Source organism: Humulus lupulus, chromosome 2, assembly GCF_963169125.1.
Source record: "Humulus lupulus chromosome 2, drHumLupu1.1, whole genome shotgun sequence".
Lineage (NCBI taxonomy): Eukaryota > Viridiplantae > Streptophyta > Magnoliopsida > Rosales > Cannabaceae > Humulus > Humulus lupulus.
The window spans coordinates 211,683,748-211,755,836 of record NC_084794.1 but is presented as its reverse complement, the minus strand read 5'-3'; the positions used below and the strand labels follow the sequence as shown (position 1 = coordinate 211,755,836).

The 72,089-nt window shown below is 39.5% G+C and overlaps 1 protein-coding gene and 1 non-coding gene across 2 annotated transcripts; both read left to right on the top strand.

The window, feature by feature from the left end:
• The first annotated feature begins 26,367 nt into the window (after nt 1-26,367).
• Nucleotides 26,368-26,474, top strand: LOC133820567 (small nucleolar RNA R71). Its single transcript, XR_009886972.1, has one exon. It is a non-coding gene; the product is annotated as a small nucleolar RNA R71 (small nucleolar RNA).
• Nucleotides 26,475-40,794: 14,320 nt separating this feature from the next.
• Nucleotides 40,795-41,628, top strand: LOC133815139 (uncharacterized mitochondrial protein AtMg00860-like). Its single transcript, XM_062248015.1, has 2 exons — nt 40,795-41,467; nt 41,591-41,628. The coding sequence occupies exons 1-2, from the start codon at nt 40,795-40,797 to the stop codon at nt 41,626-41,628; spliced, it is 711 nt and encodes a 236-aa protein (XP_062103999.1).
• Nucleotides 41,629-72,089: the final 30,461 nt, after the last annotated feature.

The window sequence follows — 72,089 nt, the reverse complement described above, 5'->3', positions numbered from 1 at the left end:
TTAGAATCATCACGCTACCTTCCCCAAGCGATGTGGGATTGTAGAGCCTTACCCAGTCTTTCCCCCCATGGATCATGGGATACTGACTGTCACAGCCAGTTAGCCAACATTACCATGTAGTCTACTCTTTTGGAGCGGATTAAGGAGAAGTAGTTAAGTGACCCACAATTGGGAAATATCAGAGGGGACGTCCTAGCTGGAGTAGCTAAGGACTACCCAGTATCAGACACCAGCTTATTGATATACAAGGATCAAATTTGCATTCTGATGGACATTGGGATCAAATGGGAGATTCTAGATGAATACCAGGATCTGAAAGTTTTGTATTGGTGGTCTGGGATGAAAAGGGACGTGACTGAGTACGCAGCAAGTTGCCTGACCTATCAGTAGGTTAAGACAGAGCATCAGAGACCAGCCTCTGGATATCCCAGAGTGGAAGTGGGAGGACATCACGATGGATTTTATGGTAGGATTGCCGAGGACAATGGGTCGAAACGATTCAGTTTGGGTCATCGTGGATCGGTATACGAAATGAGCTCACTTTCTGCCAGTGAGGAAGAATTACACAATTGACGAGTATGCAGATCTCTATGTGAGAGAGATAGTTCACCTTCATGGGACTCCGAGGTCTATCGTGTCTGATAGGGACCTTATCTTTACTTCCATGTTTTGGGGAAGTTTATAGAGAGCGATGGGTACACAACTGAAGTGTAGTACAACTAATCATCCTAAGACTGATGGTCAGTCTGAGAGGACCATCCATATACTAGAAGACATGCTGAGAGTATGTGTATTGAACTTTGAGAGGTCATGGAGTAAATATTTGACTCTGATAGAATTTTCCTATAATAACAACTACTTGTCGACTATTAGGGTGGCACCTTATGAGAGGCTGTATGATAGGAAGTGTAGATTGCCCAATCACTAGGATTAGATGGGTGAGAGGAAATATTTGGGTCCTGATGCAGTTCAGAGGACCATTGAGGCTATTGAAATGATTAGAGCTCAGATGTTCACGTCTTAGAGTAGACAAAAGAGTTATTTAGACCCAAAGCAGAGGAACGTGTAGTTCCAGGTGGGAGACTATGTCTTCCTTAGGGTTTCACCACTGAGAAGGGTGAGGAGATTTGGGAAGAAGGGTAAGCTTAGCCCTAGGTTTGTTGGACCATTTGAGATCCTGGGAAGGATCGGTCAGATGGCCTACAGGTTGGCCTTACCTCTGCATTGTCTAGTGTGCACAACACATTTCATATTTCCATGCTGAGGAAGTATGTATCAGATGGGACTCATGTGTTGAGTTACGACAATCTGCAACTGGAGACAGATTTGTCCTACAAGGAACAACCTGTTCAAATTTTAGACAGGAAGGACAAGGTCTTAAGGAACAAGACTATAGCTTTAGTTAAGGTATTATGGAGGAACATCAAGGTCGAGGAAACGACTTGGGAGCTGGAGGCAGATATGCAGAATTAGTATCCCGAGCTATTCAGATAAAATTTCGAGGACAAAATTTCTATAAGGAGAGGATAGTTGTAACGTCCCAAATTTCCTAATAAGGCTTAGGGCCTTGATTAGGGGGCCAGGATGGTCAATTATGGAACAATTATGTGTTTATGTGATATATATGTGTGTCATTATATGATTATGTGAGTTATATTATAATATGACTAGATATGCATGTTTAGGTGTATTAAATATGCATGTGGGCCCGTTTCTTATTAGAAAAAGCAATTTTCATAATTTGGCCCATTATGGGTATATTTGGAATATATGTGCATATATGTTGTTGACCCACGATTAGGCCAACTGACACGGAGTCAAAATATGATTGAAATAGACGAATGTAAAGAGAATAACGTAATGACAAAAGTAAAGAAAACACTGTGATTTATAGTGGTTCGGCCCCAGGATCTGGTAATGACCTACGTCCACTTAGAATGATATTGATATATAATCAAAAGTATGATCAGAGAACTTGGGTTCAATGAGTTTCAACACTTCTGACAAACAATACAAGTTTGCTAAGAGAAATTCTATAATTCCTATGATTCAGAAGCCAAAAGTCCCTCCCCTTGAGCTATATCTTGCTATTTATAGGCTCATGGAGGGTTACCAAATATTGTTACAGATATTACTCCCTGAATAATCGGATATCCAGAAGATTGCATGAGATAAATTCAGGATTCACAAAGATCTTCCATAATTGTTTCCTTGGCTGCGGAACCACCGACCAGACTGGTCGTGGGTAAGATAGGCTGGTTCTTCTTTTGCTGTGCATACTAGTCGATACTCTAGCAGACGCCTTCCAGGTATCAGCCACGTGTCAAGAGAATTATCTGCCACGTCACAAATGCTAATTTATTGGATAACATTTGCCCCCCAAAGTTTATTTACTACGAACAGTAAATAAACTTTGAACGAGCGACTCTTCGGTAACCCCTCCTGACGTGTCAGAACCCTTCGTGTGTTTTTGAAAAAAGCAACCCACTTCTGTCCAATCATGACTTTTCGGTTCCCCAGAAACGACTTCGACGGCCATCACGTTTCCCCATACTTCGAAAAGGGAAAAATAATGATTACATCTTTCTAGTATCAGAGACAAACTTATATAAGATCAGCAGAGCCATCTCTTTTCTTTTCACACACGCCATTATTCTGCCAAGAACCTAAAAAACCAAAGCTTTAAACTTCTCCGGCGAACGTTCTCTTGCGTCTTTCACGACTCAGACGGTGGGCTCCTTAATCTCTAAAGACCTCTCTTCCACCTTCACGACCACTATTCTTGGTGAGTTCCTGAAACCCCATTCTTCTAATTTCTCGTGGTGCATGTTTTTCATGGCGTACTGTTTAAGTCTCTCGGCTTCTGGTTTTAGGTGTTTGTAGACAGAATGTTTTGTAGGCAGAGTAGGTTTACGAGTTAGTTTGAAACCCAAGATCATGCTTTTTAGGACGTAAAACTGAAGTAACATTTCGATTTTTAAGCTAGTTGAAAAAATAATTTTTCCCGCCCTAAGGGGAGTTGAAAAAGCTTTTCAGAAAAACTTTTCACTTTCACCCTTTAATCCGTTTTTCGAACTGTTTGCATAGAAAGATTTAGTTTCTTGTTAGAATGCTGTTGTATAAAGGCTTAACTTTTATACTCGACCAGCGTTATTCTAAAGAACCTTCTGAAGTTCTATAACCTCACCTCCCCATTCTTCTGTTTGCAGATTTTAATGCCAGATTTGTGGGGAGGTGAGAGACCCATCGACGACGACCTTCTCGCCCAGCTGCTCGAGGGAGAAGAACAACCAGTTGATCGTATCCATCAGATACCTTTCTCGTGATCCTCTTTCAGAACACATCCTTCCCCTCCAATGGCCCGCTCCAAATCTTCTGGCAAGAAAAGGCCCGAGTCTGAAAGTAACACTACTCCCCCTGCCTAGCCTGATTCGCAGGCTAGGGCTCCCTCGACCAGTGGTCGAGAAGATCTTGTTCCTGACCCTAATATCCAAACTAGGGCTCGCCCTCGTCATCGCAATCCGCCTGATGTTGAGTGGTATACTCCTCCAGCCAGTTCAGTGACCATCCGAATGGTTGCTAACTGCTTCAGGAAATTCCCCCTCACAGGGGTAACCATTACACGTCCCACCGCGGACCAGAGGGCTAACCATCCAGGAGGGGCGAACAGCGCCTGTTCCCGGTATCACATTGAGGTGGGAGCTTATCTCCCTCTTCATCCTTTCTTTGTGGGGGTGGCCAATTATTTCGGCGTCGCTCCCCCCCAACGGATATAGGATGCTGGCCACACTCTATGTTATGTACAAACTTAACAAATGGCCAGAACCTTCACCCCACGAGGTCAACTATCTTTTTGACCTCAAGTCCAACCCTCAGCACAACGGGACGGGCTTTTTCCACTTCTGCCACCAGGAAACCGGCTGGACGTTCTTGAGTGGTACAACCCATATATCAAACGTGGGGCATTACAACAAGGAGTACTTCTTTACTCCGGACATAACCAGTGACAACTTGGCCTTTGCGAGAGGAGGTACAAACTTGTCTTTGCCTTGGTTGACACTTTAACATGGAGTATTTCCTTTTATTTTCTCTCAAACTTGATCTGTTTTTCAGGCCCTTGGTTACGTCCGACCCCAACACCAAGCATGGTGTCGAGGTCTAATACTCTGGCCAGGATGTCTGAAGCAGTAAAATGTGTCAAGACCCTGACACTTGAAAAGAACTTAAGGTCGTCTGGCCTCCTAGCTCCTCGACATGAAAATAGAGGGCCCTTGGTGGGCGATGCCACTGCCGAGGGGGTTCCTGAGCAGCAACCTCCTGTGCCTCCTCCTAGGAGGAGGCCAACAAGAGTTACGATCAGGGAACCCACGGGTAGCCCTTCTGCTGAAAGGCCTTCTGCTCCCCAAGGAAAGGGGAAAGAAAAGGCCACGGAGCCTGTTGTTGACTTGGGAGAGTCTTCTGATGACAATGGTAACGTTATTTCGCTTTTAAATGGTTTGCCAATTCCCTGTCATATGTTTGATGGGGATGGTAACTTTACATACGCTCCAAATCTAGGGCTAGACTTCTTCATGCCAGAAAATGAGTATATGATTAATAGACTCAATAGTGTAGCGACCAGTAGTTGTAGCTCGGGTATTTTACTTTGTTATCTTCTTTCTGTTGTGTTACTTACTTTCACCTTTCTCTTTCCTGTTTAACCTCTTGTGTTTACTATTATGCAGATATGTCGACTCCCAACATCTTCGACATGTATCAGGCCGAGGAAGAAGAAGAAACCCCCCAACTCACACGTAAGCCAAAAAAGAGATCTGGTGAATCCAGTCGGGGCCCTCCAGCCAAGAAAAGTCGACCAGAAGACCCTCCTCAGGGCACACCAACTGGGCAAAGTCCCGCGCCAACTGGGCGAACTCCTACTCCTCCTCCAGCTTCTTCTGAACAGCAAACTACTCCTGCTCGGTCGAATCCTCCAACTGCGCCTGCCAGGGAGCATCTTTCTCGTGAAGAAGCTCATGGGGCTAGACTTATGAGCCATGCCATCCGATCCGCCCGGGGCCGCCTCGATCGCATTGGTAAAGGCGAGCGTGTTAGGGCCGCAATGGTTCAAGCTGAAGAGATGTCAGTCGATCAGCTCATGAACAGGGCTTTGAACGAAATCTCCAGCGTAAGTGCTTCTTTATTCTTTGAGTCTTTAGTTTTTTAGTCCTCGTAATAAGTTCTGACTCCTTTTTCTTTGTGCATAGGCCTTACTTTCTGCCATTACTGCCCGTACCCGAGCCCAGGCTTATATCGAGCAGGTCGAGGCAAAAGCCATCGAGAGGTTCCAGGTGAAAGCGGCCGAGGAGCTTTCGGCTGCTGAGGCTAAGCATGCTAAGGAGTTGGAGGCGGTGATCCGAGAGAGGGATGCAGCAGTGACTAAGCTGTCCGGGGCTGAAGCTGCGAAGGAAGCAGCGGTCAAGTTGAGGCAAGAGTACCGGGAGATCAGCAAAACCCAGCTCCGCGAAATCAAGCATCTGGGGGAGGTAGTCAAGACCAAGGATAAGGCTATTCTCTCCCTCGAGGGCAAAGTGAAGCAGTTGGAGCTCGATAACTCCAAGAATCTGGAAAAGTATAAGAGGACAACACTCCGATGTTTCTACAATTTCTGGAAACACAATTAGGGTGCTGAATTTTGTTACCTTTCAAAGGAAGTCAGAACTGCAGAGCTGGCTCGATGTGCTGTCCAACTGGCCGAGGAGGAAGCAAGAGCCGCGACCCCTGCCACTCCAAGTGTGGCTGGTTTGGAAGAAGAAGATGCTGTTGAGGACGTGACTAACCAGGATGCTGCTCAGGATCCTCCAGCCCCGAATGCCTCTTGAATTCTTATTTGTTTTTTCTTCTTTTTTGGATATGCGACCCAAGGGTCGTGGTGTAAAGACAGTAGTTTCTTTTTAAACTTTACTGCACGGGCAGTAAATCTTTCTTTTTTTATTTGAACAGTTACATCCAAGCAGCGATGCTTGCGGTGTAAAAGCTTAACTCTTGGTGCTATAATATTTTATTATAACATTTATCCGTATGACCGGACTTAGCATAGTACTTTGGCATGCTTTAACAAAACATAAATTTTGAAAAATACTCTAAGTACTGTAGCATGCTTTCACTTATTTTGTTCATGTGTTTACATACCTTAAGAGTATGCTTTGCTATCGATGTGCCTCATATGCCCCCCAAGTGATCGAGGAGCTTTAGGTCCTTGGTCACTTGCCTTGACCATAACCTGTTCGAACGTTCCTGTTCGTAGTAAAACTGATACTTGTAATACAGCAAAATAACACACGTAATGAACAAATACTTGTAAATATAAATTCACAAAGGTTGGCAAGAATGACTGGCTGAGCACAGTCCCTTATAATCTCGTATTAAAAATGGACTAAACATGTCTTTACGAGTGATTCTGAAATAGAATCTTACATATACGAGCAGTCAGCCATACATCGTGGCTAACCCTCTTTGCAAAACTTGTAAAAATTAAAAGAGAAATTTAAACAAGCCAGTCCTTTAAGAAGGGCTGTTCATTGATAATACTTGCATAGGTGTTCTCCATTCCAATAGCGCGGAACGAGATCTCCGTTTAAGCGTACAAGTTTGTAGGTGCCTGGGTGAAGGACTTCTTCAATCTGGTAAGGCCCTTCCCAGTTAGGTCCGAGCACTCCAGCAGTGGGGTCGCGGGTATTTAAGAAAACTCGTCGTAGCACCAAATCTCCGACGTTGAATTTTCTTTCTTTAACTTTGGAGTTAAAGTACCGAGCGACTTTTTGCTGGTAAGCAGCAACTCGGAGTTGAGATTTTTCTCTTATCTCATCGATCGAGTCTAGGGACTCCATCATCAACTGGCTGTTCACGTCCTGGTCGTAAGTCAAACGCCGATGTGAGGGGGGATCTAACTCGACATGTAACATTGCCTCATATCCGTAGGCTAGAGAAAATGGGGTATGCCCTGTCGCTGTTCGATGAGATGTTCTATACGACCAGAGGACTTCAGGCAGCTAATCTGGCCATGCTCCTTTAGCTTCTTCAAGTCGTTTTTTCAGGGTGTCCTTGAGAGTTTTGTTTACAGCTTCGACTTGCCCATTTTCTTGGGGGTGTGCAACTGAAGAAAAACTCTTAATAACCCCGTGCCTTTTGCAGAAATCGGTGAACAGGTCGCTGTCAAATTGGGTCCCGTTGTCTGAAACTATCTTCCTGGGCAATCCATACCGGCATACAATGTTCTTGATGACGAAGTCAAGAACTTTTTTGGTTGTGATGGTTGCGAGTGGTTCAGCTTCGGCCCATTTTGTGAAATAATCGACTGCCACGACTGCGTACTTTACTCCTCCTTTTCCTGTTGGCAATGATCCAATCAAGTCTATTCCCCATATTGCGAAAGGCCACGGGCTTTGCATCTGCTTTAGCTCGTTTGGAGCTGTTCGTGGGATCTTGGAGAACCTTTGACATTTATCGCATCTTCGTACGTACTCCATTGAATCCTCGTTCATTGTTGGCCAGAAGTAGCCTTGTCTTAGAACTTTTTTCGCCAAACTCTGCCCTCCAGCGTGATCTCCGCAGAAGCCTTCATGCACCTCTTTCATGAGTTCCTTAGCTTTTTCTGATGTAATGCATCTGAGTAGTGGCATTGAATATCCTCTTCGGTACATAACACCGTCGAGCAGTATGTACTTAGCAGCCCGCCTTTGCAGAGTTCTGGCCTTGTTTCTATCTGCTAGCAATGTTCCATTTATCAGATACTCCAGGTAAGGCGTCATCCACGTATCTTCTGCACGAATCTCCATGTTGGCTTCGGCCACTTCAATGCTTGGCTTACTCAATCTTTCTACCGGGACTATGTTCAAGGTGTCAACATCCTTTGCACTTGCGAGTTTGGCTAAGGCGTCTGCATTCGACTTTTGGTCTCGCGGAATTTGCTGGAGGGTGTACTTTGTGAACTGGGCTAGCAAATCTTTCGCTTTATTAAGGTAGGCCATCATCTTTAATCCTTGCGCTTGATATTCTCCCAGGACTTGATTCACGACCAGCTGAGAGTCACTGTAAATATCAAGCGTTTTTATGCTCATATCTTTGGCCATTCTCAGTCCAGCGAGTAGCGCTTCGTATTCTGCTTCATTGTTTGATGCTGCGAAGTCAAACCTGATTGCGCAGTGAAATCGATGCCCTTCGGGCGTTATCAATATCACTCCCGCTCCAGCGTGGGATTCATTGGATGAACCATCCGTGAATAGTTTCCACGAAGGAGTTTTGTCTTGAGGCATGGGCGCTTCAGGCTGTTTGCCCAGCTCACTGTTGGGGAGTTCGGTGAACTCCGCAATAAAATCGGCCAAGACTTGTCCTTTTATTGCTGCTCGCGATGAATAAGCTACATCGAACTGTCCCAATTTGATTGCCCATTTTAATAGTCGTCCAGCCACCTCAGGTTTTTGGAGGACTTGCCGAAGGGGCTGATCGGTCAGAACTGTGATAGGATGGGCTTGGAAGTATGGACGCAACTTTCTGGAGGCTAGAATTAAGCAATATGCTAATCTATCGATTGGTGGATATTTCAATTCTGCACCGATAAGCCTTTTGCTGACATAGTAAACAACTTTCTGTACGCCTTCTTCCTCCCGTATTAGTACTGCACTAGCAGCAACTTCGGTAATCGCCAGATAAATATACAAAGTTTCTCCTTCGATTGGTTTTGATAGGATGGGAGGTTGCGACATATGAGTTTTTAAGGTCTGGAATGCTTGTTCGCAGTCTTCCGTCCATTCAAACTTCTTATTCCCCCTGAGTAGATTAAAGAATGGAACGCACTTGTCAGTTGATTTTGAGATGAATCTACTTAGGGCAGCGATCCTTCCAGTCAGGCTTTGTACGTCCTTGATTCTTTCTGGCGACTTCATGTCGATCAAGGCTTTTATCTTGTCAGGGTTGGCCTCGATTCCTCTTGAATTTACTATAAACCCCAAAAAATTCTCTGATCCAACTCCAAAGGAACATTTGAGGGGGTTCAATTTCATCTGATACTTGTTTAACACATCAAAGCATCCTTGCAAATCCCTCACATGTCATTCTGCCTTCTTGGACTTTACTAGCATGTCATCCACATATACCTCCATGCTTACCCCGATCAGATCCTTGAACATGCGGTTGACCAGTCGTTGGTAAGTTGCACCTGCGTTTTTCAGCCCGAAGGGCATTACTTTGTAACAATATAAGCCCGTATCGGTCCGAAAGTTGGTATGATCCTCGTCAGGGGGATGCATGCTGATCTGGTTGTAACCTGAATACGCGTCCATGAATGAGAGGATCTCATGTCCTGCAGTAGCATCGACCAACTGGTCGATCCTTGGGAGTGGGAAACAGTCTTTTGGGCAGGCTTTATTGAGGTCTGTAAAATCCACACAGGTCCGCCATTTGCCGTTAGGCTTGGGGACCAGTACCGGATTGGAGACCCACGATGGATAAAATGCCACCCTGATGAACCCGTTCTCTTTAAGTCGTTCGACTTCTTCTTTCAAGGCTTTTGATCTGTCTTTATCGAGCAACCTTCTTTTTTGCTGCACAGGTGGAAAGGCTTTGTTTATGTTCAGGATATGGCTGATCACTGCTGGATCTATTCCAACCATATCCTTATGCGACCAGGCGAAAACTTCCTGGTTTTCTTGCAAGAATTTCACCAGTGCCTGCTTTGCGGTAGGCTCTAAATTCTTCTCGACCCTCACGACTCTGGTCGGGTCTTTTTCATCGAGTTGAACCTCCTCCAGGTCCTCGACGGGTCCAACATTTTCTTCAAAATCCCCAAAGCGAGGATCCAAATCTATATCCTCACTTTGGGCAACACCCTATTTGGTGACGTTACCACCTGATTGGGCTTGTCTGTCTTCTGTCATCTGCAATCGGTCTGGGGTAGCGCTCCTCGATGCTCCACTTTTTGCCTTTGTGATCGAGGCGTTATAGCACTCCCTGGCTTCCCTTTGGTTTCCTAAGACGCATCCTACCCCTGCGTCCGTTGGGAACTTCATGGCTAGGTGCCACATGGAGATGATGGCCCTTAGATCAACCAGTATGGGCCTTCCGACAACGGCGTTGTACGCCGAAGGACAATCGACCACTACAAAAGTGGCGAGTAATGTCCTTGTTGCAGGCGCTGTACCCGTCGTTACCGGAAGTTTGATCATTCCGGCTGGGGCGTGTCCTTCTCCAGAGAAGCCATATATCGTCTAATTGCAGGGCTCCAAGTCCTTTATGGACAATTTCATGCGTTCCAGTGTTGACTTATACAGGATGTTCACTGAACTTCCTGTATCGACTAGTACCCTCTTTACCATCATATTGGCCATCTGGATGTCCACGACCAGCGGATCGGAATGTGGGAACCGGACGTGTTGGGCATCGCCATCAGAGAAGGTTATCCCATATTCCTCTAAGCGAGCCTTTTTTGGAGCAAGGTCCTCCACAGTCATCATCTCGATGTCCTGGTCGTGACGTAGAGTCCGAGCATATCGTTCTCTAGCCTTTCCGCTATTTCCCGCGAGGTGCGGGCCTCCACAGATGGTTAAGAGTGTTCCGGCTACGGGGGCAGGCTGTAATGGTGGCGAGCGTTGGCGTGTGGACGTCTGCTCGTTGCCACCTGGAGCTTCTCGTTGGGAAGTTCCTGAGGCCCGTACGTACCTTCTCAAGTGTCCTTGTCTAATAAGGAACTCGATTTCGTCTTTTATCTGGTTGCATTTATTAGTGTCATGTCCGTAGTCGTTATGGTAACGACAGAACTTGGTAGTGTCTCTTTTCGAAATGTCTTTTCGAATGGGTCCAGGTTTCTTGTAAGGCACACTAGAGCTTGTGGCCTGGTAAAACTTTCCCCGAGACTCGATGAGGGCGGTATAATTAGTGAACCTAGGTTCATAACGATTACCCTTGGATCGCTTATTATCGGAGGTTGAAGGCTCATTGTGCGGCCGTTTTCCACCGTTCTTGCCATTACCGTTGCTGCGCTTGTCGCCTTTGCCGTTGCCATCAGGTTTGGAACCGTTGGCGGCTTTGGCGGGTTCGGCGGCCTTCTTACCCTTGTTCGAGGGTTTTCCATCATCAGCAATGGCCTCTTTGAGCTTGATATACCGATCAGCTCGGTCCAAGAACTCTTGGGTGGTTCTAACCCCGTCCTTACAGAGACTCTTCCATAGAGGAGAACGGCGTCTCACTCCTGCGGTTATAGCCATCATTTTTCCTTCGTCTCCGACTGTCTTTGCTCCAGCTGCTGCTCGCATAAAGCGTTGGATGTAATCCTTCAGGGATTCTCCATCTTGCTGGCGGATTTCAACCAGCTGGTTTGCTTCAGTTGGGTGCACACGACCCGCATAGAGTTGTCCGTAGAACTCCCTTACGAACATTTCCCAGGAAACTATGCTTGCAGGGAGGAACTTAAAGAACCACTTCTGTGCTGCTTCAGAAAGTGTTGCAGGAAAGATCCTGCACCGAGCGTCTTCGCACACTTTCTGAATGTCCATCTGAATCTCAAATTTATTCACATGCGAGACTGGGTCCCCATATCCATCAAAGTTCGGGAGCGTAGGCATTTTGAACTTGCTGGGAGTTTCGGCGTTAGCTATCCTTTGGACGAAGGAGTACCTTTCCTCCTGTCGTGGTCGATGTAAGAAGTCCTTCCTCCGACCAACTGCTGCACAGCCTGATTAAGTGCGTCTATCTGGGCTTGCACTGCGGCAAGAATTGCGGTGCCCTCTGTGGCTGGGGGGCTGTTCTCGTCGTGCTTCTCGTGACGATCATTGAGTACATCTCTCAGGTCTTCTTCTCTTCTTCGTTGCTCGCTACCTCCGAGTCGGTTAAAGACATTATTTTGTCTGGGCTGCCCCCCAGCATCTTGTCCATTTGGTTGGTCACCTTGAGGTACTTGGCTCCTGCTCTTTCCTCTATTTCTGTTCCTCCCATCAACATTGCCCTTGCCTGAGTCGGCCTCATTGTACCCATGACCATCTCTGAACCTTGAATGGCTGTGGTGAGACTGACTGTTCCCTCTGTTGCCGTCTTTGGCAAAAATGCCCCGAGCGTTAGAGGGTGGCCTGCGCTGGTCGCGGTGTCCCCGTGCATCATTATATCGCGGGGGTCCCGGACCGCAGAGCCTAGCTCCGAGTCCCTCCTGTTACCAGGAGGGTAGTGACCTCTGTTTGCTTGGTTTGGCCCATCATTCTTGTGGCGCCTAGGACTACGAGGCTGACGCTCGGCCCTATTCTGCCTTTGCTGCGGGGGATTACCCCGAGCAGCTTGGGATGGTGGATTTGCCTCGGGGTCCAGTGGGACATCTTCATGGGGCGTCTGGGGCTGTTCAGGCCTTTGCGGACTTGAAGGCTGAACTGGTGGGCTAGGATTGGGACCCTTCTGAGGTGGCCCATTTTCAGGTTGGTTAGGCTGCGAGGCAGGTGCGGCCTGATTTCTTGCCAACAGCAAGGCTGCTTCGAGGGCTTCCATGGCCTCAGTCTGGTGGCGATCCACCTCTGCTTGTCTCTCGCTCAACTCTGCCCGCGGACGATCAAGCTCCTGTTGCTGTCGTGCCATAACTTCTGCGGCAGCCTCTTGACTGGCCTTCAGACTAGCCAATTCTTCTTGCAACGCGCCCAGGGTGCTCTTCAGCGTCGCATCATCCATTTCCTCCTCTTCAAAATCCAGTTGCGGCTCATCTTCTGCCATGCTTGCAGGGGGAGGAGGAGGTGGTGGGTTCAACGGTGCAGCGGCAGTTGTTTGGCCAGCTTTCCTTCCTGCTTTTGCCATCAGTTTTTTTTTTAATAGCAATGAATCGTCACTCTCAATGAAAGCACCAGAATGTTGACCCACGATTTGGCCAACTGACACGGAGTCAAAATATGATTGAAATAGACGAATGTAAAGAGAATAACGTAATGACAAAAGTAAAGAAAACACTGTGATTTATAGTGGTTCGGCCCCAGGATCTAGTAATGACCTACGTCCACTTAGAATGATATTGATATATAATCAAAAGTATGATCAGAGAACTTGGGTTCATTGAGTTTCAACACTTCTGACAAACAATACAAGTTTGCTAAGAGAAATTCTATAATTCCTATGATTCAGAAGACAAAAGTCCTTCCCCTTGAGCTATATCTTGCTATTTATAGGCTCATGGAGGGTTACCAAATATTGTTACAGATATTACTCCCTGAATAATCGGATATCCAGAAGATTGCATGAGATAAATTCGGGATTCACAAAGATCTTCCATAATTGTTGCCTTGGCTGCGGAACCACCGACCAGACTGGTCGTGGGTAAGATAGGCTGGTTCTGCTTCTGCTGTGCATACTAGTCGATACTCTAGCAGACGCCTTCCAGAGAATTATCTGCCACGTCACAAATGCTAATTTATTGGATAACATATGTGATATATGTGTGATACCACATTATTATGTGGGTATATTTGGGTTCCTCGGCACGAGGCAATCCTTGGGAGCAAGTTAGCAAGAAAGTCACAACGAGACCAAATACCCGACTCAGGGTGAATCAAGGGGTATTTTGGGTATCTAGTACATTATCTGGTTATTGAGTAACGAGAATAAATATTCGAGGATATATTTGAAGTTAGTGATATTAGGAGGGAATTCTGGGAGTTTTGACCATTTTTCCCTCGTGGGCGTTTTTGGTACCCTGAGCCTCAGGATTTGCTTAAGTTTACTTAGAGTCTAAGTAAACCTCATAAACACCCAAACAGAAGAAAAACTCTTTCAACACACACACACTCTCTCTCTCTCTCTCTCTCTCTCGGTCACACACTCACTTAAATTCCTTGAGAATTCTTGCGATCTAGGAGGAATCGAGGCTAGCCTAGGCTTGGGATTACTTGGGGAAAAGCTTAGCATCACTTGGGGCAACTGAGGTAACGGTTTCCATCCTTGAATCCTTATGTTTTTTCTGGGTTTTAGCTAAGTTTTGGAGTTTAGAAACTCAGTTCTGAATTTTGGGATTTGATGAGGTTTCGGCCAAGTTTAGGCTTGGGTTTTGTGTGCTTTGAGGTGCTGAGTTGATTGGGAAATTTACCTTGGGGATTTAGCTATGTTTGGATAGGATTTTGGTGAGTTTTTGCTTGAAGAAAATGGGGAAATTTCTGAGTTTTCATGGCAAGCCGCGACCCTATTCTTAGGGTGTCGCGACTCTCATGAACGAGAAGGAGAAGGAGGTGCCAAACCTCCAGTTAAGCCGCAACACCAGTAGTGGCGCACCGCGGCACGTGTTGAAATAGAGGAGAGCCTTAGGCTCTTTGACTTGGGGCTGGCTGCAACTCTTTTGTTTTGAGTCGTTACGCTTGAAGGGTTTTTTTAGCCCCAGGAGGGTTTTGAATGTGGGAACTCAAACCTAAGGCTCGGGATCGATCCTACTACCCAGTTTAGTAGAATTCGAAGTCCCAGAGGCTAGGACACAATCCGGAAGCCTTTATTCGCTTATTTTGACGAGATTCTCTATTGGTTGTGACTAGGTTATCGCTAAGGGCTCAGAACCGGGATCGTGCTCGAGGGTCGTTCTTAATATACATTGCACTCGTACCTAAGGTAAGAAAACTGCACCCAATACGTGATATATGTGACTAGGGCTTGGCCCGGTTGTTGATTATAACTATGAATAGGGCTCGACCCCTGAGGATGAACATGATTTAGGTTATGCTTGAATACTCTATGTGGATAATTGTTTAATAAATGATTGCCTTATTTGCATAGGTAGGGCTCGACCCTGCTAAGGAACATGGTTATCACTGTGTTTGTGTTTGATTGGTTAAGATACCATGATTTATATGTATGCATACTTATATTGTCTGAAGTATGCTTACCTGTATCTGTATCTGTTGTCTAGTTATCGAATGGTTTGATTAAGAGCCTTGACTTATTAGTCAAGGGCGGCAATAGCATGCTACGTGCTGGTCGAGAGGCTTAGGCCCAATTAGGGACGTACTATTACGTTGGGCGACCCTATGGTCATTGGATAACAAATCTCTTGGCTAGTTACTCCGAGCTAAGGGCAAAGGCCCCAGGTGACATAGGACCCCAGGTTGACTCTATGGTCATCTATTTAGGGCAGCGGGCCCCAAAATGATCCAATGATCATTTATTTGTAATGGTATGCATGCATGAGTAGGTTATTACTGTAGGACATGCTAGATATGTATGTCGAATATGTATTTACTATTCATGCACATGTTTAAGTTTTCTTGTTGAGCCTTGGCTCATGGGTGCTATGTGGTGCAGGAAAGGGGAAAGGAAAGCTAGACCAGCCATGAGTTGGAGAGCTTCGATGGTGGCGTGTACGTATGCGGCTGCTCGACCACCATGGCTAAGGATATTTCAAAGGAACTAGGGTTGCATCCCTTATTTTTCCGCTTAGGTCGGCTAGTTTTAACTTTTTGATTTGTAAATACCCTTTTAAATATTTGTTTGTAACATTTTGGGATCCCATGTATGTATTACACTTTTAAATGAAAAGTCAACGGTCCTTGACCAACAATTTTAACCCTAACCCTTGACAATAACCTTAGTTACATGTGTATAACCAAATGACTTGATTAGCAAGTTTGACACTATTTAAAGTACATAGTGTAACGGTCCTAGACTAGGAGGACGTTACATTAGCTTCATGCCATATTTCCTTAGCACGCCAAAACATTTTTCCAGGTTGGATACATGGTTATTGGCAGTCTTTGATTTAACGAGCATATCATCAACATACACTTCCATGTTATTCCCGATCTAGTTAACAGACATTTTGTTGACTAGCCGTTGGTACGTTGGACCAGCATTCTTCAACACGAATTGCATAACCTTGTAGCAGTATAAGTTATGCTTGGTTATGAAGTGAGTGTTCTCTTGGTCAGCTGGTTTCATTACGGTCTGGTTATATCCAGAATATGCATCCATGAAAGACATGAGCTCGTGACCGGCTGTTGCGCCTACAAACTGATCAAATTGAGGTAGTGGAAAACAATCCTTAGGAGAGACCTTATCGAGGTCACAGAAGTCAATGAAAGTTCTCCACTTTCCATTGGGTTTTGGGACCAAAACATGGTTACCAACCCAGGTTGGATATTTTTCTTCCCTAATGAATCCACACTAAAGTAGGCGAGTTACTTCTTCTTCTAAAGCTTATGATTGCTCCTTCCCCAAAAGCCTTAGTTTCTGTACCTTTGCAGGCACATTTCTATCTAGATTCAGAGTATGCATTATTACATTCGGACTGATTCCCACCATATCTTCATGCGACCAAGTGAAGACGTCCAGGTTATTTCTCAAAAACTCGACTAGCTCCTTCTTCCTTTCAGTTCCAAGAATTTTCCCAAATTTTACCACCCTTGAAGATACTTCTAGGTCGATACTGATTCCCTCGAGCTCTTCCAACGCTTGGAACTCAGACTTGTCTTTATCTAATCTTGGATCAATGTCATCTTCCTGGGAAACTTTGTTACTTCCTTCCTGAGGTGATTTTGCCCCATGAGCAATATTCATTACATGAGGCTCCTATTCTCCCTCAATAACGACCATTGCTTGTTGCCTGGGTTGTGATTTTCCCTTCATGGAAATGCTATAGCATTCTCTGCCAGTGAGCTTATAACACCTTGGTTAGCCAAGACTGTTACATTGTGTATTTTAAATAGTGCTCAACTCGCTAAATGAGTCATTAGGCCATAAACGTGCATCTAAGTGTGATTACTAGTCCAGGGTTAAAAATTTCAGTTAAAAGGAATGGATATTTCATTAAAACATTAAACTGTACATGAGATCTCATAGTAATGTTTGCAAAGTTGTTTACAGTTCCAAAATGGTCATTATAACTTAAAAGTTACAACCCGCCAACCTAAGCGGCAAAATAGGGTTTAACCCTAGTTCTTCTGAGAAACCTTGGCCATGGTGGTCAAGCGGCCGCATATGTACATGTCCCCACCTAAGCTCTCCAACTCATGGCTGGTCCAACTTTTCTTTCCCTTTACCTGCACCACATATCACCCATGAGCCAAGGTCCAGCAAGAAAACTTAAATGTGCTCATAAGCAGCGAAAATAACACAATTCCATATCATAATAGACATGCCCAACAGTCATAACCCTACTCATGCATGCATACCATTCATATAATTAACTACAATGTCAAATGGGGCTAGATGCCCTAATTAAATAATTAATAGAATCATTTTGAGGCCCGTTGCCCAAGTACATGACTAATAAATTATACTAGGCTTAGCGCCCTAGGATCTGGGACTAATAAGTTACCCTGGGGCCCATTGCCCTATCCTCTGAATAACCAACCTTGGAGTTGGTCCAACGTTCCGACGCTTTAGTTTTCTATGACCATTGGGTCGAATAAGCGTATAATGCGCTCCTAATTAGATCTAATCATATCGACCAGCGCTCAGCACGCTATTGCCACCCTTGACTCATAAGTCAATGCTTTACAACCAACGCTTATTGTTATTGCCGTCCTTGACTGATAAGTCAATACTTTCTCACAAGTATATAATGTTATCAGGGATTCATAATATAACAAATATCCTTATACAAAGCATTCAACATACTTTATTCAATCATTCACAGACATAATAATAATCATGCGCATTTACAGGGGCCTATGCCCAATCAAGACTATATTCAGCATTCGGGCCAACCCCTAATCATGTATGTCACATAATGGGTGCAATTTTCTTACCTCATGTCCAAGTGTAATGTAAAATAAGAATGACCCTCGAGCACGATCCTGATCCCGAGCCCGTAGTGATAAATTAGTCACAACCAAGTATAGAATCTCATCAATAATGACTAAATAAAGGCTTCCAGACTGAGTCCTAGTCTCTGGGACATCGAATCCTACTAACCGGGTAGTAGGATCGATCCCGAGCTCTTAGGTTTGAGTTCACATCACTAAAAATCTATTTTGGCCATTTTTCTTATTTTGAGTCGCGACCCCAAACACTCGAGCCGCGGCCTGCTCAAGTCAGGGGCCCTGCCCCTTTCTACCTACGCCTTGCACCACATCGCACCTACCAGGCACCGCAACCCTAATTGCCCAACAACATAGTTCATATTTTTCGTCAAGCTTGGGTCGCGGCGCCCAAGAACAGGGTCGTGACTCGACCTGAAACCCAGCCATTAAAATCCATTTTTCTCATTTCAAAACCCTCCATAGACCTATCCAAACATATCAAAATCCCAAAAAAAAAGTTCCCAATCATCTCAATGGCCCAAAACAATCAAAACCCAAGCTTCAAACAACTCAAAATCTCATCAAAAAATAGAATCCAAATTCAAAACTTAAGAAACTTTAGGTAATGGAAACTCAAAAATTCAAAGCTTAAATTACCTCTGATTGTGTCATTTCTCACTAAATCCTCTAGTTAACAAGCTTCTAATCTTTCCTAGAATCAATATGACTCTAACCTTGTTTTAATCTGAGTCCTAAAACTCGAGTTTCCTTCGAAAATGCAATGAACGGTAAAAAGGGATAATGGGAGAAAGAGAGAAAAAATATTTGAATGTATATCTGTTTTTGTCAGGTTACTTCGAGCTTAAGTAACTTAAGTAAGACCCAAGGCTTAAGGTCCCAAAAATGCCCCTGAGGGTAAAATAGTCAAAATTCATAGAATTTCCTCTTGATCTCACTAACTCCCAATATATCCTCAAATATTCATTCCCATTACCCAATATCCCGGTAATGTACTAAATACCCATAATACCCATTGACTTACCCCGAGTCAAGTATTAATCTCGTTGTGACTTTCCCACTAACTTGCTCCCTAAGATCACCTCATGCCGAGTAATCCAAATATATCAACATAATAATGTGGTCCCACACATATATCACATATATGCCAAATATACCCATAATGGGCCAAATTACAAAAATTTCCCTTCTAATAAGAAACGGGCCCACATGCTTATTTAATACACCTAAACATGCATATCAAGTCATATTATAATATAACTCACATAATCACATAATTACACAAATATATAACACATAAACATGTAATTCCCATAATTTGCCATCCTGGCTCCCTAATCAAGGCCCTAAGCCTTATTAGGTAATTTGGGACGTTACAGAGCTGATTTCCTCTCACAGTACATATACCTGAGGTTGAGGGGAACTTCATCGCTAGGTGTCAGATCAAGGTGATAGCCTCAAAAGTCATCTGTGTGGGTCGTCCCAAAATTGTGTTGTATGAGACTAGACAATCGATTACAATGAACTCAAATATTTTAGAAACAGTTCGCATATCGCTCCCTAGCGTAAATAAAAGTACGATTATCCATATGGCTATCGTTCCTTCTCTTGAGAATCTGTATAGGGTCATTGAGGTTGCCTTAAGATCGGTGACGGAAAATCCCATATTTTCTAGGTGGATCTGAATCACACGTTTACCAAGCTCCTATTATCAACCAATATCCTCCGTACTCTTCGATTGGCGAGCTGAACGGTTATCACGAGTGGATCATTATGTGTGAATTGAACGTGGCTAGTGTCCTCTTCCGTGAAAATGACTGGTTGTTTCTCCAACCACTGTTGTTTTGATAACCTTTGCTGCAGAATAAATTCAGTACCATTGTGGGTTTTTAGCTCCTGTATGTACCTGTTTTGCGCCCCATTACTTGTGTCAGCCAAATGGGGTCCTTCGACGATAGTGGTTATATCCCCTCCTACAATTGGAGGGGGGATGAATTGGTTCCCCTAGTCTATGTGAGCCCGGGGTTGACTGACCAGATTTTTCAGAACTGGATGAGTATTTTTCCCTATTGGATGACTGGGAACTACTTGGTTTCAGGCATACTTGGCTTACGGTCCAGCTCGGATGAGAGTTTTGATCTCGTCCTTTAGTTATCGGCAATCATCAGTATTATGGTCGATGTCATTGTGGTATCAGTAGAACTTAGCGGGGACTCTCTTCACCCTCTGGTGCCTCAAAGGCTTAGACTTCTTCCATGGAAGGCGACTAGAGTTCTCTAGGAAAATATGTTCTCGCGTATCAGTCATGTTAGTGTAGGTGGTGTAGATGGGCTTGAACTTTTCTCTAGGCTTGTTCTTTTTGGTTCCATTTTAGTTTCCCTCACCAGTCCCCTTCCACTTATTGTCCCCTGCCTAGTTATTCTAGGTAGCAGGTTGAGCCATAGCTACAACATCCACCACTGCTCCAGCGGGCTAAACATGGGTCCGGTTGGTTCCTGCGACAACATATCGCACCTCCTCCAAATTTATCCATTCCTGAGCCCGGGCCAGGAACTTATCTACACTCTTTACTCCTTTTCACTGAAGTTCTTGCCATAAATCACCTCCTATCGTGATCCTTGTCCTCATTTCCATGAGCTTGGAGCTATCATCAACATCCCTAGCTCGTGCTGTTGCATTAGTGAACCAGTTCAGATATGCCTTCAGGAACTCACCAGGTTGCTTTTTTATGTTGGCTAGTGAATCATCCTCAATGCGAGTTTTCTTCGAAGCTCGGAACTATCTCTTAAATTAGGAAGAAAATTTCTTCCACGAGGTGATTGAGTGTTTTTTGTACTTGTTGAACCACAATCTGGCGGGTCCGGTCAGAGTTACGGGGAACAAGATACACCTTAAATCGAACCCAATGTTCTGGGCCATCATTAACGTATTGAACGTCCCGAGGTGGTTGGACGGGTTAGTGTTTTCATCATATGCGGGCATGGTCGACATCCTAAATCCAATAGGATATGGAGCTGTAACAATGTTTGGAGCAAAAGGCTTGAGCTCCTCATCGGTATCACAATCATTGACTCTTTTTTCAGATAGGAGTCTCTTCATCTGTTCTTCCATAAAGGCTAGTTACTCGAGGGTTGGATCCTTGGCCTCTAGGTTATTTAGGAGTTGATCATCAACCCTCATCCTATTGTATGTGTTAGATGGGTTGTTTTATATCCAAGCTTGAGCTCGGTTAGGTGGAACATTCCCATTGTCACTTACGATAGATGGATCTCCCATGTGTTGAGTATAACTCAAATCATCATGGAGAACTAGATAACTTCTTTGTGAATTTAGATGAACATGTTGGTCGTGATGTGGGTTGGAATGAAGACTTTGTGTGGAGCTCAAATGATTCCTCAGGTTGCTCTCAGGCTTGCCTCCAAGCTTGCTCTCTGTCCAGTAACTTCCGTTAGCGAATCTTACAGCCCGTGGCTGGGATCAAGGACCTGGATTATTAGCGTGAGACCGTGGGACATAGATGTCCTCTGAGGGAGGAGGATTTCTCTTGCTATCCCCTCAAGCTGGAGCGTTCCTCTGCGAGTGAGGTGGCATTGGATGTCGAACCGGTGACGACAAATGTCTTATTGGTGAAGCTATCCTTGTTCCATCGGGGCACACTAGGTTAGCCCGTCTTTGTTCTACTCCAATCTCTCGAGTTGGAGGTAGGATTGGTCCATTTCTCTGTGCTAGAGGCTTTGACTGTGGCACAAATGGATTTGTTGGGGTGTTTTGCCTCGTCGAATCAGTCTTAGCTCGCCCTGTTTGGGCGTTCTAAACATTCTGTGGAATTTTATTTGAAGGCACGAAGCTCACGATTGTAGTTCGAAAAGATCGATTGACATGGGGTCGATGGTTCTTATGAGTATTGGCAGGTTGAGTATTTCACTGATTCTGCTTTGAAGGTATGGAGCTCGGAGTTGCAGTTCTAACAGAGCGACTAAGGTTGGGTCGATTATTCTTGTGGGACCTATGGGACCCACTTTGCCTCCTTCTGATATTAACATTGGTTGCAGGAGGGGGTATAATCGAGCCAAGATCTCTTGGGTCTGCTTGTTAGACATAGCAAGATGGCTCCTTAACTGGGCATTTTCAATCTCGTTGGCTATCAAATACCTTAGATTGGGATTTGGTGGCGTGATGTTGAGCTCCCAGTATTGTCTTGGCCTACATGTTACTTTCCAGGATGGTGTTGAGCATCTGGGCCATCTTCAGTGGGAACGGCCCCACGATGCTCCTCCTGATCACCAAGTTGTTCCATCTCGTTGTCATACATTGACCGAGTGACCCCCATGGTGAGTGTTGGGTGAAACTTGTGTGGGGGATTAAGCACTAATAAGTTCTCAACGAAAGCACCAATCTATTGATGTGGTTTTTCGCCAACAATGGATTAAGAAATCCAACAGTAGAGATATTAGGCTTTTCTACTAAACCATGATTAGACAAATGAACGATTTCACAATCTTATTAATCTCTTTACGGCTCTAGGTGAAATTGTTTCTTACAATTTCAGCAGAGTTTCTTTATATCAAGAAGCAGTCCCTTTTTTGATCCATTTCCCTGATGTTTCTAGGGGGCTTTCCAGGACAGCTTTGGGTAACCGCGTACATAAATATGGTAGATAATAAATCAAAATAACCTCCCATTTACATAGGGATATGATTACCTATGAAATTTACATCTGTTATCTCGGGTAATAAATGAGTAATAAAATCTGGGCATTAATGAGTGTATAAGGAATCTCTAAGTCTTTTGGGATCCTTCACTATGCGTCATGATCAGGCTTCCATGAGCTGAACACTTCCTTCAAGCTGGAAGTTGAAGAGCTAACCAAATCTGACACGAGCCAAGTTCAGAGTATGTAGAAGGCGATCTAGCCATCACACATCTTGAGATAGGTTGTTGGCGCAAGAGTCGATTTGGAGACTATCTGGTTGTCGTAAGCTGTCAAGTTTGACTTGAGCTGCTCACTCCAGAGTTAGCTAGATGTTCCACCTGCATGCTTTCTCCATGTGCTTATCTACCAGTTGTACCCCATGCTTAGTGATTCAATTCGTATTTATTTTGGGGTACACAAGTATAATATTCAAAGGCATTTTATTCCTCTTGGAAAAGTTCCCCACTCGCTAACACTGATCAAATCTTGAAACAAAATAATGAGCATCCTTGAAAATAGTGGGCCAATAAAAACTAGATTGAATGACCTTTCAGTAGTTCTCTCACTTCCAAAATGACCACAATAATCCGAAGAATGACAATGTCAAAGTATATTTTCTATTTCTTCTTGAAATACACACCTCCTAAGAATCTGATCTGCACCTTGCTTAAACAAGAATGGCTCATCCCAGAAATAGAATTTAACATCATGAAAGAATTTCTTATCTGTTGAAAATTAATCTCTGGGGGTAGAATTTACTCACCAAATAGTTCACTTAATCACCATACCATAGTGTATTTTTCTTTGACAATACAAATAGTTGCTCATCAAGGAATGTTTCATTGATCACAGTGTTTTCAGTTTTTGGTTTCTCTTATTTGAGCCTTGAGAGGTGGTGTGCAACCTGGTTTTCTATCTCTTTCTGTCTTGAATCTCTAAATCAAATTCTTGTAAGAGGAGAATCCATCGAATGAGACGAGGCTTTGTATCAGCTTTAGAAATTAAGTATTTGATGGCTGAATGGTTGGTGTGCACTATGGCTTTTGTTCCAGTGAGATAAGAGCGAAATTTATCAAAAGCAAACACCACAACTAACAACTCTTTCTCATTAGTGGTGTAGTTAACTTGAGAATCATTCAACGTCTTGCTATCATGATAAATAGTATGGAAAACCTTATCTCTTCGCTAGCCAAGCACTGCTCCCACTACAAAATCACTGGCATCACATATGAGTTCAAAGAGGTCATCCCAATTGGATGATACAATAATTGGTGCTTAAATAAGCTTCTTCTTCATGATATGAAATGCTTCCAAACAAGAATTATAAACAAATAATGGTGTATCTTTTTCAAGAAAGTTGCATAAAGGCTTAGAGATCTTTGAAAAGTCTTTGATAAATCTGCGGTAGAAACCTGCATGACCAAGAAAGCTCCTTATTCCTTTAATAGACATTGGTCGTGGAAGCTTCTCAATTGTTTCAATCTTTGCCTTGTATACCTCAATTCCTTTAGATGACACTCTATGGCCAAGAACAATTCCCTCTTGAACCATGAAGTGACTCTTATCCCAATTGAGCACCAAATTATTCTCCTCAGACTTTTTCACCCAAAAGCCAAATTATCTAGACATGAATTAAAAGAGCTACTGAATACTAAAAATTCATCCATGAATAGCTCTAAAAACTTATCCAAAATGTTAGAAAAGATAGCCATCATACAACTCTAAAAGGTCGTAGGATCATTGCAAAGCCCAATAGGCATTCTTTGAAAAGCAAATGTTCCATAGGGACAACTAAATGTAGTTTTCTCTTGATCTTCTAGAGCTATGGCAATCTGATTATAGTCTAAATACCCATCCAAGAAACAGTAATAGGAATGACTTGCTAACCCATCAAGCATCTGATAAATAAAAGGTAATGTAAAGTGATATTTTCTTGTAGCTTTTGTTGAGCTTGTGGTAGTCCATACACACTTTCCACCTTGTAACTGTTTGAGTATAAATAAGGTCATTCTTGTCATTAGTCACTATGGTCACATTGAACAGGACTCACCCATGGACTGTTAGAAATTGGGTAAATAATCCCATTGTCTAACCATTTAATTATCTACATTGGTGCTCAATAGAAGGCTTGCAATTTTATTCCAATAGAATCTTGTGCATACAAAAAAGATGGAGTAATGCCTTTGATATCTGCAATGGTCCACCCTATAGCTTTATTATGATCTCTCAACAACCTCAACAACTTCTCCTCTTAAATTTGATCCAAAGCAGCATAAATCATAATAGGAAATGTAGAAGAAGAACCTAAAGAAGGCATACCACAAGTGTGTAGGCAAAGTTTTAAGTTCCAATTCAAGTGGTTCTTCAATAGATGGCTGGATGCAACCCTTCTATTCATACCTTGATCAACAACAACCCAAAAAGCTTTTAATTTAATTATGTAAGGCATCTCATTCATTTTGTTCACACATTCTAAAGCACCCTCTTGTTCCACCAAAGAAACAATGACAATGCAGTCTTCAAGAGAATCTTCATCTTGTTGCTAAGAATGGCTGCCCAAGAATAATTGGGATTTCTCTATCCTCCTCCATATCTAGCACAATAAAATCTGCAGGAAATATGAACTTCTCCACCTTAACCAAAATGTCTTCCACTATACCCTTTGGATAAGTCAATGAATGATATGCTAACTATAATGTGACAGAAGTAGTTCTTGCTTCCACAAACCAAGCTTTTGATAGATAGAAACTAGAATAAGATTTATACTAGGCCCTAAGTCACAAAGAGCACTCCCAAAGAACTAAGTAGCAATGGTGCAAGGAATAGTGAAGCTATCAGGGTCCTTGACCTTTGGTGGAAGTTTCTTCTGCAAGACTTCACTACACTCTTTTGTTAAAGCAACTGTCTCAAAATCTCCCAAATTTCTTTTCTTAGACAATATATCTTTCATAAATTTGACATAGCTAGGCATTTTCTCTAATGCCTCAGCGAAAGGAATATTGATGTGGACTTTTTGAACACCTTTAGAAATTTGGAGAATTGTTTGTCAAGTTTTTGCTCTTGTAAACGTTGAGGGAATGGTGGGGGTGGATTGTAAGGACTTTTCTCTTCTTGATCCATCACTATTTTTGGCAGTGGATTTTCTTTTTCAGCTTCTATCTCAGGCTCCACTACTTTCTTCATTGCTTTAGGATTTTCCACTTCACTAGACAAATCTGTGCCATTCCTCAAAGTTATTGCTTTGCATTGTTGCTTGTCCCTTTTTGGATTATTTCCAGTGTTACTTGGTAAATAACCTTAAGGCCTTGAATTCAACGAACTAGCAAGTTGGCCAAATTGGTTCACTAGTGTTCTCAATGACGTAACTTGACTCTGAATAAGTGTTTCTTGATTTTGCAACATTGCATCTGTCTTCTTCATATACTGCATAAAAATATCCTCCAAACTTGGCCTTTTCTCTTGTTGGGCAGGAAAACTATGTGGGTTGTGAGGTCTTGAAGATTGGCCTTGATTGTTGCTCCATACAAAATTTGGGTGATTTCTTTGATTGCAAAAGTTGTAGTTGAGATTTTGTTGCTGTCTATTATAATTCCCCACATATTGTGCAGTTTCAAGACATTGGCCATCAACATGATGATCACCACAAAAATCACAAGTTATCACTTGGCTTTGACAAGCATTCACTCCTAAAGTATCCATATTCTTAGACAATAAACTCATCTGTGCAGCTAAAGATGAAATAGGATCTAATTCAAGGGCCCCTGCTACATTATTTCTTTCAGATGGCCATTTGTAACTATTTGCTGCATTTCCTTAAATAACTCATAAGCCTCAGTAGCAGAGTTTCTCATGATTGCACCACCTACAACAACATCAACAATGGTTCTTAAGTGACTGAGCAAACCATTGTAGAAATTTTAAATAATCAACCATTTTGGAACTCCATGATGAGGGCATTTTCTGACCAAATCTTTGAACCTCTCCCAAGCTTCATAAAGTGACTCTGATCCATGCTGCATGAAAGAAGTGATATCATTCCTCAACTTAGCTGACTTTGATGGGGGAAAGTTTTTCCTAACAACTTTTGAGCCAAGACATCCCAAGTAGTAAAGGATCCAGATGGCATGGATGTCAACCAACAATTTGCTTTATCTCGTAGTGAAAAAGGGGAATAGTCTAAGTCTGACAGCATCATATGAAATTCTATTGTACTTGAAAGTATCACAAATCTCCAAAAAGTTCATGATGTGCTTATTAGGATCCTCATTCGGCAGCCCACAAAACATGGCTGTATCTTTCAACATCTGAATGGTACCCACCTTGATCTCAAAATTATTGGCTTGAATAGGGGTTTGCCAATTATAGACTGAATGCTATCAACTAAAGGAACAACATATTCCCTCAGTGATCTTGTGTTGTCCACTTGCTCATGCTCAACCATTATGATTTGTGGTTGTTAATGTTGGTTCCTCTCTTATTTGATTCTTCTTAATGTCCGCTTAATGTCAAGATCTAAAGGAACCAAATAAAAGCTTCGTGATCTTCGCATAACTGGCTAAACAATAACTGAAAAATAAAACAAAAGGTTTGAATTAAGAACATGATAGATTGGTATTAATATCAACAAAAAATTAGTAATTTAAATTTTCCCTGCAACGATGCCAAAAACTTGATGAGTACTTTCTAAACAACGAAAGTGCATGCTATCGCAACAAGTAATAAAGTTAAAGTAGAGTGTTGATCCCACATAGAATTTATCACTAAAATCTGTTAAGTACTAAAATTGTGTCTTCTTGCTTTTACCCAACCAATAATAGAATTAAAAATTAAAGAAAATTAAAATAAGCAATTTAGAAATAATAATTAACCAAATTTTAGAGGAACCCATGATAACAATTTTCCCTCAATATTTCACTTTAATATAATTATCCTCACTTAATTTGATCAATCAATACAAGATGTTAACGAAGAATCCACAAATATTCACAAGTCTTTCCCAATGGTCCTGCAAAAATATCTTATCTAATCAATGATCTATATTCCTATGATAATCAAATTAGCATAAAATGCATTAAGCACATGTTCATTTAACAGTTATATATGCCCCATAGGTATATTCCTATCCTATATGAAACTCACAGATTTTACTCAGTGATCATACATCATTCTACTCATGGTCAAACATAAAATTCCATTTTCCAAGTTCCTTAAGGTTCCCTAATAAATCTAATTAATGCTCAATTAATCTAAAGCATTAAGCATAGAATAGAATGAACACATTAATATTGAATTCAGAATTAAGATCAAAGAACAAATTCAAGCTACATATCTAGTTCTAGTTGCAATCCTAAAATAAGAAATTAGCTCGTGATAACACTAGTGTAAACCACTTAAAATATCATACATAAATTCAACATCATGGAGTTTACAAGAAAAAGCAAAAGGAAAAGAATATAAGAGATGAAAACTCTTAGTAGAAAACTCCTCTAATCTTCAAATCTTGATTCTCCTTTTTCTCCTTCTCACTCTAGGCCTTTTGAATTTGTTTCTCTCTCCAAAATTCTGCTAAAATTCATGCTCGTCCAAGCCCTTTATAGCTTATGCCGAAATTCACAAGAAGAATAAGAAAATAAGCCAAGTTTCCCTTTTCTGAATTTTTGCTCTGCATTGCGACATTGACTCTGGCTGTTGCGACACTGACTACTGCTTTTGCAATAGAGCTCTCATTTTTTTCTTCAATTCTTCATGCATCCTTTTGCTTGCTCCAATGACTCTCGAAACTACAAAACATACTTAAATTAAGTAAAATAAACTCCAAAACACTATCAAACAATAAATTCTATGGTAATTCTTTCACTATAACTTCCCTTATAAAACCACATTTCTTATGTAATTCATTCATTATCAATAAATTAGTAGAAATAATTTTGTTCAATCAAATCGCAATTTTTACATGTTTTATTACATAATTAAATATTATTAATACAAACATTTACAAAATCCCGAACATACGTGTAGTTACAATTAAAGTGACTTGGTCACAGTAGATTATAATTGTAATTATATGTTCAAAAGTATTTTATCCTAAGATTAAATAAGTACGCTGGATTTATACTGATTCGGTAATCTACGATAAGAACTACTTACACATCTAGTGTGATTTTCTATCCAGGACATCGATCAAGTAGATAAGATTGGATGTATTTTGTCACATTGGACTGAACCGATATTTATTATTGATAAGATAAGTAAGTACCATTATTATCTAATCTAATCATATCACAACATTGACCATAGGTCAATTTAATCTTAATTTTGAGTGATTAATATTCATATAATATTATTATTCAAGTCATTTGATTTGTTCGTTACCAGCTTACCTTATGGTCTAGCTCATACTTACATATTGGAGATTTGGTAGTATAATTGAGGGGGAGTATTTATTATAGATGCGAAATCAATAGCTTCTGTTTAAGAAGTGAAACAGTGACTTCCTTATAGCTTGGTTCAAGTGTTAAATGAAAGAGTACTAATTTTTGTAATTAAGTTTACGGAAAAATCATTTACAGGGAACTTTGTGGGAGTTAAGGATACAATACCAATGAGGGGTAAAATGGTAATTTGCACCCATCTCATTAGTAGATCATCTATAGAGGATTGAATGATAGTTATGATTATAATAATGGATAACATATTTACATTTGGTGTAAATAATGTTAATGGAAATATCATATTGACTAGGTCAAGGGAAATAAATAATGTTCAATTATCTATTTTTATTTTGTGAGAAAAGAAATAGAAGAAACATTGAGGATTTTATTCCAAAGTCTAAAAAAGAGAGCATTATAGCCAATTCTGATAATTTTGTTAATATTGATAAATTGATATTAATATTAATAAAATAAATTAAATAAATGTCAAAATTATAATTGGTTAATTTTGACAAGTATTTAATTAATTATAATTATTAAATAATTAGATTAAAATGGGAACTAAAACTTATTTTATGTCATGACTAATTATCTATATATACTAGTGTTATAGAATGCATTAGGTCAATGAATTTGATATGGTGAAAATTCACTCCTAATATTCTATACCTAGCCACCCCCTCTCTTAGTTTTCTTTCTAAGAATTATATTCTCATGTGTTTAGACTTGCCCACACAAACATTAGGTTGTTTTATAGAAGGAATTTGAAGATTGTGGTCATGTTTCAAAGCGGTTTGGATTCCTTTCAATACCTAGCATTCAACAAGGACAAGAGATTAAAGAATCCAAATGGTGTAGTCTTATTCTGCTGCGTATTCATAAGTGCTCTAATCTCTATTGTGTTATTTACAAATCTCTGTGTGAAAAATCACTTCTATGCATGCATTAATGTTTTCTATTGCATGCTATTTTTTGCAATAGGGAGCAACATATAGACTTATGTAAATCAGATCCTACAGAGGCAACTTGGCTATTATGACATCCACAAGGAATTGTTCCCGTAATACTATAATGAGTGTAGACAACTTATTCGCAATAATTTGCAAGTCATGTATTTGGGGGAGAAGGTGTTTCATATCATAGAACTTAAATTCCATATATTGAGCAATAAGGAATTTCTTTGTACCTTCTTCTTCCACTTTGTACTTCTTCTCCAAAGCATCCCATATCTCCTTGGCGGTCTTACTGTTGGTGTAGTGATCATACAAATGGTCCGATAGCGCATTGAGAATGTGACCCCTACAAATCAATTCATCTTCTTCGCGTTTCTTTCTTTCCTTGATGACTTCTTGGGTGTCATCTTCTTTAGCGGGTTCTAATGGTTTTAGGTCTTTATTCAAGACATAGAAGACCTTGAGAGTGGTTAGTAAGAATCTAATCTTGTCTTGACAACAAAAAACGTTAGTCTCATCAAACCTATTCAATCTTACAAAGTCTTGATTCATAAATTTCAAAGCCGAAAAAGAGTTAGATTCTTCCAAGTAATAGAGAATTAGAATTTTGAGGGAGAGTGAGATTACATCACAACAATAATTAGAATCTACAAAAAATTAGGATTGACAGAGACCAAAGAAAGATTGAGAAAAATAATGCAAACCCCAATGTTGGAACACAATTCTTCAACCTTGGTGATGCTTCAAAACCCTTATTGTATTCACTACTTTGAACTTCTTCTTCTTCAATGGAAAAACACAACCAAAGGCTTATACATGATTTGTATCGCTCTCCTAATTCTATATTACCTAACCAACCATAGATGCTTGAGGCCTTTTCTAAGAGGAAGTGAGATATCAGATTGAACAAGCCTCACATTCACAAAGTCAAGCACTTTCTTTATGAGTCTCTTGGAGAAAACTTGAGATTCTTGAAAGCTAGAGAAAGAGAGAGGTCAGAGAGAGATTTGAGAGAGTGATTAAATCTTCCAAAACTATATGAAGACCCTTTTATAGTGTGGGCACCATCATTAGGTCTAACCAATAGGATTAGAGCTAAAGAACTCATCATTTGGAGCTTAAAACACATGTCTATACAGACACATGAGGCGACGAGTCACCTGCCAGTAGGCGATGCATCACCTACTAGAAGGGCATGCAACGACTCATAAGAGGTGATGAGTCGCCTGCTTGAAGGTGATGCATCGCCTGCCAGGCGATGTAGAAGACGCATTGCCTCCCCCTCGAACTTTTGATCCCTCCAACAGGCCTAAAATTGCTCCAAATGCTACAAAACTTTTTGGGGATCCTTAGATACCTTCATGTATCACGTTGGACCAAAAAACACATTTTTTCAGCGCCTACAATTGAAACTCAAATTTCACTTCTACACTATGTAAAATTCAATACCTAGCTTGTATAATAATACTTATCTTTTGTATTTAACCAATAATAAAAAATAGACCATGTGAATTATATGCGGTAGGATTTGAGACTATGTTACCAACTAGGGAGGTGGTAATATCTAGAAGATGGAGTAGGGCCTTGTTAGGATTGGTGTGGTGTCCTAAAACTTCTAATAGGATTTAGCGCTTTGATTATCATGTCGGAAAGACACGTGGTGTAATTATGTTTGAATTAATTGATTTATGTGATTTATATGCTTATACGATTGAGTATGCATGATTGAGTAAATGAAATGTGTTTAAAGACCTTCTTTTGTTAGAAATGAGTTTTTTTTGTTGTTGTAATTTTGGCCTGTTGATGGTATATTTGTAATTTTATATTATGTATGCTTAAGACCACATTATTATGTGGATATATTTGTGATATTCGACTTAAGTGGGTCATTATGAGCAATTTTAGCAGAAAAGTCACAACGATTATAAATGCCCGGCTTGGGTCGAGCCTAGGGATAGTTTAGGAACATTTTTAATATTTTGGGACGTATTCGTAAATGGAATTAATTGGGAGAAATATTTGGCTTTAGTGGATTAATTAGAAATAGTGGTGAAATTGTGGTTTAGTAGGAGTTTTAGGAAAATGACCTTTTCCCCCTGAGAAATAGATAAAAATTCATGTAAGCATTGGTACTCAGCAGAAATATAGTACAAGACACTCACCTCAAGGGTTGGCTTTCTCCTTTAACTCATATCTTAGCTCTTTCAAGTGAAGTAGCCAATTCTTCAAGCTTTCCAAGGAATTTCTAGTGGATGTTTGGAATTGATTGAGGATAGGAGCAACTAAGTGGTCAACTATTGGCTGGGATTTTTGAATTTTGCAGTCGAGGTATGGTTCATTTTAGCCTTTTCTTTTGTGTTCTTTATGTTCTTGAAGATTTGGGAGCTTACTCTAATTTTTGAAATTCAAAAGTTTTAGATTCTAGGTTGAGTATTTTGATGATAAGGTTTAAATTGTTAAATTTTTTAGATACTAATTACTGTTGGTAATCATGATTTGGTGTTGGAATTTCAAATTTGGGAAGTGTAGGGTATGGATACCTAAAATCCCAAGTTGTGTTCTTAGTTGGGATTCTGTTGTGTTTGTTGCGCAGTTTCTCACAACAGTGGATGAAGAAATCTGATAATAGAAATACTAGGATTTTGCTAAACCATAATTGAAAAAATAAAAATTATCACAAACACTCATAGTTTTATGTGGTTCAGTGGTTAAAATCCACCTAGTCCATCAGACAATCTTATTGATCAATTTAGGGTTCTGGGAGAAAATCGTTGATGTAATGACCCAAAATCACTAATAAGGCTTAAGGGCCTTGATTAGTGTGCCGGTAGGGCACAATTGGTTTATGTGTGAATTAAATAGTTTAATGCATAATTTTGTGATAAGTATGCTTGTATGGTTATGTGAATATATATGTGAAATGCATGTCTATGAGTATTAGTATGCATGTAGGCCCCGTTTAGATTAAAGGGGTATATTTTTAATCTTAGCCCGTTGATGGCATAAATGTGATTATATGTTATAATTGTGAGGACCACATTATTATGTGGGTAAATCTGCAGCATGCGACTTGAGGCGATCCTAGTTAGCGGGAAATTCACAACGGGACCTAATATTTGACTTGGGGCAAGTCAAGGAGTATTTCGGGTATTAGATGATTATTCTGGTTATCGCGTAATGAAAATAAATAATTGGAGATATATTTGAGGTTAGGAATCTTAGGTGGGAATACTGGGGAATTTTACCATTTTTCCCTCAGGGACGTTTTCGGTACCCCGAGCCTTGGGATTGACTTAATTGCTTAAGGATAGATAGAAAAAACTTAGAAAGTGGTGGAAACATCAAGAACCGACCCTTCCCTCTCCCTTTTCTTCTCTCTCAAGGAAAAATACAGAAAAACTAAGGGAATTAGGTTGGAGCACAAAGAATTGAATGGAAGATTTGGAGGATTAACTCAGTGGAAGCTAAAGAATCTAACTAGGAACTGAGGTAAGCACTGGATTACATTTTTGATCAATTGATTATGTAGTTTTGGGGCTGGATTCTAAGAGTTCTTAGGTTCTTAACTTCAAGGTTGAATTAAGGCAGAAAGCTTGGGTGTTGGCTCAGTAATTGCTTGGAGGATTGAGTCTTCAGTGAAGGTAAGCTCCAATTTATGATATAGTGTTTGAATTCTAAGTTCTTATGACTGGTTTTAGTGTTCTTGAGTGTGTGGGTTTCAGAAATTAAAATGGTGTTGTGATGAGTTTCTAGACTAGATTTTTGCTGGTTTATGTTATTGAAATCATGGTAGAATGTTTGTGGTAATTGTAGTATATTATTGGGATGGTTATGGGTGGTTTTGAGTGAGGTTTGTGTGTTAAAAATGGTGGTTTTTCTGGGTTCGAAGGGGTCAGGCCGCGTCATAGTTCTTGGTGTGTCGTGGCCCTCTGAAGCTGATGAGTGTTGGAGATGGAGGGCGGGCCGCGGCATAGGGTATATAGGGTCGCGGCCCGTGTCAATTTTTGGGTGAGGCTGAGCCTCTGATTGGGGGCATGCCACGACATGGGGGGCTTGAGCCACGACCCTTAAGGACATTTGTAGCCTTTTGGAGTTTTTAAGCGCAGGAACACAACCTAGGGTGCTCAGGATTGATTCTACTACATGTTTGGTGGGAATCGATGTCCCAAAGGCTGGAACCTTATCCGGAAACCTTTTTACAATTATTAATGGTATCCCTTATCTTGGCTGTGACTAGGTATAAGCTAGGGCTCGGGAAACAGATCTTGCTCAAGAGGCATTCCTCGTAATCAATACACTTGGAAACTAAAGGTAAGAAAACTGCACCCGCTCGTGAATTTAAATTGGGACTAAGGGTTCCCTGTTTTGTATGCTTTATGAAGAATGGTATTATGCCATGTGAATAACAAGAAAACGACCTAAGAGTGCCAGAGCTTACATTGGCGCACAAGGCGTGGCTCAGCCATTGGTAGCTGAGGACAGATTATTATTTACTGAGCTCGGTTTAAGTGGACCGGAGTCAGTGGGGTAAACTGAGGGTGCGACCTAAGGGCGTCGACCCTGATTATCATGTGATTTGATTATTGTTATTGGTTGATGGATATGTCATGCTGAATAGCTGAGTGTTGGTTTGTTGATTCTCTGGTTACATCTATGGACTATGTGATAAATGTGGTATGCTAAGTGTATGAACATGCTTTAAGGGTTATTCAATTGTTATCATTGTTTGTGCTGCAATGTTATGTTTTCTTGCTGGGCCTTGGATCACGGGTGCTACGTGGTGCAGGTAAAGGCAATGGTAAGCTTGATCAGCCTTGAATCGGAGAGCACTGAAGGTAGAATGTACATGATCAGTTGCTCAGCCGCCACGGTTGAGGAGGAGACAAGAACAGGAGGACCATAAATGTCTGTTTTTCCCTTAGAGTGGCTAGTGGTTGTTTGTACTCTGGAAATTTTGTAAACTGACTTTTAAATACTGTTTCTTTTGGGATCCCCTGTACAAAACATTTAATTATATGAAATGTATATTTTATGACCAAAACCTTTTAACCCTAGTTCATTAGTGATGTCAGTGACACGTTTTTAACTAAATGACTTGATTAGCAAGTCCCGCACCTTTATAAATACACAGTGTAACAGTCTTGGCTACCCAGGGCGTTACAGTTGATGAAAATTTCAGTAGAGTTTCAGTATATAAAGAATCAGTCCCTTTTTCCATCCATCCCCCAGGTATTTATAAGGCATTTTCCTGGACAGCTTTGGGTGACCGCGTATATAAGTATGGAAAAATAATAAATTTGGATAACCTCCCATTTACATAAGGGTATGATTTCCTATAGAATTTACATCAGTTATCTCGAGTAATAAATGTGTAGTAAAATCTGGGCATTAATGAGCGTATAAGGAATCTCCGAGTGTTTTGGGATCCTTCACTGTGTGTTATGACCAGACTTCTACGAGTTGGTCGCTTCCTTCAAGCTGAATGCCTCAGAACTAACCTATCTTGACACGAGCTAAGTTCAAAGTTTCAAAAAGGCGATCTGACCATCACGCATCTTGAACTAGGTTGTTGGAGCAAGAGGCAATCTAAAAATTATCTAGTTGTCGTAAGCTGGCAAGTTGAACTCGAGTTGATCACTCCAAAGTTAGCTAGAAATTCTATATGTATGCTTTCTTCATATGCTTGTCTGCTAGCTGTACCCCGTGCTGAGTGATTCAGTTCATATTTATTTTTAGGTACAACATTTCCCCCCCAAGCTCCTGCTCGTGCATGACATCACCTTCGACATGCACAGTAGGGGCTTTTAGGCTTTTGTTATGTAGAATCGTGCCCACCAACTCACTCGAGTGCGAGACATGTGTAAGTTTGTAATAGGTGCATGTTCGAGTTTAAAGTATTGTGACAACTATCTTGTTAACTTTTCTGTCGCTGTAGAGTTTATCTAACCTAGGCCCTTGGATCTAGAACTATCCTAATCGGGTGGCCTAGATTGGTTGTCAAAGTTTACGTATAAATAAGAGAAACAAACCTGAACCTCACCACCTTTGCATTAAAAAAATTTCCTCTTCCTTCTCATAACACCTTAAAAACCCTCGACATTCTCTCATTCTCCAGAAGCTTTCAGGCTATTATCTTTGGTGTTGTCATCACTTCCTCGACCGAAAAACCCAACTGTAAGTATCTTTATATCCAGTTTAAATTTGATCTTCTTCTTTTTCAATAAGTTTTATGAAATTTTCCAGTATAATTTCTTACTTCAGTTATGTTCGAGTTTAATATGGATATTTGTTAGGCCAAAAGCAATAGTACTAGGTCTGATTACAAATAATGTGCAAAACGACACAGGTGATTTTATAGGTTTTGAAAGAGGATCGTTTGAGTATATGTGTAAAAATTTGAGGGTTTTTAGTTTCAGTTCTGGGTAGCTTAAGACTTATGATTTCTCGAGTGGTTATACATCAAACTACTTTCCAAAAAGGTATTGGGTCTCACATGAGGATCCCGAAGTATTAGGGGATTTCTCGAGTTTACAGCATGTGATTACTGATCGTGTGTGAATACACACGTTGTTTCTAGGGGAAATCTTAGCTCGTGTATGTCTTAGGTTGAATAGATTGAATTCAAACCCTTGGTGTAATATCCGCTTTCCTTAAAGGGGGTATTTTGGTAATTTGTCATGATACATGGGAATAGATAAATCATTTTGTGAATTATGTTATATGAATTTGTTTTCATGATATTACAATGTATGAATTAATTACTATGTACGTTATGGTTGTCAAAAGAATGAAGACAGTGATCCCGTGTATTCTTTCAAGTAGTAGGGGCATATTTGTCAGGAATATCTAAGATTTTGGGGTTAAAGTGCAATTATGAAATTTATGGTAGAAATTGTAATTTCTAAAAGTGAAACTATTATTTTAGGAGTAAATTACTATTAAGGGCATAGGTGAATTAATGTGGAACTTAGGATAAGGGATAGGATGGTAATTTAGGGATAATGATGATTATAAATAGAATAAGATGATCTAGGATTAAAGTTTGGAAACATTGAAGAAGAAGAGGAGGAGTTCTCTTATGAGGCTTGGATCTTAAGGGTTCTTTGGACTGAGATTATAGGAAAAATTCATGATCAAGGGCTATTGAATTTGTGGGGTAATATTTCTTGTACATTCTTAAGTTTTCATTGAAGTTTCCATTAAAGTTCTTAAGTTTGAATGCATGATAATGGTGATATGGGTTGATGTGCATGGTAGATTATTTTTAAATGATAGAAGTGCATGCTAGGGTCTATATTGTTGTTATATAATGGTTAGAAACATGATAGGAGTGAATAAATGGGTGATCATAGATTTGGTGGTTTGAGTTTGAAATAGCTTGACATGGAAGACAAAGTTAGGGTTCTTGAACCCTAACCATGCATGAGCCATGATGAATGCATGAAGGTGTTTTTATGTTGTTATTATGAATAGAACATGTTGAGGGCATTATGTTACTTGTTTGGGGATGAAACTGGGTTTAAATGTGGATTTTTGGAGGTTTAAGTCGAATGGAGGTGATGAACACGAAAAAGAAGTCGCACCTGCGAATTCTGGGAACGACGTCTGGTGCGACCACGCTCGGTGTCTGGAGCAACAGTGCCGTTCACCTAGAAACAAAGTTCTCATTGTTTTTATCGGTTTGATTACGGTTCAACATTTTTTCTTTGAGGTTTTCTATTGGTTGGTCTTAGGATTTTCTTGGGGACACTTGAGAGTGATTTGGGTCCTAAAAAGTGCGAGGGTACTTGCATGAAAATTTGTTTTGATATAATTTTCTAAAAAATGAAAGTTGTATGATGTTTGACATAGGGCTCGCTAAGACTACTTGAAAAGACATATTGTGGAATGGGGTTGCTGTTGCACTTGAGGTAAGAAGAGTGGACACCTGTGTACAGAGTAAATACGTGTTATACCTATTTTTATATCATGTTAATGGTATGTTATGATGCATTTAACATGTGTGTAAAGGTTAAAGGAATACATATTCTTGTAACTTGGTATGTGGTAAGATCCAAGGGGCTTTCACAAGGGCAGTGGGCTGTCGCAAAGGCAGTGGGCCGTTGCAAGGACGATATAATGTTCGTGATGTGTTTACGATATGTTGAGATTATATTGTAAACATGATGGTAAATTTTGTATATGAAATGTGCCTATGTGTTGTTATTGTATTATGCATGTTATCGTGTTTTAGGTTTGGGGTTGTGTCCTATATAGCTCTTCTTTCTAGGCTTGGCTCATAGGTACTCTGTATGCAGTTAAAGACAAGGAAAAATGTGTGCAATAATGAGTTGGAGGGTTGCGGTGGTGAGGAGTACATGTTTAGGATATCTTGACCTTAGGGGTTAAGGTCCAATGTTTATTTGATGCGTTTCATGACTTTATGCAAATGTTACTATTGGGTATTTTATGAGTTGTTCTAAAACCTATGAAGTATGTTAGGGTAGTAGTTGAATGGTTTTGTTTTAACTAAGGATTCCAGAATCTACTTTTATTTCAATGTATGGAAGTCATTTTTATTTTGATAAAAGTCAAGCTTTATTATTTTTTTTCTTAAATTTTTATTTAATTTCATATAAGTAATGTCCTATGAAATATGGGTGTTACAATTGGTACCATAGGCAAGGTTTTTAAATTTTCTGCAGACCGTCCTAACATATATACTCACCACCGAAGACAAGCTCAACTTATTGCTTTGTAATTCATGAATTGTTTTATTTGCTTTAATTGATTTGATGTGAGGTTTTGAATTTACCTGTTTACTAGAGTGGTTGAGTAAGTATGGCCAGTTAGTGAAGAGTTCCGATGAGAGTGTGGAACAAGGCCCAATGCCAAAAGCTGATGATGAAGATTCAAAAGCTGAAAAGTATAAAAGTGTCTAGTGAAGTAGAACACAACATAAGAAGTTTGGTTGAGCATTTGATAAGGGTCAACAAGCGCATGAGGCTATAATCAGACGGTAGGATGAGGAACTAAGGCAAATGAGGCAACAACAGCCAGTACCAGCATGTGAGGCAAGGGATGTGCAACAACCACTTACTTCGTTAGCAGTCTACCCTAAATTTGTATACAGAATGGAGCCACTATATGAATGGTTCCAGAAGCAGCATCCTCCAGAGTTTGAAGGAATTACTAACCCAATTGTAGTAGAAGAATGGATGAGTAGGATAAGATCTATTCTAGATTTTATGCGGGTTATGGGTAGTGACAGGGTGGCCGATGCTACCTGTATGTTAAGGAAGGATGCAAGGATATGGTGGGAGGAGGTGGAGCAGACTCGAGATGTCACTAGGATTACGTGGGATGATTTTTGTGAGGCATTTAATAACAAGTACTATAATGCTGCGGTTCGTGCATCAAAGGTCGATGAGTTCATTGGACTAGTGCAAGGGAATTTGACGATAACAGAATATGCCCAAAAATTTGAATGACTCGCTAAGTTTGCAGCTGATCAGGTCCCTAAAGACGTGGCTAGAAAAGATCATTTAGTGATGTTGAAGAGGTTTCTACTAGGGAAGCTACCACTTACACCCAGGTTGTGGAAAGTTCACTCACTGTGGAAAGGTTGGAAGACATAATTTGGAAGGATGGAGCTGCCAGAAGGGATGTCAGAAGGAATGCTTCCAACAACACCAATGACTAGAAAAGAAAGTTTAGTGAAAGGTCAGGACCATATGAGATAGATAAGAAAGTCAAGGATTACAAGGGTAATAAAAATGGAGGAAATGGGAGAACTCATCCTGAGTGTCTGAAGTGCAAAAAGTGACATCCAGGAGAATGTCGTGATAAGGCGTGCTATTAATGTGGAAAGGTGGGCTACATCAAGAAGAACTGCCCACAGCTAGGGCAGAACATACCAAAGGAAGAACCAAAGAAGGATGATAGTTTGGTTCCTACACGAGTCTACACCCATACTCAAGCACATGCAGAGGCAAGTACTTCTGTGGTCACAGGTTAGATCTCTATCGATGGAGTTTCTTGTTATGTGTTAATAAATTCAGACATCACTCATTCTTATGTTGCTGATAGGATAGTGGACAAGTTTAATAGATCATGTGAATTAAATGCGATAGGATTTAGAACCATGTAACCAACTGGGGAGGTGGTAATAACTAGAAGATGGATTAGGGCCTTGCCTATGTGGGTGGAGAAAAGGGAGCTTTTTGTAGACCTAATTGAATTTAGAATGATAGACTTTGATGTAATCCTTGGAATGGATTGGTTGGCTAAGTATGGAGCAACAATCGACTGCAAGAAAAATATGGTAAGGTTCAAGCCATAAGGAGAGGAGCCATTATTGTTCATGGGAATAACTACTAGACCAAGAATCCCAATCATCACAGCATTGAAGGCAAAGGAAATGCTACAGGAAGGGAGCATGGGGTTTTTAGCAAATGTAATTGATATAGCTAAGGAGGCAATACAAAAGCTAGAGGAAATGAAAGTAGTACGAGAGTTTCTGGACGTGTTTCCTAAGGATCTACCAGGCTTACCACCCTGTCGAGAAATTGAGTTCACCATTGAGTTAGCACCAGAGACTATACCTATTTTGAAAGCATCGTATCGGATGGCACCAATGGAGTTAAAGGAGTTGAAGACCCAACTACAAGAGTTACTAGATATAGGGTTCATTCAGCCAAGCCATCCTCCATGGGGAGCCCCGATGTTGTTCATAAGAAGAAAGACGATTCTATGAGGATGTGTATAGACTATATTTAACTCAATAAGGTAACGATCAAGAATAAGTATCCTTTGCCAAGGATAGACGATTTATTTGATCAACTTCAAGGGAAGTAAGTCTTTTCAAAGATAATTCTTCTTTCAGGATATCATCAATTAAAGATTATGGAAGAAGATATTCCGAAAACGACTTTTTGAACAAGATACGAGAATTATGAATTATTAGTAATGTCCTTTGGACTTACAACACCCCAACCACGTTTATGGATTTAATGAATCAGGCGTTTAAGGATTACCTAGACAGGTTCGTTATAGTATTTATTGAAGATATTCTTATCAACTCAAGGATGGAAGAAGAACATGAGGAACACTTTCTATTAACTCTTCAACGACTAAGGGAGCATAAGTTATACACCAAATATAAGAAATTTGAATTTTGGTTACCCCAAGTGGCATTTTTGGGACACATTATAAGTAAGGAAGAAGTTATGGTTGATCTGGCAAAGATTGCAACAGTAAAAGATTGGCCGAGACCCGGGAATGTGTCAGAAGTTTGTAGTTTTCTTGGATTAGCCAAATACCATCGATGGTTTGTGGAAGGACTTTCCAAAATTTCCACGCCATTGATGGAATTAACTAGGAAGAATTTAAAGTTTGTTTGGACAGAAATGTGTGAGTGTAGTTTTCAAGAGTTAAAGGATAAGCTAGTTACTGCACCTGTATTAAGTCTTCCGTCAGATAAAGAAAAATTTGTAGTTTATTGCGATGCATCAAAAAAAGGATTTGGTTGTGTGTTGATGCAAGCTGGAAGAGTTATAGCGTATGCGTCAAGGCAGTTAAAGGAATATGAGCAACGTTACCCAACTCATGATTTAGAATTAGTAGCAGTGGTGTTTGCTTTAAAGATTTGGAGACATTACCTTTATGGAGAAAGATGTGAGATATATACCAACCACAAAAGTCTTAAGTATTTATTTACACAAAAGGAGCTAAATATGAGACAAAGACGATGGTTGGAGCTGGTTAAAGACTATGATTGTGAGATATTGTATTATCCAGGTAAGGCAAATGTGGTTGTGAATGCCTTAAGTTGCTGATGACATGGTCAAGTGATGGCATTAAGAAATATACCAACGAGGTTTGTTGAGGACTTGGATAGAGCGAGAATTGAGTTTATCACAGGATGATTAGCTAATATAGTGTTGTAATCAACACTTTTGGAAAGGATCAGGCAAGGACAAGACGATGATCCACAACTAGATAAACATCGTAAGGAGGTTTAGGAAGGAAATGCTAACGAATTTTCAATTTCAGATAATGGTATGCTAAGGTACCATAATCGGATATATGTGCCTGCTAAGGAAGAGTTAAAGAGAGAAATTTGGATGAAGCTCACACTACTCCTTATTCACTGCATCCAAGTACAACCAAGATGTATCAGGACTTGAAAGTGTTGTATTGGTGGCCTGGGATGAAGAAGGATGTGGTGGAATACGTGGCAAGATGTTTAACATGTCAATAAGTAAAAGTCAAACACCAAAGACCAGCCGGGTTGTTGCAACCTTTAAAAATTCCCAAAATGGAAATGGGAGGACATATCAATGGATTTCATGGTAGGACTACCAAAGACTATGAAGCAACGTGATTCGATTTGGGTGATAGTGGATAGTTATACAAAGTCGGCACATTTCTTACCAATGAGAACAATATATACAGTAGATCAATATGCTCAGTTATATGTCCAACAGATAGTCCGACTACATGGAGCACCTAAATAGATAGTGTCAAATAGAGATCTGACATTTACCTTTATGTTTTGGGGAGGTTTACAAAAGGTGATGAGGACAAAGTTAAAGTTTAGTACCGCATTTCATCCTCAGACAGATGGACAAACTAAAAGAACAATCCAGATATTGGAAGACATGTTGAGGGCATGTGTAACTCCCTGGATAACCAAGACCGTTACACCGTGTGTTTGAAATAATGTGAGACTTGCTAATCAAGTCATTTGATTAAAAATGTGAATATAATGTTACAAACAGGTTAGGTTTAAAAGATTTTGGTTCTAAACGAATAATTTTCATTTAAAATACATGTTTGGTACATGGGATCCCAAATTAAGGTTTAAATAACATAATTACAGAATTTCCAAAGCTTATAAATAACCAAGCCACTCTAATGGCAAAATACACGTTTTAGGTTCTCGTTTCTGTACAAATCCTCGACCGTGGCGGCCGAGTAGCTGACAATGTACACCTCACCCCCAGAGCTCTCCAACCCATGGTCAACTTGCCTTACCCTTGCCCTTACCTGCACCACGTAACACCCATGAGCCAAGGCCCAGCAAGAAAACGTAATATTTAAGACACAATCACTAATAATACTAAATTATTTCACAAGACATAACTAGGTACTCCACAGAACATAACATTCATCCATTCAATGATAATAGTCAACAAGCTAACAGTTAGCCATTCAACTAACCAACATATCATAATTATTATAATAATTACAATCAAATCAGATGATAATTAGGGCTGAAAACTTAGGTCGCACCCCCTATTTATCCCATTGACTTTGGCCCGCTTAAACCGAGCTCAGTGCATAATAAGTTGTCCTCAGCTACCAGTGGCCGAGCCGTGCCCTGTGCGCATGTGTAAACTCTGGCGCTCTTAGGCCGCTCGTTTAATATTTACATGGTGTGATACCATCTATTTACATTATACATGGCATAATACCATTCTTTCAAAGCATACAAGATAGGGAACCCTTAGTCCCATTATATATCCACAATCGAGTGCAGTTTTCTTACCTTCCAAGTGCTTTAATTATGAAAGATGACCCCCGAGCACGTTCCTACTCCGAGCCTAAGTGTACACCTAGTCACAACCATGATAAAGGATTCCATCAATAATTTCATAAGGGATTCCGAATAGAATTCTAGCCTCCGGGACATCGAATTCCACCAAACATGGTAGTGGGATCGATCTCGAGCACCAAAGGTTAGGTTCCCACGCTTAAAACTCCAAATGGCCACAAATGCCCTTAAGGGCCGCGGCCCCTGAGACCTGCGCCACGACCCGCCCCCTAAAACAGAGGCTAGGCCTCTCTGACCACAGACACGCACCGCGGCCCTGCCCCTGTGGCGCCGTGGCACTCCGTCATCTCAGAGCCCTCCTGGCTCGTCCTTGCTCCGAAGGGCCGCGACACTCTAGAACAGAGATGCGGCCCAGCCTCGCGAACCCAGAAAAACTACCATTTTTAATATTCAAACCTTACCCAAATCCACCCTAGACCATCCCAATAACATAACTCAACTATCCAAACATTCTAACATGTTTCGAGCAGCAAAACCCAGCAGAAATCTAGTCTAAAAACTCATCAAAATCCCAATATAATTTCTGAAACTCAACAGCCCAAGAACACAAGAAAACCAGTCATAAATGCTCAGAATTCAAACACTAAAACGAGAATTGGAGTTTACCTTCTCTGTTGAATTAATTCTCTAAAGGATTCCTGAGCTAACTTCCAAGTTTCAGCTTCAATCCAACCCTTCAATATCAAAATCCATAAACACCTCAAAATCCAGCCAAAACACAGAATTTTGTAACTTTGCACAAAGCTTATATCTTACCTCAGTTCTTGATTGAATTCCTTAGCTAAACACAGAACTAATCTTTCAAGACTCCAGCCCCAATGCACTGAATTCCCAGCCACAAATCCTTTGATTTTCATTGAGTTCCTTGAGAGAGAAGAAGAGAGGGAGAGAAGAGTCAGTTTAGCCTTTTGTTCCACTGCTTTCTAAAGTTTACTTAGTCTATCTTTAGGTACTTAAGTCAATCCCAAGGCTCGGGGTACCGAAAACGTCCCCGAGAGCAAAATGGTAAAATCCCCAAATATTCCTGCCTAGACTTCTTAACCTCAAATATATCTCCATTTATTTATTTCCTTAACCCAATAGCCCAAATAATCATCTAATACCCAAAATACCCCTTGACTTGCCCCAAATCAAGTACTGGGTCCCGTTGTGACTTTCCCGCTACTTGCTCCCTAGGATCGCCTCGTGCCGACAGCTGCAAATACATATATCCACATAATAGTGTGGTCTTAACAGTTTATCACAAAATCACATTTATGCCCTAATGGGCCAAAATTACAATTATGCCCTAACAACCAAACAGGGCCCGCATGCTTATCCAATACTCATAAACATGCATTTCACATAATCATGCATAACACACTTCATTAGTACACATAACTTCCAATTATGCCCTCCCGGCTCACCAATCAAGGCCCTTAAGCCTTATTAGTAATTTTGGGTTGTTACAGCTTGTGTGCTGGATTTTAGTGGTTCATAGAGTAAGTATCTTCCGGTAATTGAATTCTCCTATAACAACAACTATCAAGTGACCATTAGAGTAGCACCTTATGAAATGTTGTACGAGCGTAAGTGTAGGTTGTCGATACATTAGGATGAGATGGGAGAAAACAAGTTTCTTGGGTCAAAGGCGGTTCGGAAGGTGAATGACTCTATTGGAAAGATAAGAGCTAGAATGGTTGCTTCTCAAGACAGACAAAAGGGTTATGCAAGCTTAAAGTGCAAGGATGTGGAATTTGCAGTGGGTGATTGTGTGCACTTAAGGGTTTCACCAATGAAGGGGGTCAAAAGATTTGGTAAGATAGGGAAGTTAAGCCACAAATATGTATGGCCTTTTGAGATACAAGAAAGAGTTGGGCAAGTGGCTTATAGGTTGGCCATACCTCCAGCATTGTCAGGGGTTCACAATGTCTTTCATGTATCAATATGTATCAGACCTGTCTCATCTTGTTAGTTATGAGACGTTAAACCTACATGAAAATCTATTTTACGAGGAGAAACCAGTGCAAATTATTGATAAGAAAGAAAAAGTGTTAAGGAATAAGACGATTTTGTTGGTTAAAGATTTGTGGAGAAACAGTGCCATAGAGTAAGCTACCTGGGAATTGGAGAAAGATATGCATGAACGAAACCCAGAATTGTTCAGGTAAATTTCAAGGATGAAATTCCTTTTAAGAGGGGGATAGTTGTAATATCCGCTTTCCTTAAAGGGGGGTATTTTGGTAATTTGTCGTGATACATGGGAATAGATAAATCATTTTGTGAATTATGTTATATGAATTTGTTTTCATGATATTACAATGTATGAATTAATTACTATGTACGTTATGGTTGTCAAAAGAATGAAGACAGTGATCCCATGTATTCTTTCAAGTAGTAGGGACATATTTGTCAGGAATATCTAAGATTTGGGGTTAAAGTGCAATTATGAAATTTATGGTAGAAATTGTAATTTCTAAGAGTTGAAACTATTAGTTTAGGAGTAAATTACTATTAAGGACATAGGTGAATTAATGTGGAACTTCAGATAAGGGATAGGATGGTAATTTGGGGATAATGATGATTATAAATAGAATAAGATGATCTAGGATTAGGGTTTGGAAACATTGAAGAAGAAGAGGAGGAGTTCTCTTGTGAAGCTTGGATCTTAAGGGTTCTTTGGACTGAGATTATAGGAAAAATTCGTGATCAATGACTATTGAATTCGTGGGGTAAGATTTCTTATACATTCTTAAGTTTTCATTAAAGTTTCCATTAAAGTTCTTAAGTTTGAATGCATTATAATGGTGATATGGGTAGATATGCATGGTAGATTATTTTTAAATAATAGAAGTGCATGATGGGGTCTATATTGTTGTTATATAATGGTTAGAAACATGATAGGAGTGAATAAATGGGTGATCATAGATTTGGTGGTTTGAGTTTGAAATAGCTTGATGGGGAAGACAGAGTTAGACTTCTTGAACCCTAACCATGCATGAGCCATGATGAATGCATGAAGGTGTTTTAATGTTGTTATTATGCATAGAACATGTTGAGGGTATTTTGTAACTGGTTTGGGGAAGAAACTAGGTTTAAGTGTGGATTTTTGGAGGTTTAGGTCAAATGGATGTGATGAACATAAAAGAGAAGTCGCACCTACAAATTCTGGGAACGATGTCAGGCACGACAACGTCGCACACCCAGAAACGAAGTTCTCATTGTTTTGCTAGGTTTGATTTGGGTTCAACGTTTTTGTTTTGAGGTTTTCTGTTTGATGTTCTTAGGATTTTCTTGGGGACACTTGAGAGTGATTTGGATCCTAGAAAGTGTGAGGGTACTTGCATGAAGATTTTTTTTTATATAATTTTCTAAAAGATGAAAGTTATATGATGTTTTACATAGGACTCGCTAAGACTACTTGAAAGTACATATTGTGGAATTGGGTTGTTGCTGCATTTAAGGAAAGAAGAGTGGACACTTGTGTACAGAGTAAATACGTGCTATACCTATTTGTATATCATGTTAACATTATGCTATGATGCATTTAACATGTGTGTAAAGGTTAAAGAAATATGTATTCTTGTAACTTGGTATGTGGTAAGATCCCAGGGTCTGTCACAAGGGCAGTGGGTTATCGCAAAGGCAGTGGGCCGTTGCAAGGGTAGTATAATGTTTGTGATGTGTTTATGATATGTTGAGATTATATTGTAAACATGATGGTAAATTTTGTATATGAAATGTCCCTATGTTTTGTTATTATGTTATGCCTGTTATTGTGTTTTGGATTTGGGGGGTTGTGTCCTATATAGCTCTTCTTGCTAGGCTTGGCTCACGGGTACTCTATATGCAGGTAAAGATAAGGAAAAATGTGTGCAACAATGAGTTGGAGGGCTGTGATGGTGGGGAGTACATGTTTATGATATCTTGACCTTAGGGGTTAAGGTCCCACATTTATTTGACACATTTTATGACTTTATGTAAATGTTACTATTGGGCAGTTTATGAGTTGTTTTAAAACCTATGAAGTATGTTAGTGTAGTAGTTGAATGATTTTGTTTTAACTACGGATTCTAGAATCTACTTTTATTTCAATGTATGGAAGTCATTTTTATTATTGTAAAAGTCACAGTTTATTATTTTTTTATTAAATTTTTATTTAATTTCACACAAGTAATGTCCTATGAAATTTGGGCATTACACTCGGGTTGCCGTACCTTTATCACCGTAGCAAGGTTTTATCTTAGATCACCTCTAACAAGTCGCTTTGTCACCAGGCGAGTTAAATCATGGCCCACTAGGAGAAGTCAGTCGCGACTTCTTCTTCGCAAATTAAGAGTAAGGGTAAGTAGATTGCATCTGAGACCCCTATTCCCCACTTCAATCTTGTAGTGCATAGGGAGATCGTAGTTGACCCCAACCCCTTTTTTGAGGCTGACCACATCGAATCTTGGATAAAGACTCAAGGCAAGGTGAATAACATTTTGCTGAGTCATGAATCGAATTGTGGTTCAGGGTCTTGTTGCCGGCCCTCCGCTGGAAGGAGAGTGGAGCTGCACTCCACTTCAGGATGACTTTGGGGCCTAGAGTGACGAGCACCTGAATGCAGGTGCCTTTCTCCCTTTGGAGCAGTATTTCTTAGATGTTTTGAACTACGTCGAACTGGCACCATTCCAACTCCCTCCCAATTCGTATCGACTTTTGGCCAGGCTAAAATATCTATTCTTGAAGCACGAGTGTGAGGTTCCCACCCCCGCTGACATCATGTACTTCTTTTGTCTCAAAGCCAATCCCGAATCAATAGGGTGAGGTGATGGCTTCTACTACCTAACCAAATTCCCCAATACGGTCTCCGTCATCGACCTCCCCAACCACCTGAATGACTATAAGGATTAATTCTTCATGTTAAATAGGTTCAAGACTACACCTATTGTTATTTCAACCATCCTTGTAAGTTTCTCAGCTCCTTGAAATTTTTACTTGAATTCCTTTTCAATCAAGTTTAAACATATTCTGATTGAGTTGTTACTTTCTGTAGCTATATATAAGAGAACAGGGCGGTCAGAGATCCCAGAGGTCAATATGAGACGCTGGCTTGTATTCCTACCAAGGAATAGGAGTTCCGGATGGTAGTTAATGACACTACCATGGTGGCCTGCAAACTAATCTAGAAAGATCAGACACTTGCCATCAGAGCTTGAGGTCCTCCCTATGAGCTCCTTCCTCCTCAAGAACTCATCTCGGCCATTGAAGATGTTGAAGAAGAGGAGGAGGTCGTGCAACTGGTGCCCAAAAGAAAGGTCTCTGAAGATTAACAACATCCTGACAAAGGCCAAGCTGAATCGGGGGTAGAAGCTGGCACCACCAGCCAAGGTAACCCATATAGAGAATTGAACCGAGTTGTTGCCAGTTTTAGGCTAGTTTGATTCAACCCAAAGCAGCTTGTTTGTTGACACCCAGTTGATCCAGACTTGAACATGACCCTCCTTTAGTGTATGGATCACTTGGTTGTACGCTACGACCATAGCTACCCCTGGTGTACAGTAGTCGTAGATAACTCCCTTCATTTTAGATCCACTATTTTTAAGGAATACGGTACAAACCTTTTGTCGTGGCCTTCCTTTGGTCAGGGTGTTTTTACCTCGAGTATTAGGCAGGCCATGCATGAGTTTAGTCCAGATAAGGATCCTAAATCCTGTAGGTCCCAAAATATAATAATATTAGAGTCTCCCCCTCCCCCGATAGTCCAAGAGTTAAAGGTTTTACCCAACCTGATTCGTAATCCAGAGCCCATCATAATAATTTCCACCACTAGCTTGGAGGGTCGGGCTCTTGCTCTATTATTTGCCTTGTATTACCCTCACTAGTCATTTCTTGGATTTGAATTTTTTGCTCGTGCTTTTGCAGGCGAAGATATGGATTTGAAGGGTTCCTTAAAATCTGGTGGGGCTAGGACTGGACCCATCGTCAAGAAGGCCAGAATATCAAAGAAAAGCACCCTCAAAGCTGGAGCTATCACTGGATCCCCTGCAAAGGATAAAGGTGCCAACTCCACTCAAAAGTAGCAGTCGCAACAACAAAAACAGCCACAAACTCAGGTAACTGTAGTTATCACTCATGAGGATCCTCCTCCTTGTCCCCGTGAACATGCACTGGTTCCTCAAGTTGTTTCGGCGATGCCCCATCGGCTCAGCTCCCAGACACCTAGTCCGTGGACTTGCAGCTTCCAATCAAGCCACTCAAGGTTGCAAGAATCCTGGAAGCACTTTGTGAACTACATGGTGGGTCATTCCAACCAAGCGAACATCAAGGACCTGAGGGCCATAGAGGAGCGTTCCCCAGGGGACGTCCTAGAGTCAGCCTTGGGAATGAATTTGACTGTGAGCTATTCTCATCCTTGCTTACATTATGTTATTTTCCCCCTTTTTCTTTTTATTTTTGCGAGCTAATCATGTCATGTATTTTTATTTTGTAGTCTTGTTTAGCTCATATTTGTGGCATTGCCCAGATCCGAGCTCAAAGAGATGAGCTCAGGGCCGCCCTAGCTGCATCCTAAGACAACAAGCGAATTGCCAAGGAGCGTGTCATTGAGGTGAGCCAGTGCCGAGACTAGCTGCAGGTCGAGGTCGAAAAGCTCTATAAGAAACTTGAGGAAGTCGATGTGCTTAAAAATAAACTGTTTGAGGTCGAAGTCAAAGCCAAGGAGGATTCCTAGAAGGCGAAGTGGGTTAAAGAGCAGGCAAAGTTGGATGTTGCCGAGGCAACAAATACTCTGGAGGAGATGCTATACCGGTGCTGGGCATACAACTAGGAAATGGATTTCTCCTTTCTGGATGCGGAGCTTTGGGAACGTTATCTTACCAAGTTCCAGAGCCGACTCTCCCAATAGCCCTCCCTAACCGTGGAGGCTTCCGGAGTTGCAGAAGGGGGTGACGATGAGGTGACATCACAAGGGAAAGTTACCGTAGTTGAGTGATGTTTAGGGCACACTCATCTCTTTTTCTCTTTGACTTGTCTTATCTCCATGTAATTAAGTTTTCAAAAGTTGAAACAACCGCCTTCGGGTTAAGTTCGAGGTTATTTCTCCTCAAGTTATTCACATACATTTTAGTACATGTTCCTTACTTTATAATCTATTTTATTACCCTTAATTTATTATCCTGCTATGCTTATGAACTTTAAGTCCTTGCCTGCTCGCAATCATAGGGGTTATCTTTAGATCGAGATAGATGTCTAATGGTTCAACCAATCAATTTTGGTCGATGTCCTAGTTATATACATGAATTTCCCCGCCCATAGTGTTATACCTATTAGGAGTTTGCTCGCCTAAATCATTATACCTGTTAGGAATCAAGCCTTGGACCTGGTTATATCCGGGTGTTTGCTCGCCTAATAGCGTTATACCTGTTAGGAATTAGGCCTCAGACCTAGTTGTATCCAGGATTTCCCAGTTAAATCCTAGGTTTTGTTTCTTTAAATTTTCTTAACTTAGTTCATAATCAAAATTTCTTTGAAAATTTGAGCTTTAAAAAGCCATTGAATAATCAATTTTCCAAATTCTAAGTTTCGAATTTTATCCAAATGTGCTTAATACTTATAAAGACTCTTCGAGGGTTATATGCCCCCCAAGTGATCAAAATTTATGAATATTCTAGGTCGCTTTTACAAAATGGGCACGTGATACATCACGATAATAAGATACAAATATTGGTTCTACGTTTAAATTATGTAGCAATCCAGTGTTATTAAAATATAATGGCTTTTATAAATAATCCTTTCACGGAGAAATACTAAAAACATTAAAAGTTAGCAAAGTCGTCCTATTATTGATAGTACTTTTTAAGATGTAGAGCATTCCAGGTCCATGGGACCAACTCTCCACTTAACCGAGCTAGTTTGAAGGTTCCTTTACATAATATTTTCACGATCAGTTATGGTCCTTCCCAGTTCGGTCTCAATACACCATCTTTAGGATCTTTACTTTCCTAAAACACCTTTCGAAGTACTAAGTCACTTAGTCTGAGTTTGCATCCTTTTACCTTCGAGTTAAAGTAACGAGTAATTCTCTGCTGATAATGGGCAAGCTATAATTGTGACTCCTCCCATTTTTCCTCAATCAGATCCAGAGATGCATTGAGCATGTCGTGGTTTCAATCATGAACGGAGGTTTTCAGTCTATGTGACGTCACTAGTGCTTCAATTGGGAGCATAGCCTCACTTCCAAAGGTTAAAGAGAAGGAAGTGTGCCCCGTGGAGGTGCGATGTGAGGTACAATAGGCCCAAAGTACTTGTGGGAGCTACTCAGGCCATAGTCCCTTGGCTTCATTTAGTCGTTTCTTTAAACTCACCTTTAGGGTTTTATTTATAGCCTCGACCTGCCCATTAGCTTGTGGATACACCATTGAAGAGAAACTCTTGGTTATGATGTACTTTTCACAAAAGTTCGTGAAAAGATAACTATCGAATTGAGTTCCGTTGTCAGATACGATCTTCTTTAGGAGTCCAAAACAACATATGATGTTCTTCACGAAGAAATCTAGGACTCTCTTCGAGGTTATTGTAGCCAAAGGCTCAGCCTCGATCCACTTTGTAAAGTAGTCGATGGCGACAACTGCATAGTGAACTCCTCCTTCTCCTGTTGGTATTGAACCAATCAGGTCGATCCCCCATACTGAAAATGGCCAAGGTGATGAGATCATGGTTAGCTCCATGGGAGCTGCTTGAGAAACTGTGGCAAAGCGTTGACACTTATCATATTTTTGTACATATGAGGCAGAATCCTTTTTGAGCATAGGCCAAAAATAACCTTGCTTAAGCATCTTTAGAGCCAGGTTTTTCCTCCCACCGTCTTCGCAGAATCCTTCATGTATCTCATGTAGGATAGTCTGTGCTTCCTCAGGAAGAACACACCGCAGAAGGGGTAGTGAATGCCCTCGTCGATATAGAATTCCCTCAACCAAAACATATTGTGGGACTTGATATAAAAATATTCTTATGTCCTTCCTATCTTTTGGTAGTTTAACAGTTGTGAGATATTCCACTATGGGGGTTAACCAGGTCGATTTTGTGTCAATCACTCCGACCTCAACCAGTACTTTCATTATGCTTGGTTGTTCTAAGAAATCCACTGGGACCATGTTTAATGTATCTACTTCTTTGGTGGGGTAAAGTCAGTCTAAAGCATCAACATTTAAATTATGATCGTGGGGTACTTGCTTGATGGAGCAGAACTCAAACTCAGACAACTCATCTTTAACTTTAGCTAGATAAGCATGCATTTTTATACCACGAGCTTAATACTCTCCCAATATCTGATTAACCTCAGGGGATCGCCTTTGCTTTCAGTTTCTTTGTCACCCGTAATCCTGCCAATAGAGCTATATACTCAGCTTCTTTGTTGGATGCTCCGAACCCAAACCTCATGATTGTATGGAATCGATGTCCCTCAGGTGAGATAAAAATTGTCCCAGCTCTGGATCCTTTTTAGTTAGATGATCCATCAACAAAGAGTTTCCACAACTCTTGCACTGGTTCTCTCATTGGCTCGTCATAAAAACCTGTGCATTCTGCCACAAAATCAGAGAGCGCTTGACTCTTCATTGTTGTGTGTGGCTTATATAATATCTCGAACTGACTAAGTTAGATGGACCACTTTAGAAAATGTCCCAATGTCTTAGATTTTAGCAAGACATGCCTTAAAGGTTGATCAGTTAAGACGTGGATGGTGTGGAACTGGAAATACGGCCTGAGTTTTCTCGAGGTCAAGATCAAGTAGAACGCGAGTTTTTCTATTAAAGGATAACTATACTCAGCTCCCAGAAGCCTTTTACTCATGTAGTAGACCAGTTACCAACACCACATAGAACCCGTGAGCCAAGGCTCAACAAGAAAACTTAAATCAACAGATACAAATGAACAACAATATCTAAATAGTAAACATAAATTGACAAATTTAATAAACAACAAGACATAAGCAATAAGCTTTGTAGTAATAGCATGCTCAATCAAACACATAATCCAATCTCAATAATCAATAAAGTTAGTTAAGTGCAAATGACACTTCTATTTATTTAAGTGATGTTCAGGCTCGGCACCCTTAGGCCAAAACCTCCAGTCTTATGGCTAACCCTGTCACGCTTAGGCCATTACACTGTGTATTTTAAATAGTGCTGATCTTGCTAATCAAGTCATTTGGATATAATTGTGTAACTAAGGTTAATTACTGGATTAGGATTTAAAGATTTTTGAAATAGTCATTTTCATTGAAAAGTTTGAGTCTGTACACGGGATCCAAAAAAAAAAGTGTTTACAAGGCATTTACAACTTTAAAAATAATTACAACGTAAGCTGGCCTAAGCGAAAAAATATGGTTTGGCTCTAGTCCCTATTGATCCCTCGGCCGTGGCGGTCGGGTAGCTACAAATTTACACGCCGCCCCTAAAGCTCTCCAACTCATGGATGGTCCACCTTTCCCTTTCCCTTACCTGCACCACATAGCACCCGTGAGCCAAGGCTCAACAAGAATACTGAAATCAACAAATACAAATGAACAACACTATATAAATAGTAAACTTAAATAAAAAATTCAATAAACAATAGAACATAAGAAATAAGCATTGTAGTAATAACATGCTTAATAACACATAATCCAATCTCAATAATCAATACAATTACTTAAGTGAAAATGAAACTTCTATTTATTTAAGTGATGTTCAGGCCCGACACCCTTTGGCTGAAACCTCTAGTCTTATGGCTGACCCCGACACGCTTAGTTCGAGCTGCATTCCGCACGCTTAATGTTAGCCCCGACTCCCTTAGGCCAGACTTTCAGATCAAATATAATCAAACAATTAGATCGCATAACATGCAATCAGTTGAAGCATAAACAAGCATACCTAACGAGATATACTCAAATATAATTATAGTCATATTATCACATACAGTCACAGTCATATTCATATTTATTAACATGGGTCTGAGCCCCGATCACAATCAAGGTGAAGTTTTCTTACCTTGAGTCCCAAGAAAATAAGTTATAAGGCGATCTCGAGCACGATCCCTATTCTCGAGCCTTAGCGTTATAACCTAGTCACAACGTGATAGTGGATAACCATCGAAAACTAAACCAATTAAAAGCTTCAAAATAATATACTAGCCCTCAGGACCTCAAATTCTACTAAACCGGGTAATAGACACTACAACAATTTTCACTTTTAATGGCTTACACCAATAGTGTAAGACATTAAAAGTATTCAGGGATATTTTAAGTCCAATGATGTAAGTCATTAAAAGTTCTTGTTTATGACTAAGTGGGTAAGTCATTAAAAGTAGTGGGAGATGTTATTTACAATAAATTAAAATTTTGGAATAAAATAATTAATTCATATATAAATATCAGATTCTAGGAGGCCTCTAGCGTCTCCCCTGTATATAACGTTCTTCTTCCCCGAGCCACACAAACCAGAGGCGGAGTTGGGCAATTTTGGGCGATTTCTGGTGCGTTTTTGGGCTATTTGATCTCCAGATTTGGCCGATTTTCATCTCTGAAAATTAGTTTCATGTATGTTTTTAAAATTTAATTAATGTATAATAGTTAGAATAATGTTTTTTTGCTTATTTTATTTAATTGTAATGGGTTAATATTGGGATTTTAGGGTTTTTGTATGTTGCGGTTTTAGGTGATCTTGGCTTGATTTCAAGCATATTTGAGCTAATATTTCAATATTAAAACAATGCATTATAGTTAGAATGATAGAAAGAATCATTTTTGTGCATTTTTTTTATATGATTTGTGGGTTTATTAGAAATATTTATTTAATGTTTGAAAATTAATTTTAATGAAGATTTGAGATACACAATTGTTTACTTTTAAGATGATACCGCATTATTTACTATATATATATATTTACTATTTAATCCAAAAATTGTATATTTTTTGAATTAATTTTTAGGTTGATTAAGTATATATATGTCTAAAATAAGAAAAATAATTTAATTTTAATTTTACATACTAAATTGCATGTATAGATATAAGTAATTCAAGTATATATGTTTATGATATTTGTTATTTATATTATTATTTAATTCAAAAATTATATATTTGTAAATATATTTTAAATATTTTATTAGTATTGAAGTAGGTTGATTATATATATTATGTTTTATTTATTAATTAATTTAATTTTGTAGGTTATGGTTTTAACTAGAGAGATTTTTGCCTCAAAATTTCTATTTGAAGTACACATTTGAGGTTTTTAAGTTTCTAAAATTGCAAGAATAAGTTATTATTAATCCAATTATTTAGTGATATTTTTTTAGTAATATTTTATTTATTAATTAATTTAATTTTGTAGGTTGTGAATTTAATAGCAAAGTGCATTGCAAAGTGAAGTAAATTTGCTAGCTAGGACTATTAATTGCAAGATGTACGTACATTATCTTATTTCTTGTTTTAGTATTATTAAATTTTTGTTAGAGGGGTTTGAATATCTTAAATATTCATCAATAGTGAAGTAGGTTCTGAGATTAAAATTGTGTATTGCGGTGATAACAAAAGGTTGAGAAATGTGTGTTTTAGTGAAGTAGGTTATGGAAAATTTGTTTGTGTGCCGTGAAGCTATAAGGAAGAAACTTATTGCGTGCTGTTTGAATTGTTTGACTTGTTAACAGATGGTTAGATCACTATTATAGGGGAAATGCTGCCTGATTTTTTCTAGAATTATGTAATTCTATTATTATATTTGAATTGTGTTGAGCTTATTTGATTGGATTTGATTAGAGTGATAGATGGATAGGTTACTAATATAGAAGAAATGCTGCCCAATTTTTCACATGCTCAGTCATATGCTTATTTAGTTTTGTTTGTTTAATTTTTCATAGACATAGGAGAAGATATGGATAGAAAATGGATGTCAGTGAATAGGTTATCCGCGGAATATAAAAATGGGGTCGATTTGTTCTTAACATTTTGTTCGGAAAATGTGAAAGACCTAAAATTTACTTCTCGCCCATGTGTTAAGTGTGGAAATGTAAGGAAAATGGATCTTAGTAAGATCAAACAAAACTTATTTTTCAATGGAATCGACAAAAGTTACATGGTTTGGTATATGTATGTGGAGAGAATTCATGTTGCTCCAACTCTGCCAAGTAGACCCACTAAAGTGAGGAGGAATATAGTAGAGGAGAACTGGGATACATTAGTTGATATGATTGATGACACACATTATGGATCTGGAGTAGACCTATATAAGTTTGAGACACTACTAAGTGATGATGAGAAACTGATTTACCCTAGTTGTAAAAAATTTACAAAGTTATTCACGCTTCTTAGGTTGTACAATTTGAAAGCTAAACACGGTTGGAATGATAAAGGGATGACTGATCTACTTTTTTTTTTGAATGATTTGTTGCCTGAGTGTAATGAAATGCCAAATTCATTTTATGAAGCAAAGAAAACATTATGCTCATTAGGCATGCAATATGAAAAATTTATGCATGTCCTAATGATTGCATACTATATCAGAATGACTTTGCAAATGTAAAAATGTGTCCTACTTGTGGTGAGTCACGATGGCAAAAGAAAAGAAATGGTGAGGGTGTCAAGGAAGGAGTATAGTTGTTGGCCTGTTATTCTTGTCATTTACATTCTACTGCCTTGGTTGTGCATGAAGAGAAAGTTTACCTTGTTGACCTTGTTGATATCGAGACCTAAACAACCTGGTAATGACATCGACGCATATCTGTTGCCTCTTATCGATGATTTGAAAACTTTGTGGGATGAAGGGGTTAAGGTTTATGATCCATACAAGAAATACGAATTTAATCTTAGAGTTGTATTGGTGTGGACTATCAATGACTTTCTTGCTTATGGAAATTTATCTGGGTTTAGTGTGAAAGAATATAAGGCTTGTCCCATTTGTGAAGAAAAAACATATTCTGAATACTTAAAAACACTCCCGAAAAGTATGTTATATGGGCCATATGAAGTTCTTGATTAGTACGCATAAATATCAAACTTGGAAAAATGCATTCAATGGTGAACAAGAGTTTGAGGAGGCTCGTCAACTTTGAAATGGGAGTGAAGTACATGAGAAGATTTATAAAATCATGTTTCAGTTAGGTAAGCCTAAAGTTTGTACACCTACAAAGCTGAAGGGTCGTGGGAAGGCTAAGGTTGTGGAAGAGGCCAAAAGTTGTTATAAAAAGAAATTTGTTTTCTTCAAGCTTGAATATTGGCAATTCATACTTGTATACCATAATTTAGATGTTATGCACATAGAGAAAAATGTATATGATAGTTTAATTGGAACTTTGTTGAATAGGAAAACTAAGGATGGAATTAAGGCTAGACAAGACTTGGCTGCAATGGGTATACGTGAAGGATTAACTCCGAAAATAGATAAGAGACGAACATACTTGCCTCATGCTGCTTACACCCTCACTAAAGATGAAAGAAAGGAATTTTGTTTCTGTCTATTTAATCTAAAAGTTTCAAATGGGTATTCATCAAATATAAGGTCATTGGTAGACATGAAAATTTGTACTCTGAGTGGTATGAAATCTCATGATTTTCATATTCTAATGCAACATTTGCTACCAGTGGCAAGTAGATCTGTTTTACCTGAAAATGTTCGAGAGATAATCACAAGGTTATGTTTGTTTTTCAAGTCACTGTGTTGTAAGGTGATTGATCCTATTAAGTTATCCAAGTTACATGATGAAATTGCTGAGCTCTTATGTGAGCTAGAGAAATACTTCCCACCTTCCCTTTTTGATATAATGATTCATCTTACAGTTCACTTGGTTAGAAAATTGAGATTTTGTGGTCCCATTTATTTAAGATGGATGTATCGATTTGAACGATATATGAAGATTCTTAAGGGGTATGTCAGAAATAGAAGTCACCCAGAAGGCTGCATTGTGGAATGTTATATTGCAGAAGAGGCAGTTGAATTTTGTTCCGAATACATGGCTGGTGTATAGAGGATTGGGGTAAATGAAGTTAATAATGTTGATATTCGGAGTCATCCGGGCAGTGTTGTATGTGCAGTGAGTCAAGATGAACTAGATGAAGCACATCGTTTAGTATTGCAAAATATTAATGAAATTCAACCTTCTATCAAGTAAGTTTATCTTCATAGATATAATGCATATGCAATGTAAATATGTGACAACTTTCACAATTAGTTCACTAACAACATAATTAATTTTGAAGGGAAAATTTTAATTGAATCAAGACAAAATTACCATCAATGTCAAGGAACCACAAATGGTTACAAGACGAACATTATCGTACTTTTAGTAGTTGGATAGAAAATAAGGTATATTATGTTGATTTTTAGATTTTATTTTTAGTACATAGTAAGGTATGTTGTTTGATTAGTTGTATTTTTATTAGGTTGTCAATGAATTGAAAAGCACATCGAATAATGTGTCAGACATTGTTAAGTGGATCTCTCGAGGCCCTTCTTATAGAGTCATCAAGTTTTCATCATATATAATCGATGGTACATAATTCAATAATAGGGAGCGAGATACCAACATAACCACACAAAATAGTGGCGTTAGTCTTGTCGCTAGAACTATTCAAATATCTAGTGTGAACGACAACAATCCTGTTCAATGTGATATGACTTTCTATGGAGTAATTAAATAAAATTGGGAGTTAGATTATATCACAACTAGAGTACCTATTTTCTTTTGTGATTTGGAGAAGTGTGACATCGGCATAATATATGAAAATTTTGGTTTCACATTAGTAAACCTAAATCAACTAGGGCACAAATCTGACCAATTTATAATGGCTGTGTAATGACCCAACTCCTCTAGACTTTGGACCATTAACGAAAACTATACATAGACCCTAATCTTTAATAGAACTTACAAGTGAAAAAGATCATACTTTATTAAAGACTTGCAAAAACAAATTGTTAAACTTACATAAACTCAAAGCAGGATATGGGATCCCATTGTTTTAAAAAAAAACATAACTTAATTGTAATGAAAAGAGATTACATAAATAGGTGCGGAAAAATACACATAAACCATAAATAAAGACTACATCCTCGAAATCGAAACTCTCGACTCCTTGAATCCATTCTTCCTCAATACACATTCCCCAAGCATCCACGAACCTTTCCCGCCACTATAGCTATTTTCCTGCACATATAAACATAAAAGGAATGAGCCTAATGCCCAGCAAGGAAAATCTAACATATAGCCATATACATAAAAATTCATAATGCAACATAAAAACATACTATAACACTTATGTCACATACATACTATAATGGCCATTATTACTTGGGGTCCCATAAACTAAACAAGTCATATGCCCATAACCTATTTGGGGGTTGTTAGTCATATAGGTCATATGCCCAAGTCTACAATCATACTTAACATAACATATTACATAACATAAAATCATAAGATAACATATAAAAGCATATAACACATAAATCCTATCCTATTTTCCTTACCAAAATAACCGGGATATGAGAACTAATTTGGGACCTTGGAACACTCCTAAAAACTATTTATAATATGATGAGTATATTGAAGAAAAGGGATGAAAGTGAAGAAGGAACTATACTATCAAAATATACTTACCAAAAACCTTGTGCTTAAGAACTTGGATTTCCTAACCAAGAATAGGAATAAGGTTAGAATGAGTAGAAGACTATGAGAACTTTAAAGAAAATAATACAGAAATGGACTAGAGTTTGGGATACCTTGAGTTCTTCTATGACGAATCTATACCTTGAACCGAAATGTGAATAGAACCTTACTTCCCAAGTGTTTGGTAAGCTTATAGTGATCAAGCTTATGATTCCCAACCCAAGTGTTTACACTCTCACAATATCCTAGAAATTTGCAGCCTCTGAACTTAGAGTAATAGATGAATAAATGGCTGGGTACTAGGTCCTATTTATAGAGTTTAGGAATGAAGAGATCTTCATTTAACTTGAATAAAAATAATGGCTTTTTAAGTGAAAAATATTTGAATTATCGTTCAACAGAGGCTGAAGACTCGTTCAAAAAGATGCCGGACTTATCAAGAGGTTGAAGGTTTGAATGGAGAACGTTTTTGAAAATTTAAAAAATATACTGAGAGAGGCGATATATCGCCCCCTGTAGGCGATATATTGCCTGGGCCAGTATGCCCGAGGCAATCGTGCAACGTTTCGTGTTTTTCGTATCTTCGTGCTGCGATATATCGCCCCCTATAGTTGCGATATATCGGCATATGCTGAATATTTAAACACGAAATTACACATTTTTAGTTTAATTTAAATTGAGTAAACAGCCTTGACTAAGCCTTCTAACATTTTCAAAGCTGCTGACTGACCTTAGGGTATTCAAATTTTAACCTTAATAAACTAAATCCTCAAAATACTTAATCATTAATAAACCTATACATGACATGTGCTATTATCTTATTGGTTCTTATCTAAACCTTATAGTATAATAAATATTATCCTCAATATCAGACATATTAATCAAACCTTAGGTTAAAATTAATATTCTTAAACTATATGTTAAACTTAGAAAATCTACAAGTACTATTATGAGTGTCCAAATAAATCCCGGTCTGAACCAAAAATCCACAGTTATAAAGATAATGCTATTATTACTATTATACTACTATCTAACTTAGCTAAGTAAATTTCTTGGACTCTACAGGCTGCACAAGCAAAACAAGTGTTTTTATGTGAATGATCCTTTAGACAACCAATGGTCAATTGTGCTTACAACGCCAATGATAGAATAGAGTACCAAAGATGGTGATTTGCATGATATACCTATTGAAGAAGAATCAATCACAATCAACTCACCAATATGTAATGATGAACTTAATGATGATGGTGTTTGTTTATGAGATAATGGTGAAGGTCTATGGATTGATAACCTAATGTGAGGTATAATATGATTGGGCAACAATTATCTGTGCAATGATTATCTCATATTGATAGAGCTGACTTATGGATGATGGGTCGACCAAATAATAAAGAAGGAGAACTTATTGGAGAGGCAGCTGAGGTTCAAAAAAACATTGTAAGTTTTTATATATACCGATACTTGCTATATTAATTTTTTTTGTTTTTATTTTTGAACTTATATAAATCAGATTTATTTTTATATAACTAACTCAAATTAATTACTTCTATTTTACAGGCTCATTATCAAAAACTCATTGAGGAGGGTCAATGGGAACCCTAAGGAACTGATGATGTGTTGATGAGGGCATTGGGCACCCCCAAGCCACGAGGGCGTGTTCGGGCTAAAGGTCACGGTGTGTCCCCCGCATTGTTTTGGGATACTCTGAAACCTACCAACATGAAAGAGAAATCGAAAGCTATTGGTTCAGCTAGCGGTATGAGAAATGAGTTTGAGGAAAGACTTCATCAACAAGAAGAACGACATTGTCAACAAGAAATGCGTCTAGAAGAACGTTTTCGTAAACACGAGGAAATGTTGAGGTCTTTCATGACCCAACAGAGCGGTTCAAGATCCAATACTGGAGTCCCACCGTTTGTGCCCAACCCATTGGTGCCATCTTACTATGTGCCTGACCCACCAGCACCATCTTACTATCCCGACCCACCAGCGCCATCATACTATTAGCCCGACCCACCAGCACCATTTGTGCCTGAGGTAATTTCAATTTGAAAATGACTATGTATGTACATGCATACACACATATATACATAACACTACTTATTATAATGTGAGATATCTAGTTGTCAGTTAGCCATTGGTTCGCTATCCAATATTGTTGCATCAGGCAAACTCAATGACAAAGAGTTAGGTAACAACTACCAAGTGGTGATTACTGACACTATTAAGCCAGCGATGCCTCTTCCTTTTGCATATCCTAATCAGAATATGTACATAGTCATTTAGGCTATTGAGCATCCTATATCGTGGCCTAAGGAATTGGTCATCGTATCTGATGAAATACATGAACAAGTGATGTATCATGCTTATATAATCATATTTGTTATATTTCAATTTGTTTGTAAATTTTTTAATTATTAATATTATTTTACAGACTTGTTCTAGAAGTAATAACATATCAGAATGACCAATTGCTCCCTCAACACAATGATCACGAGAAAGGATACAACATTTGAGTAATCCTCTGACACAAGACACTAGTCCTTTGGAACAGATTTATAATATTATATCTCGTTGGGATGACAACGACTGTGTCAATCCAGGCATACATAAGGATGTATATGGTCAGGATATTTCAAGTCTTTACGTATGCAAAGAGGACATACTTCAATTTATTTGAATGGAAAAGATTGGACAAGGAGTTGTCGTTTGCTACATGAGGTATTTAACAAGTTTTTTAATTAACCTTTCTTATTTGATTTATTTTAACAACAAATTTCTCAAATTATATTTTTTACTACTTTTTTTATGAATAGGTTGTTATACAATTTTTTTTGTAGAACAAGGGCACTAAAATAGGATTTTTTTTGTCAATCCTAATATTGTAGCAACTAAAGGAAGTTCATTCGAAGAGCGTGCTCAAGGTCTGTTCAAGTGCTGTCGTCAATTAAGATCAAATGAGTAACTTATGATTGTCCCTTGGAACCATGGGTAAGTTAAAAAATTTGTTATTGTTAGATATTTAGTCCTTATAACATTTGCGTGGGACATTTATATCTAGTATTGTTTTTCTTGTGTAGTGAGCATTGGATGTTGATTATAATGGCCCCATATGCATATTATATTTGTTGTTGTGATCCGGCAAACTCAGAACTGGAAAACCGCGAAGAAATTACGGCAGTAATAGTCAATGCTTTCAACCTTTTTCTGACTAGTTTACCAAAACCTCCCGAGATTCCAAAATAATATAGAAATTGTGAAACCGAAAGTAAGTAACTACGAATTTAATTGTTTGAAAATCTATACTTGAATTTTACTAATATTTTTATATTAATTGGTTGACCTTTTATTTAAATATTAGTGTCCACACCAACCAAACAATGTGGCATGTGGATATTATGTGATGAGGATGTTGAAGGATTACATTGAACATTCACAACCTGGACGTTACTTGAAGAAAGATGTATGTATATAAATTTATACAAAGTTAACAATTTATATATTACTAAAGTATATATAATCAAATAATAATAATTAACTAATTTATTTTACTTTTGTATTTTCTGTAGCTGAACACTGCGCCATATACACCAACACAGATTAATGAAATGCTACAACACTGACCATATGCTACTGATAGTTCAAAGTCATCGTCCCACATATTAGGTTTTTGTTTTTGTTTACATTTCTTTCTTACTATATGTCTAGCTAACTAGTGTAATATTTGTTAATTTTGTATGTTTAACAACAAATATTATATTTTTGTATATTTAGCTAGCAAAAACATATTATATACACATTTTGGTTTTATTAATGAAAATTCATAATTTAAATTTGCAGATTATTTAGATTTTTTAATTAATATATTTAATTCTATTTAAAAAAATTAATACATTTAATTCTATTAATTAATATCCTTTTTTCATTTAAAAAAAATACAAAAACCAATGATGTCTTGTGATATGAGACATTGAGTGTATACAAAGTCTCCCCATAGGAGCCGTTGTAGGTACCCTATGATGACTCCCAGGGCGAGACTATGCAGACATTCAACATCTCCCCCTGGGAGTCATTGTAGGGTGTAAAACGTACACCCTAGGATGAATCCTAGGGGCAGATGTTGAATGTCTACAAAGTCTCCCAGTAGGAGTCATCGTAGGGCCACTTATGATGGCTCCTTCAATAATGTCTTCCCTGGGGGGAGACATTAAATGTCTACAATGTCTCCCCATTTAGCCATTAAATGCCTATGTTGTTGAAGCGAGAATCCTTCCCGAGCCCTTAAGCTTGAGTTCCTGAGCTCAAAACCCCTATTTGGCTATAACTAAACCCAAAAATTGAGTCTAGAGCTCACATTAACACATCATAGGAACCATAATTACCCCAAAAACCAACCACAATCCTACCCTAACTCAACAACCTATGATAACATCAAAACTCAGTCCAAACCTAATCTACTAAGAGAATTCACAGAGAAAATCAGATTATAAAGGTTACCTCAGCAATGATTCGACCTCTGAACTGAACCTCAAGTAATCCTAGCTTCAATTCTTCAGAAAAACAAATCCCTTCCCCCAATTTTCCAAAACTCACCCCAAGACTATGAGAGAGTGAGAGAGAAAGAACTAACGAGAGAGAGAGAGAGGGAAAGTTTGAGAGTGTTCTTCTGTTTTTTTTCTTCCTCAAGTTTCTACAGCCTAGGTCCATCTAAAGTTAGGGAAAAAGACTCAAAGGCCCCTAGGCTTATCCTTAGCCCTTCAATGCCTCCAAGGGCAAACCCGTCATTTACCACCCTATTCCCGCTAAACCTCAAGTGACACTATAAATCCCCAGTTAATCCTGACATACCACAACTAATCACCAAATAACTACCTATTACCCGGTTAATCCTGAATACACACTAAATTTCCCAAAATACCCCTAGGCTCACCCAGAGCCGGGTATTTAACCCCGTTGTGACTTTTCTGCTAATCCACTCACTAGGATCGCCTCAGGCCAAACATTGCAAATATATCCACATGATAATGTGGTCTCAATCACATAACACATATAATTAGATTTATACCCTCAACAATTCAAATTACAAATATTCCCTTATTAACAAGAACAGGCCCACATGCATATTTAATACACATAAATATGCATATATATATATTCATATCACCATATAAATCATGTATGCCACATAATCACACATACATTGATTAATTTCACATATAAACCCAATTATGCCCTCCTGACACACTAATCGAGGCACTGAGCAATATTAACGAATTTCGACGTTACACCAATCTTTACCTAATCTTGGATCAATGTTGTCTTCTTGGGAAACCTCTTTACCTCCTTCCTGAGGTTCTTCCACCCCATGGGAAATTTCCATTACCTGAGGCTCCTCTCCTCCCTCAATAATGACCAATGCTTGCTGCCCGAATTTTGATTTTCCCTTCATAGCAATGCTATAAAATTCTCTGGCAGTGAGTTGATCTCCTCTTACAATACATATACATGAGATCGAGGGGAACTTCAATGCTAGATGTCAGATTGAGGTGATAGCCTCAAAATTCATTAGCGTGGGTCGCCCCAAAATTGCATTGTTTGCGGCTAGACAATCGATTACAATGAACTCGAGCACTTTAGCAACAACTCGCGCATCATCCCTAGCATAAATATGAGTCTAATCTCCCCTATGGCTGCTGTTCCTTCTCCTAAAAATTTGTATAGGGTCATCAAGGTCCCCTTTAGATCGGTTACAAACAACCCCATATTTTCTAGGGTGGACCTGGAGAGAACGTTTATCAGGCTCACATTATCAACCAATATCCTCCGTACTCTTCGATTGGAGAGCTGAACGATTATCTCCAATGGATCATTATGCAGGACTGGACGTGACTAGTGTCCTGTCCTCTTCCATGAAAATGATTGGTTATTTCTCCAACTTTTGTTGTTTTGATAACCTTTGCTCTAGAATAAATTTAGCACCATGATGGGTTTTTAGCTCATGTATGTACATTTTTTGGGCCCCATTACTCGTGCTCGCGAAGTGGGGTCCTCCAGCGATAGTGGTTATATCCCCCCATTCTATTGGAGGGGGGACGATTTGGTTTCCTTGATCTGGTTGAGCCCGGGGATGACTGATCTGATTTTCTGGAACGGGAAGAATATTTTGCCTGGCTGGCTGATTGTGAACCACTCAGTTTCAAGCATACTAGGATAACGATCCAACCCGGATGAGAGTCTCGATCTCGTCCTTTAACTAATGACAATCATCATTGTATTGACCGATGTCATTGTGATATCGACATAATTTGATAGGGTCTTTCTTCGCCCTCTGGTGCCTTAAGGGCTTCAGATTCTTCCATGGAAGGCGATTAGAGTTCGCCAGGAAAATATGCTCTCGTGTATTTGTCAAGTCGGTGTAGGCAGTGTAGATGGGCTTGAACTTTTCACCGGCTTGTTCTTTTTGGTTCCATTCTGGTCGCCTTCACCAGTTCCCCTTTCGTTTATTGTTCCCTGCCTGGTTATTCTGGGTAGCGGGTTGAGTCGTAGCTACAACATCCACCACCACTCTAGCGGGTTGAACATGGGTCTGGCTAGTTCATGTGACAGCAGATTGTGCCTCCTCCATATTTATCCATTCTTATGCCCAAGCCAAGAATTCATCTACACTCTTTACTCCTTTTCGTTGGAGTTCTTTTCATAAATCACCTTCTACTGTGATCCCTATCCTTATTGCCATGATCTTGGAGCTGTCATCAACATCTCTAGAAGTCTACTGCATTGGTGAATCGATTCAGATATGCCTTCAAGGACTCACCAGGTTGTTGTTTAATGTTGGCCAGCAAATTGACCTCAACACAAGCATCCTTCACAACTCAGAACTGTCTCCTAAACTTGGAAGAAAATTTCTTCCACGAGGTGATTGAATGCTTCTTGCACTTGTTGAACCACAATTTGGTCGGTCCAGTCTGAGTTGTAGGGAACAAGATACATCTTAATTCGAACCAGACATTGTGGGCCATCATTAATGTGTTGGGCATCCTGAGGTGGTTGGACGGGTCAGTGTTTCCTTCATATGTAGGCATGGTCAGCATCCTAAACCCAACAAGATACGGAGCTGCCGCAATGTTAGGAGAAAAAGGCTTGAGCTCCTCATTGGAATCACAATCATCGACTCCTTTTCCAAATATGAGTCTCTTCATATGTTCTTCCATTGTGGCTAATCGCTCGAGGGTTGGATCCTTGGCATCCAAGTTATTTTGGAGCTGATTATCAGCCCCCATCCTATTATACGTGTTAGATGTGTTATTTTCCCTCCAAGCCTGAGCTCAGTTAGGTAGAACATTCCTTTCTATCTCGTATGATATACGGATCTCCCCTGAGTTGAGTATAACTCAAATCATCATGGTGAACTGGATATCCTCTTTGTGAATTCAAATGATCACGCAGTTCTGGATGTGGGTCGGAATGAAGACTTTGTGTAGAGCTCAAGTGATTTCCTAGGTTACTTTCATGTCTACCTCCATGCTGGCTCTCTGTCCAGTAACTTATAGCTCGTGGCTGGGATCGAGGGCCTAGATTATTAACACGAGGCCGTGGGATATAGGTGTCCTCTAAGGGAGGAGGATTTCTCCTGCCATTCCCTCGAGTTGGAGCATTCCTCTGTGGGTGAGTTGACATTGGATGTCGAACCGGTGACGAAGAATGTCTTATTGGTGAAGCTAACATTGTTTCATCGGGGCGAACTAGATTAACTCGTCCCTGATCTACTCCAACTTCTCGGGTTAGAGGTAGGACCAATTAATTTCTCCGTGTCAAAGGTTTTGACCATGGCACGAGAGTTTTGTCTCTTTGAATCAGTCTTAGCTTGACTTGTTGGGTCATGTTGAGCATTCCGTGGGATTTGTTTAGAAGACACGGAGCTCAGGGTTGCAGTCCAAAAAATCCGACTGACATGAGGTCGATGATTAATATGAGTATTAGCAGGTTGAGTATTTCGCTGAATCTGCTCTGAAGGTATGGAGCTCGTAGTTGCAGTTTTGACAGAGTAACTAAGATTGGGTCGATTATTCCTGTGAGACCTATAGGACCCACTTTGCCTCCTTCCGATGTTAACATCGGTTGCAGGAGGGGGTAATCGAGCCAAGTTCTCCTCAATCTGCTTATTAGCCTGAGTGAGATGGCTCCTTAGCTGGGCATTTTCCATCTCGATGGCTGTCAGATATCCCTGATGGGGATTTGGTGGGTGTGATGCTAAGCTCAAAGTGTCATCTTGGCCCACATGTTGCTTTCCAGGATGACATTGGGAAATTGAGCCTTCTCTAGCAGGGATATTCGCACGGTGCACCTCTTGATCATCAGATTTTTCCATCTCGTTGTTACGCATAAAATGGGTGACCACGATGGTGAATGTTGGGTGAAACATGCATGGGGGATTAAGCCTAATAATCTCTCAATGAAAGCACCAATCTGTTGACACAGTTTCTCACCAGCAGTGGAATAAGAAATCCAACAATAGAGATACTAGGCTTTTGCTAAATCGTAGTTGAACAAATAAAAAATATCACAAACAATCACACTTTTATGTGGTTCAGTGGTTAAAATCCACCTAGTCCATGTGACATTTTATTGATCTATTTAAGGCTCTGGGAGAATATTGTTGATGACAATTTTAGTAGAGTTTTAGTATATAAATAATCGGTCCCTTTTTCCATCCATCCCCTTGGTATTTATAGAGGATTTTCCTAGACAGCTTTTAGTCACTGCGTACATAAGTATGGTAAAATATAAATTTGGATAACCTCCCATTTACATAAGGATATGACTGCCTACAGAATTTACATCTGTTATCTCAGGTAATAAATGCGTAATAAAATCTAGGCATTAATGAGCATATAAGGGATCTCCGAGTCTTTTGGGATCCTTCACTATGTGTCATGACCAGGCTTCTATGAGCTGGTCACTTCCTTCAAGCTGTATGCCTCAGAATTAACCTATCCTGACATGGGCTAAGCTCAAAGTTTCAAAAAGGTGATTTGGCCATCACGCATCTTGACCTAGGTTGTTGAGCAAGAGGCAATATAAAGATTATTTGGTTGTCATAAGCTGTCAAGTTGAACTCAAGCTGATCAGTCCAGAGTTAGCTAGGTATTCTATTTGTACGCTTTCTTCACGTGCTTGTCTGTCAGCTGTACCCCGTGCTGAGTGATTCAGTTTGTATTTATTTTGAGGAACAATAGTGTTGTTATGGAGGTGTAGTAATGATATTGTAGCATGAATTTGATCTTGGTTCATAATTTTGGGTTGATTAGAATGGGTTTTGAGGTTAGAAGTCATAGGGAAAAACCGAACATTTCTAGGGTTTTGATGCGGCGCCAAGGGGCCAGCGTTGCAACGCTTAAGTAGGTTTTGAGGTGTTTTTTGTTCTCTCTCTCCGCTACGGTGCTGATACACTTTCAGCACATAAATTTTCTAAAGTTTGGGAACAAGATTCGGGGGCTCGGGGGACGATTCCATTTCCCTGTTTGATGGAATTAGAGGTCCTGAGAGCTATGGTTTAGTTTTGAAGATCTTTTTCAGACTTAGTTCTTAGTGAGAATACATTTATTTTGTGACAAGGATTTTTGCAAGGTTAGGGTAAGGGATCGCCCTCAGGGTTGTTCCATTATCTGTACAAGACTCGATGTAAGAAAACTAGCACATGCACCGTATTTTGGGATCAGTCCCGACTTGTTAATGAGGTTATAACTGTGAACTGAATTTGTTTGAAAAGTTATATTCTTTTTTTGTAATTGTATCTATAGCATCTGTTTACATGCATTTGTTTGTGAACGATTGGCATGGGCCGAATTCGACGATAATCATGTGGATTGTAGGCTGTGATGGCAGGGCCACTGTGGGGGTGCGTTATGCACTTAATCGGCATGGGCCGTGTAAATGATTTTGATACTAGCATGAGTTTATCTATACTTTGTGAATAATATTAGTTATGATTTATGTTTCATTGAATATCTATTTTGCCTTGTTGGGTTTTCTTGCTGGGCATTGGCTCACGGGTGCATTGTGGTACAGGTAAGGGCAAGGGGAAACTGGACTAGCCATGAGTTGGAGAGCTCTTGGGGTGGTGTGTACATACTCAGCCTACTCGACTTCCATGATCGAGATTCTTTTGCGGGACTAGGATATAAGTCCAGTTTTGCTGCTTAGGCTGGCCATTTTTGTAACTTTGACTATATCTGTATTTTGTTTATAAACTTTTTGGGATCCCTTGTGTATACTCAAGATTTTTAATGAAAAGCTTAACTCATTTCACCAAAAAATTTAGTACATAAACCACTATTTAAATTTAATTACACTTTTAATTACAAATGACTCATTTAACGAGTTAAGCACCATTTTAAACACACAATGTAACGCTCTTGGATTAGTAGGGCGCTACAACTTAATATCAGAGTTTCCAAGGCTTTATGGATCCTGAAGATGAGTTGAATGTGTATGCTCGCTGCTAGAGACAAGATCGAATCACGGTTTGGTAACTAATGTGTTGAATATGTGCTTAAATGCTAAATTAAAATATATTCCTTATCTGCATGCTGTAACAGGAAGAATGAAATATACTGATAGAGCATGGCCCTTGATTGCTATGTGAATACAAAAAGAACTGCTTATTAACATTGTTTTTAACTATGAGTGTGATAGAAATGCTTATTAGCACTATTACTGCATGTGTATGCTTTATTTTGGACCGTGGAGTGGTTTCTGAACATCGGTATCATTGCCTTATAATCCAAATCATTGATTGCATATATACTTGGGGAGTTATTCCTCTAAGGCGATCAAATCAACTAGCTGACACTGAGGTCAAGGCTAGAGATGATAACCACGGTCAAAACCCTTCGCGTTCCCCTCAAAACAGGTAGCAGATGTTTACAGAAATGCATGCAAGGATCCTGAGGGAAGAAGAAGATATCAGGCAGTTGAGACAGTAGGTTCCACCATGGAACGCTGCCTCGTCCACACCATCTATAGATGTACCTTTGAGGGAGGGCCAGACTCACTAAGAGCAGAGCAGTGGATGAGTATGATTACCTCCATCCACGACTTTTTGAGGGTGGTAGGTAATGAAAAGGTACCCTGTACCACTTATATGCTGCTGGAGGACGCCCGTATTTGCTGGGAGGTTGTATCCCAGGCTTAGAATGTGGCTTTGATGATTTGGGACTAGTTTCAAGAGTTTTTTGATGAGAAGTACTACAATGACGCAATTTTCAGTTGTAGGAGTTAATTTACTTGTGGTTTATCAAACCCATCTTCTCATTGTGGGGTGCGCAATGTTATTTGTTAAGAAGTTGTGTGGGACGTTGAGGATGTGTATTGACTATAGGGAATTGAACAAGTTGACTATCAAGAACAAGTATCCACTTCCAAGGATTGATGACTTGTTTGACTAGTTGCAGGGTAAGACAATGTTCTCAAAGATTGATCTTCGATTTGGTTATCACCAACTAAGGTTCAAAGAAGAGGATATTTCGAGGAAAACTTTTCGCACGAGGTATTATGAGATTTTGGTGATGTCTTTTTGACTGACCAATGCCCCAAAAAAATTCATGGATCTGATGAACAAGGTGTTCAACGACTATTTGGACAAGTTTGTGATTGTGTTCATCAATGACATTCTGATCTACTCCCAATCAGAGACAGAACACGAGCGACTTCTTCATTTTGTATACAGAGGCTGAGGGAACACATGTTATATGACAAGTTCAAGAAGTGTGAGGTCTGGTTTCCTCTGGTAATATTTCTTGGTCATATAGTTAGTAAGGACGAGAATAAGGTAGATCCGACCCAGATAGAGGCGGTGAGAGATTGACCAAGACCAAGGAGTACTACAGAGATTCGATGTTTATTGGGTTAGACAGGATACTATCGACATTTTGTGGAAGGGTTCTCGAGGATTGCAATGCCATTAATTGAGCTGACACACAAGAATTTAAAGCAATGGTTGATTACTGCTCTAGTACTTACTCTTACTTCGGATCAGGAGAACTTTATAGTTTATTGTGATCCTTCGAGAGAGGGGTTAGGTTG

What these genes read in the sequence shown, in the direction of transcription:
- LOC133815139 (XM_062248015.1), top strand. Translation starts at nt 40,795, where the DNA reads ATGGATTTAATGAATCAGGCGTTTAAGGATTACCTAGACAGGTTCGTT. An exon ending in TTACCTTTATGGAGAAAGAT is followed by an intron (nt 41,468 to 41,590) that starts GTGAGATATATA and finishes TGTATTATCCAG; the next exon opens with GTAAGGCAAATGTGGTTGTG.